This window comes from Sinohyriopsis cumingii, unplaced genomic scaffold (genome assembly GCF_028554795.1).
Source record: "Sinohyriopsis cumingii isolate HCF-2022 unplaced genomic scaffold, ASM2855479v2 utg001820l, whole genome shotgun sequence".
Classification (NCBI taxonomy): domain Eukaryota; kingdom Metazoa; phylum Mollusca; class Bivalvia; order Unionida; family Unionidae; genus Sinohyriopsis; species Sinohyriopsis cumingii.
In genome coordinates this window covers 189,146-261,234 of record NW_028316063.1, presented here as the reverse complement: position 1 = coordinate 261,234, position 72,089 = coordinate 189,146, and the positions used below count along the sequence as shown (strand labels likewise).

Below are 72,089 nucleotides of genomic sequence, written 5' to 3'. Positions count from 1 at the left end.
GTTACGAAGATATTCCTTACTGCACTTGTACGAAAGGAGATCAACGCTGTTGACGGGAATAACTGATCTGAACCCCGGGTGACATAAACGACATATTTGGATGTAGACAATGGATCAATATATTTCATACTCTCTTTCTCTCTCTCACTCTCTCTTCAGTTTTCTATTACGAATTCCTACATTTATACAATATAATAATAATAATAATAATAATAATAATAATGAGGACATTGTATAGCGCCTAATCTTTAGAAGCTCTAAGCGCTTTACAACATCAGACAACACCTATAAGATAAAAAATCATATATAATGATATGATTATAAACACCAACACCATGAAATTAGAAAACGTAAAAAAACATTCTGATAATATTTAAGGTAGGAAACATTATTAGGTCTTAAAGTTTGTTCTTGCAGTCGAAATAAGTGAGTTTTGAGAGCCCTCTTGAATTTGATCACTGTGTCTTTGTGTCTAAGTTCAGTGGGCAATTCATTCCACGTTGCTGGGTCCTGGTATGCAAAAGAACGCTGCCCATATGACTTTGTTTTCGTAGTGGGAATAATGAGCATACGATTGTCAGAAGAGGAGCGTAAGTATCTTGCTGGTGTATACACATGGGTGAGGTCGGATAGGTATGTTGGACTCAAGTCTTTCAGTGAAGTGTAGCACAGAGAACAAATGTTGTGTTTGATTCTGGATCAAATTGATAGCCAGTGTAGGGTACAGAGCAGCAGGGAGGTGTGCTCTGATCGTGGTACTCTAAGTATGATTCGAGCAGCTGTGTTTTGAACTTTTTGAAGTTTTTGGAGTAGACATTGAGATAAACCAGACATAATTGAGTTACAATAGTCCAGTCTTGAAAGCACTAATGAACACACAAGTGTTTTAGTGGCATCAACTGAAAGATGTTTCCGAATGGAGCTGATGCGTCTCAGCTCAAGATAAACAGCCTTGCATATGTTCATAACATGTTGGTGCAATGTGAGAGTACTGTCCAGAGTAACACCTAGGTTTCGTACTGATTGTGTGAATTTAATGTTGGTGTTACTGATATTTAATATTTGAGGTAAAGGATGTGAATGAGAAAGTCTTTGTGTTGTGATCAGAATGGCCTCAGGTTTATCATCATTCATCTGCAGCTTGTTACATGTCATCCATGATTTCACATCAGAAATACGCCTCTCTACACCTTGGATGGTAGCATTAACTTCAGTTATGTGGCTAGATTTGTATATTTGGGTGTCATCAGCGTACAATTGGTGAGACACTGGATAATGATATATGACACTTGAGAGCGGCTGAGTGTATAGAATGAATAGAACAGGTCCAAGAACAGACCCCTGTGTAACACCACAACATAGATTAACTGGGCTGGAGTGTATTCCATTTGCAGACACAATTTCTGTCCTGTTGCCCAAGTAGGACTTGAACCACAGTAAGGCTGTATCATGAAAGCCAAATACATGCTGGAGATGGTGAAGTAATATAGCATGGTCTATTGTGTCAAATTCTGCAAACAAACCAAGGAGGATGAGAACTGTAATCTTTCCGCAATCCAAAGCAGAGAGAACGTCATTAACTACTTTTAGAAAAGTAGTTTCAGTACTGTGGCAAAGGCGATATGCAGATTGTACATTGCTGAAAAGACTATTTAATTCAGATAAGACACAAGCTGGGATAGAACAACCTTTTCCAAGATTTTTTTTATATGAATGGGAGATTAGAAGCTGGGCGGTTTCTCTTTAAATCGTTATGGTCTAGTGTTGGTTTCTTCAGCACAGGCTTTACAATGGCAGTTTTGAAAAATGATAGGAATTCCCCTGATGAGAGAGAGGTATTAATAACATCAGCTAGTGAAGGCAATATTGGATATAAGAACTCAAGCAGCAGTGATGTTGGAATTGGATCAAGTTCACATGAGTTATTTAAAGTACAAGGCATGGATGCTTAAGTTGGCGTGTGTTATTTTTTTGTAAGCATTCAGAATAGTTGTTGGTCTTAAGGACAGTTTCATCACACTCTTGGCTAGAGAAATTTATTTTGGATACTAAAACATGAAAAATGTTTCAGTAAAGTTTGCTTGGCAAAGTATGAACAACATGCGGTTGACATAAGTATGAGCAAGTGAAACTTTTGAAAACCGTGAAGGATAATGTCACGCGCTCTAACGCACACACACACACACACACACACACACACAGAGTGACCAAACTTTAAGAATCATGTGACATCGACAATACATGTGTAAAGGTCACGTTATTTTCGGCGTGACGTGATTGCTTTGATGCAATTGTTTCCATGACGTCACGTCATAGCTACCATCAAGAACACGCATACGTCGGATGCATTTATATGATCGGAAATGGTCTTTATAAAGTTTTAACAAGATGGCCTTTCCTGGAAGGCTCAGAGATGCAGTGGCCTCTGTCTCCCAGTGCTGCTTTGAGGATGATGTTGATGATTATGATGATGAAAAAGATAATTATGATGATGATGTGGAATGGTATGGAACACCAGAACCAGCTATATTCCAGGTTCGTGCCAACTCAAGTATTGTTATATTGTTAAATGTACTTGACGGGGTGGTTTGGTTAGTTGATCGGAGCAGTCTGGCCTACATCGATGTTCCATGAAGGTCGTGAGTTCTTGCTTCCCTTCTTTGTCCTTGTACGAGCGAACACAAACAATTTTAATATATCCTCTATCCTCTCTTAGTTTGCAGTTTTAAACAATAAACTGTGGCTTAACGTGGTGTAGTCAAATCGGAAGATTTTCATATCGAAGAAAAGAAAAGTTTTAGCTTCCTCACTAACGTAAATGATTATGGCATATGTTAAAACATTAACGCTGCATGAAACTTTGTTTTATGTTGGATTTCACTTGTTGTTACATTCAACATTTTCTTCAACCTTAAATGCATTGTGACTGGTGTTCGTCACTTCAAAACAGCATTGCTTTGTAGTCTCTATATCTTTCAGTGACGTGTAGATGATCTTTAGGACCCCATCTGCGTTTCTGTTCAATATAGTAATTTGACGTGTGTGTGCCTCTTTCTTTTACCGTTAAGAGTCTAGGGCGTCAACATACAAATTATACATTTTAAAACCGATGGCTGTCCAACCATTTGATAAAGTCCACTTGGAGCTTATGGAGAGAAGTCAATGGCAAAAATAGATTTTGGTCTGATGCTCATGGAATTATGGTCCAGTACATATGTTTTTGCGTTCTAAAACTATACAAAGCCTATCTGTTTATATGACTTGCTGTTTGTACAATGCTTGTATTACCTGTGCTTGAGTTATTCTATGATTCCCCGTCAAATTAAGAGTTTCTTTCTTTATTCATATGGATGATCCTTGACAGTTGTGGATAGTAGCCATATTTATCATGATCTTTGACTCATGTTACAGTCCCGACTTTACATCCTGGCATTATATAAGCAGTGTCTCCTCTTGTACGAAATAGCTTGGAGATCCACCCTGCCTTTGCTTACTGTGCACCGTGTTGCCCTGGTAATGAAACCATTTTGCAAGTTCAACCAATAAACTTTATGTTGATTTGCTTCAAACAAATTAACATTTAATTCATATAAATTAAACTGCTTTAAAAGTTGTCTAGAAGTCATGCAGTTATAGTTGTTCTATGAAAATAAAGAAATACCAATGGCATTGTGTTAGGATACAATTACTGTTCCTTGAAAAGTGCTTTTATCCCGCATGAAGTGCACTTAGCGAGACATTACACACTTCCCGGTTAGTTTTTTTTTTTTTGTAAATAGACAACGTCGACAAGAAACGGCGGCACACACAATCTTTACATTGATGGATGACTTTATTTTACCATCTGAAGTAACTCGGATGTTGTTTCTATTTATTCTTCTCTTGCAGTTGTTTGAACCCGTTGCCACATTCTCGGTGAGAGTGTTTGATGAAAGAGAATTTGCAAGTACCCATATACGCATGAGAAAGAAGCGTACGTGCAAGATTCTAAAAAGGAAGAAGAATGATGCAACTGCAGGTACTAGATTTATTCAAAATCAGTGTCAATGCGCATTTGATTAATTTTCATTAAAAAAAAAACCACTAGGTGTATCAGTCATTAATCAGAATATGTCACATTTCTTAGAACAGGGAACATTGTATTTCTGTCTTGTCATAGCTAAAATTCATGTATGTGCCAAGGTAAGTTAAAACAGAAAGAAGCATTGTCTTTCAAGATTTGGTGGTCTAGCGTCATGGAGTGGGAATGAAATATCTGATCATAGATGACCAATAGACTCGTCCAAAGCAAAATGTTTGTGTGAATGAGGGATGCACAATTACGTAGTCAATTCATTGGTGATAATTTAGTCGTTAAAGATATGTATCCTAAAATATACAGGCTCATTGTATAACTATATATGTTGAAACCATTCTGTCTAGCAATATTTACCCATGTTCTGTTTTAGTTTCTGGATGTGCACATGCTAAAAAAGCCATCAATTACACTGCCATGAAGAAGGGCTTGCAGCAACAGGCGTTTGGACAATGCACAGTAAGTAGGTTCTACTGTGTTAATCAGTGGTTCTGAACCCACCAGTGGTAAAACTTATCAAACTGTAGAAATTGGATCGTGAGGCTAAAAAAAAAAAGTTTTTTTTTTAGAGTTGCAACCAAGAAAGTTTGGGAACCACTGGTGCAAGTGCTGTAGACCCAAAACTCGGTTTTGTAGTTAAACTTATTTTTTCCATTTAATTTATTCCTTGCCATTCGTATGGTTAATGTTTATTAGTCTTATTTTCAGCTGTACTTTTTCTGTTTCTTATAATTTTTATTTGACTTGTTTAATGTAGTTTAGTTACGCTTTTGTCCGTTATCACAAATGACATGGATGTTTCTTACCACTTTGAGCACATTCTTGATTATGTGGGGGTTGCATTTAAAACAAAGTTTTTGTAAAACTTGAATTTTGTTTTTAAAAAATTGTTTTTTCTGAGAGAATACAGCTTATCAAAACTGATTAAAATAAAATAGGTTTAAATTCAAGAACAGTTTGTTTATCTATTTTCCAGAAAATTAATGTCGCGCATTAGAAAGAAAATAACAAGAGAATCTCATCGCTAAACTTGTCTGCCAAGTTCTCGCTGTCTCGTGTGGGTATTGTGTAAATTCATAAATAAAAATTCTGCATGGAGAAAAATTGCTTGAGTTTACAGTTCAATTACAGCATGTTTAGAGTCCAACAAAATAATTCCAAAACATGGCCTCATTACATTGTTGTGATGTCTTGCTTAGGTCAATCAAATAAATGTTTTAACATAAGTTTTTGCAGAATGTAAAATTGCCCATGCTCGTTGAAATATTTCAGTCAAGAAATCTTCAGGTTTCAAGGTCGTAGTTTTTGCACATTGTTAAATTCTTTACTCTTTTTTTGAATAAATAAATCTTGCATGTAGCCGCTTTCCTATAATGGCTAAATTGAAGAAATCCTTTTTAAAGAACACCGGGACTTATGAAGTTAGGACTTGATTTTGTAAACTTGATCAAAAAACGATAAAAATACCTGACCGATCAATGCCTGGCGTTATTCAAAGAACATGGTAATTTATGCGAGAGACATATAAACCTCGGATGTAGATGCAGAAAAATCAAAAATACTGTGCATGAGAAACACCCCACCTTAACCACCCAAAAAACAAAAACAAACAACAACAAATAAATTGAAATCTATTCGGAGTACATCTGCTGTTTCTATTATTAAATAAATGGTAATGATTGACAGATAAGATACCAATGAAAAGTAAAAAGTTTGATGCATTCGCAACTTCTTCGTGAGCCTAAATTTCGTAAATATCCCATGTGGTATCAAAGCAATCTGAGCAAAATCAGATCTTCCCTGTCTTCACGTAGGACAGTGGAGATCTGGCTTAAATCAGACTGATATGAAAGCAGCTATAGGCGTATATTGGATGTATGAATAACAGGATTGTCTTCGATGTTCCAAACTGATAGATCATTAGATTAATTACTGATCAGTCATCACTCACACTGATCATAAAATTCAGTTCTTGTAACATATAATTTTACATTCTACAGTTTCCTTATTTTTTGTTTTAAATTAATAGATTTCATTTAATTTCGAAACTATACACATAAAAGTAATGATCTAAACGAATAGAAAAGTAATATGGCTCAGTTTAACTGTGATCTGAAGTGTTTGTAAAAGGTGAGTCGAATTTCCAACATTGCGAATCCCTTCCTCCACTCCTCCATTCAGAATATCCTCGTGTCTTTTCGATGCGATCCGAATATCTTGGAGTCTCTGACAGTGTGTGTGTGTGTGTGTGTGTGTGTGTGTGTGAGAGAGAGAGAGAGGGAGAAAAAAAAATTTGGATTTTAACGTAGCTTTAACAATTTTTCAGTCATATCGCTACGATGTCTGCAGTGTGACAGTAGTGTGACAGTTTATAGTGATGTCTAGCACTGAGGCATTATGCTGCAGACATGTAGAATGATGTCCCACCCAGTCACATTATCCTGACACAAGGCCGACCAGTCCTAACACTAACCTCTTAATGCTGAGCGCCAAGCGAGGCAGATGTTAGTACCATTTTTGTAAGTCTTTGGTATGGCTCGGCCGGAGATTGAACCCACGACCTACCGGATCCGAGGCGGATGCTCTACTATAACCACTAGAATCTCTGACAGAGACTCGGATGTAATTTGACTGATACTTCTGAAATTGTTAAACTTTTGGCTGTTATTTACTTCATATGCGGTTTTTAGCGTGCGATGGAAAAAGCCGACGATACTTATTTCTTATTGTCCAGAAGGGTAACTCCCTTCGCACAGATTACATAATATTTAAACGAGTTGTGAAGAGCATACCACAAAACCATGCCCGTAATCCACAAGGTTGGTTCACAACTTGCGATTATCATTTTTAACTGCCCATTGTTCATATTGTGTCACAATAACTTCATGATGTCATGTCATCACTAACATCGTAAGCAATAGTTTCATGTTATTAAAACCGAATGATTTCTTAAGTTTTGTATTTTCAAAGTTAAAGGAAAAACATTAAAAATAGAAGTTATGGAATTTCATTTGATCGTGCCCGTTGCTAAGTGTTATTTTCAACACTTAATGTTTTATAGATGTATTTTCTTCTCACATCTTGCCGGATGTTCATCTACCAAAAATATAACTGGGAAATGTTATGAGTGAAGAGAAGAAAGAAGCACAAGTACCATAGACCTGCAGTTTACAGATAATCGCCTGAGTTAATTCAGTTGTAAGTTTCTCAGTAATCGCTACAGAAACTGTTAAAATAGTATTACACATCAAGCTCTGCTGAGACTGGAGGCATGGAAAAGAGTTGTGATTGTAGAGACTTGTATTCGCGTCCTAGCTGTGATTATCAAAGTTTCCTAGCATATTAAATAAATCTGAGATAGAAAACAAGTAAAGGAAGTGTGAAAAGTACAATGCGATCGCGATTCTTTCCTGATATCGGTACTACAGTCTGTGTAATCCTTAAAGGGCTGCTGTTTGCTATCTGTGCTTTATTCTACTCTTGGTGTTCATCATCACTGACCAGTGCTTCAATTTGTGCAGCTCATTGTTTTAGCAATATATGAAAAAATGCCATTGACTTAGAAGTGAATAGATATGTGTATTGTAGAAAAGCTGTCCTTATTATTATTATTATTATTATTCAATTTTTTAAACGGTCCTTTTGAAGCCGGGTCTATTACGTCCTGGTCCTTTCTGACCCGTTACTGGCCTTTCTGGACCAGGTCTTTTTTAACCCAGTCCTTTTCCGTACCGGTCCTTTCTGACCCGTTACCATTTCGGATAATTGTTATGCACACTTTCAACTTTACCGAGATGGACTGCATTATTAATAAAGGCAAGTCAACTTGCTACAATGTCAACAAATAAAGAAAGTAAATTAAATTAAGTACAAAGATAACAAACAAATGGACACAATATGATATGAACACATTGACTACATAATAAGCAGACTGAATAGTAAAGGAATATCGATACAGGTAAAAATTAACAAGCATACTCCCTAATTTCGTCAACTGTCAAAATGTTCTATATATACCAATTCAGACGACAATAGAAAACCCCAAAACATGGAGGCAATATCGCAACATTTTCCCCATGTCGTACAGTATAAGACGTCTACCCTAAGTTTATTTGTCTCGGTCGACCCAAAAACAAATATTAGGTTCGACGTCTTACATTGTAGGACTAATGTACGTTTCCCCCGATCTTTCAACACGTTTGTGTCTTTAATTGTTTTACGTCATCATTTTCAGGATCATTTAGACGATCGGAACAAATTCTATAGAAAAACTATTTTGATGTGTTTTAATTTTTCCCACTTACAGTATATAATAGAAAAAAGCGCCCCCCCCCCCTTCATCTGGAGTAATGGGCGGTCGGTCTAAAGACCCTAAGACTACCCGAAGACAACACAGAAGTTTCCCAAACACTCTCACCTACATTATATATATATATATATATATATATATATATATATATATATATATATATATATACACACACACACACTCAATTAAATAAAGAAGTGATCAGCATAATTATGCATTATATATTTATCTAGCTAACATCAGTAGAGTTTTTTCCCTTGTTGGTCATCACCAAAGGAAAGCCCCCAAGTCACCCAAGCCTTTTAAAAATGCCCAGCCACCTAAATTTATTTTTTACAGCTGATATTCTTTTCTCACTTGACCCAAAAAGTTGTCTAATTTAATCATAAATACCCAAAATTTAAAATTAGCAATCCAAGAAGTGTTTTAAGTCGATTACCTAGTCAGTCACAGTGGCAAAGAGTTATCGTGTATCCGATTCTAAATACTGAATAAAAGCATTCAGTTACACATTACATATCGATGCATGAATAACAAATGCTCTGCAAAGTAATGACTACTCATTTTATTTTTATTTATCCATACGTATACAGGCTAAACCATGAGAAGGCACTCATTTCTGGGTCCATTTGTATTGATGTTAATTTTTATTCTTCTTTCTTCCATTTCTATTATAGACCCATATATATATATATATATATATATATATATATATATATATATATATATATATATATATATATATATATATATATATATATATATATATATTACTTTTGTCATTGTTTCTTTTCGTTTTTGATTTCATTTAAGACGAAGTTTACTGTTAGCTGAACCACTCCAGTCTGACTAATGTAAGAATTTTTTATTTTAAAGATGGGAAAAAGAAAATATGAATGGTACTCATGGCATGTGTGCATGCACTTGTATTGGTGCTTAGAATTTACCTGAAAATAATATGTATACCATATGTTATGCTGTATTAAGTGAAATTTTAAATATGTGTCAATTTATAAATGGGTCACAGGAAAAGAATGTTGCAAATTCAAAACTGCAAAACTAGAGGTTATTACATTATTGTCAATACCTAAAAGGAGAAAACTCCTTAAATACTGTTTTAAAGTCGTTCGGGAGAAGAAAACATACTGAGGGCTGTGTAAACCATGAGGATAAGTGGTCCAGCTCCCAAGGGAGGTTATAAACAGGTGGAGGGTGAGTCACAACCTCTTGAGAGGAAAGAGCAGTACTGTCCCTATTCCGTGAGGCCAGAGAGTAAGTCACACTCTCCCAAGAGGGAGGAGCAGCACCCTCTCTTTACCAGTAGGATAAAGTGCAAGGCATGCCCTCCCCTCCATGAGAAACATCACTCTTTCATGTCCAACAAGGGCAGAGAGCATGTCTGATGAAATTGCAAGGGGGGACCAGTACTCTATCATACTGACCCATAGCTCATTAGGGGCTGATTGTGAATTGGGCTGCATCTGTAAGGATTAAGAAGCTCATTTTCAACCTGTCAGTCCCAGAGGCCCATATTTTGATGATACAATCAAGCCCAGTGACAAAGGGATGGCTCAAATCTAAATCTGTCAGATTTGGGGATGGACCTTTCTACAGATCTGAGTCACCTGTCAAGGCCTTGTGCAGTGACTGGGTCCTGAGCACCAGTCACCTGGCAGTGGACACCAGGTACCCATCACTAGACATAAGGTACTGGGTGTTGGATAGTTTTCCTTGGAGCCCCTATAGTACGGGGAAAGGGATTGACTCATCCACTCTCCACACTACTCTTTCATCCTATGAGAAAATGGGAAACAGTTTATAGATGCCAGATTAGGGCAATGGATCCAATTGGAATATCCCTCTTTCTCTGTATCCTTCTAAATCCCAAAGGTATGTAGGGCCCTCTGTCTGAGGGTAATGATTGAAAATCTCCCTATATGCAGCCCTTGACCAGAGCTGCATATTGGTGAGATGATGCTTGCGGGCGATAAATCTATATTGTCTTTTGAGTTTGGGACTAAAAAGATGGAGGGGGATAGACCTTCTACCACAGAATGCTCCAGGTGGGTGATGAATCACCCTAAACCACCAGCAGATGCCATTGCTATAACTTCTGTGGGAGGAGTTACATATTCAAATTTCTCCTCTCCCCAAGTCTCACCCAGAACAGAGCAACACTGGGTCACATAGTCTATCGGCATAGTTGAGAGTGCAGGATAAAGATGTTCTTTCTGTCCAAAAATTATACACAGAAGAGGTCAATATGGTACCCCCTCCATTTGAGGTACCCTGCCTCTTCTAACTGTTTGGTTAAAGAGGCACTGGAGGTGGCTAACTCTTGACCAGGTCTTTTGCTCATTTGTTACTTGGTTACAATCAAGGAGCTCTCTCAAAGGTTTAGCAAGGGCAAGCTTTTACTCAACAACATAGGTGTGGTCTGTCATTCCTGTTAATGTTGTGACCCTTGATAGTTGATTATAGTGTTACAAGTCTATGCTCTTAAAATAAGTAACAGAAAAGAGTGAAAGATTTATAAAATTTAACAAATAATTTATTTCCGTTTAATTCAAAGTACAAATGATAGAAAAGAACTTATGTTATTGCAAATTAAATCCCAAAATAATCCATAATTACAGACACAAGTCCTAATAATTTAAAGTCCTGAGTAAAACTCAGCATTAGTCCAGAGTAAATCCAAAAACTGATGGCAATGATGTGTCTGTTATAACTCCTAGTGTGTTGATGTGCCAACAGTCTTTTGTTATATCACAGAAATATAATTCCATGTTTGAATACACTATAAATTCCAGTGAATGTCTCTATCCAAGAATTTAATCAGAGCACTTTTCTATTTCCATAGAAAATAATCACTTGAATTCAATAATTTGAAGAAATAAAATCCATCCCAACTGTACACAACATAATACAACTTGAAAGTGCCAGATGTTAAAACATGAACGATAAAATCCTCTCAGTTAAACCAATATATATAGTTTTATACTTGACCTCATGTCACAATTAGCATTTTCTATTAAAAAATTTACCTAATGGAAATAACTTTATAGAATGATCCTGATGTTTAGAAAACAATAATCTTGATAATGTATATTTCACTTAGGAAATTCCAAATCCTTGACCAAAATAAACATATTGACTTATATTATTAACAATAATGCTTATTAAAACCCCATATATATGGAAAATAATTAAGCTATGTATTAGTTGTTTACAATGATTAAAATAAAAAATTCAGATTGTGTCAAGTAGAAATGAACTCAATTTTGGACAAGGTTAAGTCCAACATACAATGTTACAATATAATAGTTTGTAATTCAATAAAATAAAATAAAGCTAACTAACAGACAAAGCAAAGTTAATATACCTAACAATGGCAACAAAGATTTTACCCTTCTTGGCTCATAAACCTCCCACCTGAAGTGTCTTAAGTGGGTATTTCTATGGGGACTTGAGTTTGCCTTGCAATGAAAACACTAGATCCTTGGAATGGCAACTTCATTCAACCTGTTGAAGTAGGAATCACTGTCGCCATTGGCTTTCCATTGTTTGCTGAAAGCAGTGGCAAAAACTTATAGGAATGCATTGTCCTTATCCATGGCCTTATTGGTGGGGTTTCTCCACCTTTGTAGGGATATTTCCCTGGGTACATTGAAGGTTTTACTATAGCACATTAAGACCTTTTTAAGGACTATCCATGGTCATCCTATCTGTAGTTGCCTAGGATTTGAGAGGCCCATCAAGACTAAGTTTGGCTTAAAACGGAGGTCTTGCAATTTTGAGCTCAGCCTTTGCGCTATGAGCTTTTACTAGTGTCATGGGAGTAGCATCAGCCAATTTTAGATCATTAAGTATCCCAATCCTCAAATATTTTGACAGATTGGTTGGTCCAATGTGGCCATCCAGAGTCCATCACACTGGACATGTCTCCCTTTTGTTCCATAGTGACCAGGCTGGGTCTTTTATCAAATTTAGAGAAATCAGAGCTCAATCCATCTTGAGATTTTGTCTGTGTGGGGATGAACTGTCTCACCAAGAGAGGGTTAGTAAGTGTCTTGCGAGATACTGAAAGTAAAAACTGCATTGTAAACTTGTCTTTTTCTTTGCCTGAGGAGGACTTTGAACTCTGCAGTGGACTTAGGCAGACTACACTTGTGTACTCCACAGTTGCTCCTATTGGCTGCTTTGAAACTGCACATGAACCTCTTAAATGTTCCATTTTTTTATCGATTTGGGATTTACACCCTCTTCTAAATTGGTGGACAAATTGGGACTGGTTTCTGGCTCAAGTCCCCATGCACTTGTCAAACCCCACTCTTACCTGTTCACAAGTGCATCAAATTCAGGGCAAGATGCTTATTCAGAGGCAGAGTGACTGATTCTTCATGGTCCATGGTCTCAGGAAGAATTTATCAACAATTTTGGAAATGAGGGCATTACTCTTAGACCTTTAGGGATGTGTCCACCAAATAAGAGGTTGCTAAGGATGGTCTCCTTCCATGTGTCAGTGGTAGTATACTACAGGAGAAGAGGAGGCATGCATGCACCTTCTCACTGCATGAAGGTTTGGAAATCACCTGGCAACTTCCGAAGGAATATTCTTCTGAGATTGCCATATTTTTGGCAAGAAGAACAGTTTGGCAGACAGTCTTTCAAGGAAAGGGAAGATAATTTTTACAGAATGATCACTCCACAAATCTGTAGCAGACTCCTTGTTGCTACTTTAATGAACTTCTTATGGTGGACTTGTTCACCAGGTAGCTGAACAACAAGTTCCGTTTTCACATTTCACCATTCCCAGACCAGAGGGTCCAGGCATTAGATGCTTTCTGCCTGAAGTGTGATTGTCTGTTCACTTACTCCTTCCAACCCTTCAGGATGATCCCACAGGTCCTACATGACCTACACAGGTCAGGCACTCCATGCCTTAGGTCATTCTGATAGCCCCTCTGTGGCATCAGCAATCATGGTTCAGTGATCTTCTTGATCTGTTGGTTGACCATCCAGGGACCTTACCTCAGAGGAATGATCTCTTCTCTTAACATGGTGTCTCTACTACACAACAGTCCACAGGTTCTCCACCTTTGTGCTTGGCTCATCTCAGACAATCTCTCTGCAAAGAAAAGTTGTCAATCAGAGTTGCCAAGTGCATGTACAGTAGAATGTCAACATCTAAGGTGTGTGATGCCATATGGAGAATTTTTTGTGATTGGGTTAGTAGAAAACAATGCTCAGTTTCTACTTTTATGGGCTATCGAGCATCCCTTTCAACACTCTATAGTTTTCAAAATTCTCTGCCAGCAGGACAGATTCTCCCCTAATAGTAAAGACCTTATCAGGTATTTTGAATGGCAAAGACCACTGTCTTGCCTAAATGGAATCTCTCTTATGTCTTGTGGTTTTTAAATACCACTTCTCCCATATGTACGTTTGGGTGAAGCTTCCTTTGAGAACCTTATCCTGATCATGCTTGGCACCTTAGTGTTTTCAAGACAAATGGGCAAGATTCATGCCCTATCCATAGAGAAGGGATGTGTCAAGTTCATTGGGTATTTTATGTCAGTTTCTTTTATTTGCCAACCAGGTCATTTAGGAAAACACCAGCTTCATTCAGTTGCACCACTCTTGATTGAGATCCACAGCCTCTGCCACATCTGCATGATGGATGACCAGGATAGACTCTTATATTCAGTTAGGACTGTATGGTTTTTTATTAGGCAGCCTCTAAAGGGAGAAGGAAGCATCTATTCCTCCTCTATTAAAGGTTCAGCTGATGTTTCAGCTTAAATCCTTTCTCTGTACTAGATTACATTAATTATCATTTGAACTTAAAAGTCCCTTACTAATTTGAATCTCCCTTTCATTTTTAAATTACTGATAAAACTCATGAGGATGCATTGTTGCCTCATGGGCCAGTGTAATTCATTCATCTTTGGAAGATATGATGAAAGGTGCATTTTGGCACTGTCACCTTATTTTTCCCTTCTTTTGCCTCTGCTTGTTAGCTCACTAAAGTTTAGGTATTTTCATCTGGGCTCAGATGCCATTACTCAAAAAGTGGCTCATGTGGATTCCATCATGAAGTAGTTTCCTGCTCTTCTGTGAGGGTGTGTATTCCTTTGTTTGTTTTTTATTCATCAGTTGTGGGATCATCATTCCCCTTCAAAGCTGACAAATTCAGCTATGCAATAACAACAGTTATGTTATTACCGATATTAAAATGTAGTTTTTGGTGGATAAAACTGACTTTAATGGTATAAAATTTGCCTGCTGCTATTGCCTGATTTCCTCTTTTCATCCTGCACTGATGTTTCCTACTCAGTTAGGCTGCTCCCTCAAAATAATAAAAAGACACCATAATACATGCTTAGTATGTGTAGGATTCTCAGGCAGGGGTGGTACAGTGTTCTGAAAGCTTCTGGTTCACTGTAATGGGAGGACAACATTTTCATCATTTGGGTAGGGTATTTGCCACCTGGAAAAGTACTGGTTGTGCAGTAGCAACAGTTAAGTATTACATAATTAAAATTAGTTGCACACCTCCAGAAACTACATTTCAAGTGTTGAAGCATTCCAGTCATTTCTTTCATTTCTTAGATCTTTCCTTTCAGTCACTGGAGAAATCATGTTACCTGAATTGTAGACTGCTATCTGTACAGCTGATCTTCTAAGGCAGAAATAGGACTGGCCAAATTCTGGTTAATAATGTGTAGTACTCACTCAGCATATATTTGTAACATTTGTTTTTTTTACGTTGTTTACCTGTTATTATGATACGATTCAGTTAGGATCATTGCTGCATGGAATATGTACACGATGAAAGAATAATGCAGCAGGACTGCACTATGTACTTTTTGTAAGCAATATCAGTCTGATATGTAATAGTTTCGAATGAGCAGTACAGGTAATTCTCATGATCTTCAGCCTTTTTTATAGCAGTGCCAAATTCAGCACCAAATACAATCATACGTTGAGAAAAGAATTAACATAAAATTTGTGTTAAACTGTGCTTAAGCAGAGACATAGATATATATCACTTAATTGGAATGGGTTGTTCCAGAGTAACTTAGCCATCTTCTGATTGGATGACACAGTTATTGATTTTGTAAACATTCACATTCACTAAATTAAACTAAGCTGTTTCCATGTATAAACATTAAAGTCTTACTCAGTATTTAAGATCACAGAGTACCAACTTTCTTTCTTGGTAACACATGTTTTTCCCTATGTTGAATGGTAAACTTAACTTACATGGCATTAACCCTGCTTATTTTGATTGGTGGCTGCATGTAGAAGGCAATAACAATGCTTATTTTGATTGGTGGCTCCATGTAGAAGGCATCAACTCTGCTCTGAAGGGTTTAATTATCAAGCCAGTATCTGAATTCATGTGTCTGAAGTCTTTCGAAAGGCAAATTGTACAGTATACATAAAGTTCCATGCATTGGGGAGTACAATACGCTAGCCTGGGCAGTTATAATTCATTTTTTGAGCAAGTGAAATTTCATTCTTTTAGCCAAAGTTTTTGGTAGCATTGTTTGACAGTTTACTTTACATCATCCACAGCACTAATTGATTGAAATTGGAATGGTTACCCCCAGTTGCATAGTTGTGTAAATGCTTTTGCAGTGTACAAATCAGATACACTTTCTTTTGCTATTATAGGGATGTGCCAATGAAGTATTAAGCTCCTTGAAGACTGGCCTGGTCTGTAATGACATCACAAATGAGGACACTGGGTCTGACAATTTGCTTTTTATGTCAGAGACCACCACCATATATGTCTGTCTGCAGTGTGGATTGCAGGTAATTACATGTACTGCAAAATGATGCTAAACTATTATAACCTAATGTAGTGGATATCAGGTAATCATGATAAATTGATACTAAGTTATTATAACCTAGTGGAGTGGATATCTGTAATTACTACAAAATGATGCTAAATTTGTATGACCTAATGGAATGGATATCAGGTAATTACTACAAAATGATACTAAATTATTATGACCTAGTCGAGTGGATATCAGGTAATTTCTATAAAAATGATACCAAATTAGTATAACCTAGTGAAGTAATTGCAGTATATATCATTTTCAGATACAATTTTTAGCTGACCAAACCTATCACATAGCCACATCTGGTACGGTCATGCGCATTTGACATAAGGCAACTCGAGTGACCTACACTTCTTACATGAATAGAACATTTGTCATCATAGATCGCCGCAGATAGCAGTAAACTATAATATGCCAGCACACAAGTATAAGAGTTGAAATGTACATTTTCATCAAGTATTTTTAACAATAAATGAGTATCTATTGCTTTATGTTACTGCATCGTGACTCTCATCTCCACCCCCACCCCACACCCCACCTCTTATGACTGCATGGTAATAAATAATCCGAAAATAAACAAGTTAACTAATGTGACCCTAAGTACAGATGTCAAACATTTAAAAATTTGTTTGAACCTTTCTTCACAAAAATACACTATGTCCATGACAATCACTTAAAAATTGCCCTACGTTGATTGTGCATGCATTAAATATTGGCGTGGAAAACCCCAGATTTGACTTCCTGAAAAAGGTATATATGAATCTGCTGTTTCTACTTGGCAGAATTCATTGAGACTTTGGATTGTCCATTTTCTCTCAAAGTCCTCTTTGGTTTATTTGAATTATAGTGGCAATAATTCTCCTAAATAAATGATAACAGTGGTATCTCAATTTCACTTAAAGACTTCTTATGATTGCTAGTTGGTCATAAACGAGATTGGTGTAAGCCTGACCTCCAGTATGGCCACCAGAATGATAATTTGGAAAATCTTATTATCACTACTTAATGTAGATGCCTGGTCATATTGACATTGTGCTTTTACTGAAAGACATCTTATGATGTATGGTTGATTCCAAATGGAAATGTTATACATCTGATGTCTTGAAAATCTTGTTGTTGTTGCTCCTCCAAAATGCAGTGTCATATCAATATGGGGTTTTCATTGGCAGACTTCTTGTCATATTTTGTTGATTCTAAATTAAAATGGTGATGTTCTGCCATCCAGTATGGCCACCATGGTTGCCATCTTGAAAATCATATTAGACATTTTGCCACAAGGTTTTCATCAGAAGAGTTCTTACTGTGTCTAGTTAGTGCTAAATTAAAATGATAAGATTGATACTCAGTATGGCCACTGTGGTGTCCATTTTGAAGATATTGTTTTCTCTGCCTCTCCCAAATGGATTTTTCAATCAACATAGGGTTGGTCTTAAATGAAAAAAGGTATCAGTTGTACATCCTGTATGGCTGCCCTGAAAATTTTGGTGTCATTACTCTCCTTGAATGGATGGTCATGTTGATTCAAAATTGTGGTCAACATCATGTATGTTCAAGAAAATATGCTTAGTTTTAGTTTTGTAATTAAGATTTCATTTAGTTTTTCTAGTGGTCTTAAAGATTACTGTAAAATAATAAAAATGCATCAAAAAACATCTTTTTCAATGAAGTTTAAAGAAATTAGACATGTTAATTGAAGTAGACATGGTAATAGCTTTCACATTCATAGATCTATTTTTATGTATACTTAAATTACATTGTTTTGTTTGTTGCTTTTACTATTTTTTAAAAATTTCATTGTATCTTATTGTAATGTAACATTGTATGTTGGACTTTGTCCAAAATCAAGTTTCTTTTCTACTTGACCAGAAGTATTTTTTTAATTTTTAAAATTTTTTTAATATTTTATTCTGTAAACAACTAATGCACAGCTAGCATATTGTCTGTGTTTGTGCCATTAATATCAGGATCATTAATAATAGAAGTAAATATGTGTATTTGGTTCTGGGTCTAGCTTATTGGGATTCTCCAACAATTTGCCTGGTGTACCTGAGATTGTCTAAACTATATATTATAATTTTATTAACAGACTTTCTAATAGTAACTAACATTTTATTTTGCAAAACATTAAAAACTTTCTAGAAGGTTATTTTCAATTAGGTAGTGTTTTTTGTTTTTAAAAAAATAAAAAATGCTAATTGTGACCTGAGGTCAAGTAGAAGACTATATAATCTTGTTACTGGAAAAAATATTCATTCATGCTTAAGGTTTTAGCAGAATCAATTTGTATTATTATTGTGCTCAGTGTTCATTTGGACTGGAATTTTTTTCTACAAATTATTTAAGTTAGTGATTTTTTTTCTCAGGATATATAAAAAAATATTATTCTTGGACATATTCATTCACTGGGATTTATAGTGAATTCAAACTGGAATTATATTACAGTGTTTCAACAATAGATTTGGCACATCAGCATTATACAGGGCATCATAGACACATCAACACTTCAGCATTGGACTCAGTTTGGATATCTGCTAAAGTTTATTTAGAACTTTTAATTATTAGGACTTGTGTTTGCAATAATTTCATTTTCACTTTGTATTCAAGGGAAATAAATTATTTGTTGAATTTGAATGCCATCAAATCCTAATAGCTCCCCTGAAGCAAGGAAAGTCATGGATCACTTGACTATTGAAGTTTACATTCAGAGATTGCCAGAAGATCCTGTTTTCTCCTCACCAGGTCAGGCAGTTGTGAATACAGTTTTTCTATCCAATCCAAGAGATGCTGAATCTGTCTGGTTCCCATCAAGCAAACTCTCAGAAAGAAATTCTTCTTAGAACTAGAGGTGAACAGATTTTGTCAAGCAAAAAGACCTAGCACACTGAAAACCTGTGAAGATAAATGGAGAGTTTGCTAATAGTGTTGGGATCAGAAACACATCTGTAGTTAAAAGCCTCAGTACCAGAGATAACTTCTTCTTGATAGGGCTCTAGTTAGCTCCCATTGCAGTTCAGAGGTACTGTTCTATGATTTCAGACATAGACATCATGTGAACTTTCACATGAGTTCTTATGTGGCTGCAAGACACCCTTCATTCCACTGCCTGTAGCTGCAGTGACCCCTCTCTGGTACCAAAATTGGTTCTAGCTATTTTAGCTGTCTGATACATTGAGGTAATACACCTCATTGCTTGTTCCAGACTATGGGCATTTCAAGCCAGAGTGGTTTGGTTTCACTTGTGATTAATCTTGCATTGATTTTCAAGAACAGGTTCCCATTAATTGGGAATCAGTCCTTCAACTTTCTTCTTTGGACTATCTTTAGGCATCAAGAGAACCCAATCTTGCCTTTGAAGTGCAGCTTACAGTAAACAGTGTCTTCAGTAGTAATTGACAGTTTATTGTGTTTGGGCACTAGTCCCTCTATCCAAACTCTTGTTTAAAGTTACCTTAGAAATAAGGTTATTTTTTTTATCACCTCTGGTGGTAAAATGAGCCAAAGACATGACTGACATTTTGTTTTAACTTGGGAGGGAGGGATTTGTGAGATTGTGGATAAACTCCTAACATAACTGTGAATGGGTAATTATTATTGAAGAATATATTTCACTCTAATGATCATTTTCTGTTATCTGTAACAGGGTTGTGGCAGTAGCTCCCCAGGAAGTCATGCATTGAGACATATTGCTTCTGCAGGCTCCACCTCTCATGCTCTGGTCATCAATACAACTACATGGATGGTTTTGTAAGAAATTTATTTGTGTTTCAAAAACATTTTATGCATGTCAGAAGTTGCAATAAATGCTTAAATTACTTTACCTAACCAGCATATTATTAGCTGACATTTAACAATAAAATAATTTTTGGACTCTTTACTTTGGCAATAAAATGGTTTTATCTATGAGTTTTTTAAAACTAATTTTACAGAAATATGTCAAGAATACAAGAAAGCTGGATTCACATATTTGGATTGTATTGTGGGGCCTGAGTATAAAATTTGATTCTATGTCAGTCAAACTTGGTATTGGAATTTTTAAAAAATTTAAACTTGGACTAATAAAATCTGTAGAGTAATGCTTATTTCTGAAGATCCTAAACTCAAAGGAAATAAATACCTATTAACCCACTTAAAAAAACAGTTTGGGTCAGCAAATGTTAGGATTTATTTTTATTATGAAAATGTATATTGACTTTACTTCTGTCAGAATTTAAAAATGGAAGCATAAACTTTCAGGTGTCTTGAATGCAAGAAAGAGATCCCAGATGTCCAGAGCAAGCGGCTGGAAAAATGCACGAAACATCTTCAGAAGTTAGCAAGAGGTAAAGATGATTCATTACTATAAAATACTTCTTCCCAACACATGGCTTCATGCAATCCCTTACAGAGATAATCTAGTGTAAAGTATAACGGGAACCAATTTGTAATGTTCACTTTATTGATCTGTAAATTATGAGCACTATTGGCCTACCAGTTTAGGGTAAAACAGCCTCAAAGATCTCAATTTCTCTTTTGAATACATTACCTGATTGCATTAACATCAGGAAGATGTTCTGTTAGCTATCCAATCCAGCAATCACAAGAAGAGAAGCAAAAACAAAATTGTCAAAGACAAAGGGAAGAAATTCTTACCAACCCATGCTTTTACCTCCCTTGACCTCTGCTAGGTGGCTATGATTGTTTACCAGTTTTTTTGCTTTTGCTGATAGAAATTACATCATCTCTAATACCTCTTAGGTGTTCTAAGTCAGTTTTATTGATTAGTACACCATCCATCAACATATGTGGTGAACTATTACATGTAAAGGTCTGTACTGTGTATTGATACTATTGTATGTAAAGGTCTGTACTGTGTATTGATATTACTGAGGAAAGATCTGTACTATGTATTGATACTATTGTATGTAAAGGTCTGTACTGTGTATTGATATTACTAAGGAAAGGTCTGTACTATGTATTGATACTATTGTATGTAAAGGTCTGTACTGTGTATTGATATTACTGAGGAAAGATCTGTACTATGTATTGATACTATTGTATGTAAAGGTCTGTACTGTGTATTGATACTATTGTATGTAAAGGTCTGTACTGTGTATTGATATTACTAAGGAAAGGTCTGTACTATGTATTGGTACTATTGTATGTAAAGGTCTGTACTGTGTATTGGTACTATTGTATGTAAAGGTCTGTACTGTGTATTGGTACTATTGTATGTAAAGGTCTGTACTGTGTATTGATATTACTGAGGAAAGATCTGTACTATGTATTGATACTATTGTATGTAAAGGTCTGTACTGTGTATTGATATTACTAAGGAAATGTCTGTACTATGTATTGATACTATTGTATGTAAAGGTCTGTACTGTGTATTGATATTACTGAGGAAAGGTCTGCACTATGCATTGTTACTTTTACACGTAAATGTTTGCACTATGTATTGATGAGTCCCAGCTGGAAAGTAGTATTAGTTTTCACACTAGCTTGTACTGTTGGGGAGTCCACATATAGTCACACCGTTGATAGGGTCATTAATGATTGGAGGCCACATGAATTACCTTTCCACATTTATTCATTTTTGTCTTGTGTTTTGGCTTAACATAAATTGTAATTTTTAAGACAATATTCATTTGTGAGCTCTTTGTTTCATCTGGGTTTATTCGCCTCATGTTTTCTGATAGAAATCAAGTCCAATAAACATATACATATTAAGGGCTGCTTACATATGAGCAGACTACCATATAACTGCTATAATTTATTGTCCAAATTTGTATAGGTCATAAAATATTACTTTTGAAAAGAATTGAGGGTGTCCCAAGACATATAGTGTCCTTGTGTGTATACATGTACCACAAGTGAATGTAATAGAGCAATGTGCATTTTCACTTGCAAATGACTGATGTGGTTTTATAAAATGCCAAACATAATGTAAAAAGTAAGTAATTGTAACTGTAAAATTGAGCTTGACTTCTAACATAAAACTCAATTGCTAATGGTCTTAAAAAACTTGAATATTAATTGAACACCAATGGCACTGTCTGCAAAGGGCATATGAGGAGATATGTTAACCATGTCAGATGACATGTTCTGTCCTTGATCAATTTGTTGATGGTGTTTGCTGATTGTTTTCCTTCTCACACTTGCTATTAAAAGAAAAAGAAAAATAACACTAATAGTATTTGTATACTATTCATGTATAGATGTCCTTTTTAAATTTTTTAGCAGTTGTTGAAGTTTAAAACATTTTGATTTAGAAAGACCCATTTTTTATAGATTATTTATCAATTGTTTATGAAGAATTTATAACAATTGATAAAAATGACAAATTTGTATCCATACAGTGTTGGTATCTTTCTTAATATCTTGTGCCATAAGTTTGTAAATGCAAAATTAAAGAAGCAGTTTTTGGAGTGTGACTTGAATAAAATTATTTTCATCCCAACCATTATCTCCAGCAAGATGTGTCAGTATTAGATCCCCAGAAGAGGAAGGGACTTCATTTGCTTCATCTTGGAGCACATAGAAGGAGAACCAACATGATATGGTCCAGTGAAGGTTAAATTTTAAGCTGATATCATCATGATGCAGTTTGCCACAACATTGGGTATTCATACTGTAGTGCATAATTTAATGAGGATTAATATAATGATAACAAATATGAAGGCAGGATTTTCAGCTGATTAATTTTATCCCACACATTCAGCCATTAAGCTTACTTTTTTACTCTCTTTCCTTTTGCAGTCCCCAGTGTTGATTCTTTAAAGGGTAGAAATGGCTCATTAACTCGGAAAGTTATGGCATGGATTGGTGATGTCTATACTGCATGCTCCTGCATGGCCTCGGTTGTAGTGGCAAATCAAGGTAATTATTGATGCATGAACTTTGTCCTGCAGGCTGTTGCTCAAAGGTTACTCAAATCCTATGAACTTCATCCAATAAAATATAGCTTCTAGGGGTGGTTGTAGCTTTTTCAAACATATTATTAGAAGAATGATTTTTTTTAAAAAAAATATTGCAACACAAAAAAACACCATTAATTTCAGGGTTTTTTCCAAATCCATTTAGTACGTACACTTTTATTTGAAAAAAATTTCCTTTTTATTTTGCTTTCTTTTGCCTTGAATGGTCTGTTGGAGTAGGTAGGTAGGTGAGTATGTAGGGGAGGTAAATATGTAAGTAGTTTTTGGTGCATCAGCGCAGTTCATGTTATATAGTGCTGATTAAAATTCAAATTTTAAATTTTTACATGATTCAAAGTTCAAATATAAGTACAACAGATTGCAAACAAATCTTTAGTTAGAAAAGGAGCAAGATTGTCTATATTATTTTCTGCATCATAATGTTTATAATGACTGTTTGATACTTGTAAAAGCAAAGATTGGCTACATAATCAGTGATTTCTTGTTTCATGATGCAATAAACTTTTTTGGAGTGGGAAGTATGAAAGTTTTAAATGAATATGAACGGACAATATTGTAGCAGAGGTAACTAATGACCTGCCATTGTATTTTCTATTTTGAAGTGATATAGAAATCCTTTCCACAAGAACTTCTTCCCAAAACATGCCTTCATGTATTCACTTTATTTGTTACATCTATAAAATTTGAGCACAACTGAAACCACAAGTTTAAGAGACTGATAGAGATGGTATATCTGTGATTCACATCCAACACTTCGAATTATGGCCATGTTAGCACTGTCAGGTGAAATATATATATATATATATATATATATATATATATATATATATATATATATATATATATATATATATATATATATATATATATATATATATACAGATAAAGAGAGAGAGAGAGATGTATACTAGTTGTACAGTTGATTGGTAACCAGCCTTTTATATTCCTTTTTCTGTTTTCCCAGTTACAGCCCATACAGCATCGGTTCCAAATACATCCTTCAATCTTTATTCCTCACATGAGAGCAAGGGCCCATCAAGCCACAAAGTAATGGTATGGAACCAAATTTGTTTCCTTAAAGAACCTCTTTGTTAACAAGAACATTGTTTATCAACATGTTTATTATGTCTTCTGCTGAATACCACTCCCATGGCCTAGTGGTTAGAGCATCTGCCTCGGATATGGAAGGTCATGGATTCGATCTCCAGCTGAGTCATACCAAAGACTTACAAAAATGGTACTAACAGCTGCCTCGCTTGGCACTCTGCATTAAGAGGTTAATGTTAGGGCTGGTTGGCCTGGTGTCAGGATAATATGACTGGGTGGGACATCATACTACATGTCTGTGGCATGATGCCCCAGTGCTAGACATCACTATAAAACTGTCACACTGCAGACATCATAGTGATATGACTGAAAAAATTGTTAATGCTACATTAAGAATCCAAAATCACACACACACACACACACACACATCTTCTGCTGATTGGCAGTTTTTTTTATAATAAAAAAGTTTGTCCAGATTCACTGAGTGTGAAGAGCAGATGTTAACATATTTGTTAAGTTGCGAAAGTAATTAAAAACATTTTATACACCCCTAAAACTAACAAGTGATGGGTAGTAATTATCGGATATGTTATTGATGAGCTCAATACTAAAATTGCTTTGTTAGGCGAAACTTTGAAATTGTCTGATGAAACACTACAAACTGTTCACTGAAATCTATTAACTTGAATACTTGCAGGGTTTGCGTAATGTGGGGAACACATGTTACTTCAATGCAGCCATGCAGGTGAGTAATATATATATAAGAACAAAAAAGAAATAACAATCTAATATATTGTCCTTTACTTTGCTATTGTCGATAAATGCATTTTCGATTAAAACAGGTTTTGTCTTGATCCATTAGATCATTATCTCTCCTTTTTTTCACTCACCCCCCACTTTTATAAATTCTGTCCATATTAATCTGTGTTGAAGTCTGTCTTTATTCAGAAGGAATTATTCTGTTTGACATAATCTTTGTAGATTTAGTTTGAGCGGTAACATAAAATCTTAGACTCAAAGTTTAAGCTTTAATATTGTCTTATTGATTATGTACCACCATCTTTTAGGTATGGTGTCTTTATCAGAATTCATTAATTAAATTTCCTCTGATACAATTTGTAAGTATCCAACAGCAAAGTAGGCTGCAGTGACATGCAGATGACTTATCTAAGGAGATGATTGTTACTTTTTGTTCATACTGGCTCATTTGCATATTTCTAATCTATTCTAAAGAGAGAATCATGAAATCCATTAAATTATTTGTTGATGAATAAATAAGGCTGACATTTTGTTTTCAGAATTTGATTCAGACAAACAGTCTGGAGAACCTCTTGATGGAAAGGAACATAGAAGGGGGACCACTCTTTCTGCCTGGCAAGAAATACATCAGTGACAGCTCCAGCAGTATAGATGAGGATGATTATATTATGGATTTGGTATGGATTTAAAGATTGTCTTTTTAATGCATGAATTATTCTACATATCCTCATTTTGTCTTCTGTGTAGGATTTCTACTAGGTTGACAAGTTTTTATTGTCTCACATGTGAAAGTATGATACGACATGGGTGTCATACTGTCATGGTCTCATCATCAACTTAATTTGTATAAGTCAGATATACATCTACAGAGGGATGAAGGTGAGACACTGGGTTGGAAAGAACTCTTTTTACTATTTGAATATATAGTCAGCTTGACCTCATTTAATATTTCTGACATGGGATGCTATTTGTCATGTTAGTTATTCCATCATCTGTACAAGTAGATATTATTATTATTATCTTAAAATACCTTATTCTTTCATATTCCATTATTTAAATATGTTTTGGTTCGAATCTGCTTAAACTCATGACTTTATGCATGTTTATTTTGTAGGAATTATGTATTGAAGGTTGTGTAATGTATGATTTACTCATTATGTCTTTTCTGTTGTTGCAGCCAAGCATTAGGATCAGCCTTGGTAAACCCAGACCCCTTACCATGATACTAGCAAACTTCCTTCAGGAGATCAACTCTATGACTCGAACCAGTGTTGTCAACCCTAGTGCCCTCTTTGGACAAGTCTGCAAAGAGTAATCCAAGTTTCACAAAGTCTAAGATATCTATAAAAGTTTCTTCAAAGTGCTTATGTGATGAGAGACTCTGTAATTATGAGAGCTTCAGTGTCTCTGTGTATAGCATTACTTTATATTTTTTTAGATGTTTAAAATGATGACATAGCTGAACAAATCATGTCAGTCACGTCAGTAAATACAAATGCTTCACATAAAAACACTGACCTCATCACAAGAAACTTCTGAGGAATGAGAAACGTTTTACCTGTACTATAAGTCCATTACCTTTACTATTAAGTCCATTACCTGTACTATAAGTCCATTGCCTTTACTATAAGTCCATTACCTGTACTATAAGTCCATTACCTTTACTATAAGCCCATTACATTTACTACAAGTCCATTACCTTTAGTACAAGTCCGTTAAAATTATGCATGATAGTCCAGTGTTGAAATACTCTGTATGTAATGTTCACAGTTCAAGAGCCTGACTTGAAGGCATGGAATATTGTCTGTTTTTTCTTACATCTTTCTGTAAGTAATGTGGCTTGTATTTCTTTTCTCTTGTCTGAAAGTGAAATGATGGATACATTATTTTCTTGAAGATTTGCTTGTGCAGTGAATTTACAGAAAAAATGGGTTATGGTTAGGTTCAGTTAATTTGACTTTCTTTGTCTTGCCCTAGAGCATGTAACGTTTGCTTTTTTTGCAGGAGGGAAGACTACTACTTGCAAATCTTGAGTTGGTCACTTTAATGTGCTTTCGTTTTTCCTCAGGGCCCCGATGTTCAGAGGCAAGCAGCAACATGATAGCCATGAGCTTCTAATTCACATGCTGGACATCATGCGATCTGAAGAAATCAAGGTAAATACACATTCCTTTGATAATTGGTTTCAGACCAGAATTAATTTTCTCCTGCATATGAAGCACATACAAGACAGGTACACTTTTCCAACAGCAATGTTGTTACTTGCATAGAAAAGTCAGGTATACTTTTCCAACATCAATGTTTTTGTTTTGAATAGGCAAGGCAGGTACACTTTTCCAACAGCAATGCTGTTGTTTGAATAGGCAAGGCAGGTACACTTTTCCAACAGCAATGCTGTTGTTTGAATAGGCAAGGCAGGTACACTTTTCCAACAGCAATGCTGTTGTTTGCATAGACAAGACAGGTATACTTTTCCTACAGGAATGTTGTTCTTTGCATACACAAGACATTGTGTTATTTTTCCAACAGCAATGTTGTTGTTTTAATAGGCAAGATAGGTATACTTTTCCAACAGCAGACCCTGTTGTGCTATACAGCTAGGATTAGGTTTAGCAAGTGCACTACTTTTTGTGCCATACAGCTGAATTTGTGCAGACTGAAATATCATAACAGTTTGCCCATTTTTCCTTGTGCTTACTGAAATATTGTCATAGCTTGCCTATGTTCCCTTGTTGTTGAAATGCTTGTGGTTTTATATGATTTGCTCTTAGGGTAGTAGAATAAACCCAATAGATTCTGGGGTTTAAAGATCAAAGGTCATGATAATGGTAAGTCTGATATGAAAATGATGGCTTCTGCTTATTAAGTTCAATTCAAGTCAGCATACCTTGACCAAAGGCTGAGATAATTATGACTCTTTGGTCAGTAATGTAGAGAGTCAACCATACCCTAAGAATGCCCTCACAGAGGAGTATTAAACATGAGGCAGGTATATAATGTTACAGTGCAGATCAACATTCATTGAAACAACCCTTTTTTCATCAATCACATTCATTGCACTCTTTATACCAAAATGTTCCCTTCATTTGTTTTTTTTTTTTGTTTTTTTAAACTTTAATGTCATGGACATAAAACACTTGCTTCATGCAGATTTGGGCTTGAAATGATTCCATTATAATAACAGCTACAAACTTTATGAATGTATTAAACTTACTGAGAAAGTATTGATCCACTGAACTGTCATGTCAATTATTTATCAAGGGAGACAACTCAAATGATGATATCCAGTGATAGTTATCTCCCTTATATATTGTTCCCCTGTCTTAATGGTAGAAATGGTACTAAAGGAAAATAACATTAATTTAGCAACAAATGTTGTTCATATTAATATAAATTCTCTAGTTACAAAGGAAAGAAAATTAAGAAAATGGAAAGATTTTTTTCATGCGTTAGGTTTTTGATTGTGAAAAAGATCATTAATAGCAATTTCTCTGGAGTTATGTTCTTCATTGTGGTCTTATGTAAAATAGTATCTCTTGATCAAAATTAGATGATTGATACTGCTCATTCCAGTCAAATTTGATTTTAAAATGCAAATTACGTCTTCCAGAGAGGTCAGGTTGCAGTGTTGAAATATTTCGAGCTGGTAGTAAACTCCAATCCCCAAACAGTGGATCATGATATCAGGATGAAAGTCAGGAGTAAGTATCTCCCTCTCTCTCTTTATACATATATATATATATATATATATATATATATATATATATATATATATATATATATATATATATATATATATATATATATATATATATATATATATATATATATGTAGTGTACTTATATGTGTGAATCATTTGATTATCTTGTTTTTCTAGGTTACATATATATTTCATGCAAGTCTGTTTCTTTATCATATTTGTTTGCTGATCATAATACATTAAGAAAGCTATCTTGCACATCGTGTCCTCCCAGGTTTATTTTAGCAACAGAAGCGATAACATCTTGCATATCCCTCCCTCCCAGGCTTGCTTTACCAACAAAAGTGATAATAAACCTGTACATCCAGCTCTTTTGGGCTTGTTTTAGCAACAGAAGCGATAACATCTTGTATATCCAGCCCACCCAGGCTTTTTTTTTTTCAACAGAATTGATCATGTGTACATTCAGCCCACCCAGGCTTGTTTTAGCAGTAGAAGTGATAACATATTGTACATCCAACCCTCTCAGGCTTCATTTAGCAGTCGAAGTGATAACATCTTGTACATCCAACCCTCTCAGGCTTGTTTTAGCAGTAGAAGTGATAACATCTTGTACATCCAACCCTCTCAGGCTTCATTTAGCAGTCGAGGTGATAACATCTTGTACATCCAACCCTCTCAGGCTTGATTTAGCAGTAGAAGTGATAACATCTTGTACATCCAACCCTCTCAGGCTTCATTTAGCAGTAGAAGTGATAACATCTTGTACATCCAACCCTCTCAGGCTTCATTTAGCAGTAGAAGTGATAACATCTTGTACATCCAACCCTCTCAGGCTTCATTTAGCAGTTGATGTGATAACATCTTGTACATCCAACCCTCTCAGGCTTGTTTTAGCAGTAGAAGTGATAACATCTTGTACATCCAACCCTCTCTGGCTTCATTTAGCAGTAGAAGTGATAACATCTTGTACATCCAACCCTCTCAGGCTTTATTTAGCAGTAGAAGTGATAACATCTTGTACATCCAACCCTCTCAGTCTTCATTTAGCAGTAGAAGTGATAACATCTTGTACATCCAACCCTCTCAGGCTTCATTTAGCAGTCGAAGTGATAACATCTTGTACATCCAACCCTCTCAGGCTTCATTTAGCAGTAGAAGTGATAACATCTTGTACATCCAACCCTCTCAGGCTTCATTTAGCAGTAGAAGTGATAACATCTTGAACATCCAACCCTCTCAGGCTTGATTTAGCAGTAGAAGTGATAACATCTTGTACATCCAACCCTCTCAGGCTTCATTTAGCAGTAGAAGTGATAACATCTTGAACATCCAACCCTCTCAGGCTTCATTTAGCAGTAGAAGTGATAACATCTTGTACATCCAACCCTCTCAGGCTTCATTTAGCAGTAGAAGTGATAACATTTTGTACATCCAACCCTCTCAGGCTTCATTTAGCAGTAGAAGTGATAACATCTTGTACATCCAACCCTCTCAGTCTTCATTTAGCAGTCGAAGTGATAACATCTTGTACATCCAACCCTCTCAGTCTTCATTTAGCAGTAGAAGTGATAACATCTTGTACATCCAACCCTCTCAGGCTTCATTTAGCAGTTGATGTGATAACATCTTGTACATCCAACCCTCTCAGGCTTCATTTAGCAGTAGAAGTGATAACATCTTGTACATCCAACCCTCTCAGGCTTCATTTAGCAGTAGAAGTGATAACATCTTGTACATCCAACCCTCTCAGGCTTGTTTTAGCAGTAGAAGTGATAACATCTTGTACATCCAACCCTCTCAGGCTTGATTTAGCAAAAGTGATAACATCTTGTACATCCAACCCTCTCAGGCTTGATTTAGCAGAAGTGATAACATCTTGTACATCCAACCCTCTCAGGCTTCATTTAGCAGAAGTGATAACTTCTTGTACATCCAACCCTCTCTGGCTTGTTTTAGCAGTCGAAGTGATAACATCTTGTTCATCCAACCCTCTCAGGCTTCATTTAGCAGTAGAAGTGATAACATCTTGTACATCCAACCCTCTCAGGCTTCATTTAGCAGTAGAAGTGATAACATCTTGTACATCCAACCCTCTCAGGCTTCATTTAGCAGTCGAAGTGATAACATCTTGTACATCCAACCCTCTCAGGCTTGTTTTAGCAGTAGAAGTGATAACATCTTGTACATCCAACCCTCTCAGGCTTCATTTAGCAGTCGAAGTGATAACATCTTGTACATCCAACCCTCTCAGGCTTCATTTAGCAGTAGAAGTGATAACATCTTGTACATCCAACCCTCTCAGGCTTCATTTAGCAGTAGAAGTGATAACATCTTGTACATCCAACCCTCTCAGGCTTCATTTAGCAGAAGTGATAACATCTTGTACATCCAACCCTCTCAGGCTTCATTTAGCAGTAGAAGTGATAACATCTTGTACATCCAACCCTCACAGGCTTGTTTTAGCAGTAGAAGTGATAACATCTTGTACATCCAACCCTCTCAGGCTTCATTTAGCAGTAGAAGTGATAACATCTTGTACATCCAACCCTCTCAGGCTTCATTTAGCAGTCGAAGTGATAACATCTTGTTCATCGAACCCTCTCAGGCTTCATTTAGCAGTAGAAGTGATAACATCTTGTACATCCAACCCTCTCAGGCTTGTTTTAGCAGTAGAAGTGATAACATCTTGTACATCCAACCCTCTCAGGCTTGATTTAGCAAAAGTGATAACATCTTGTACATCCAACCCTCTCAGGCTTGATTTAGCAGAAGTGATAACATCTTGTACATCCAACCCTCTCAGGCTTCATTTAGCAGAAGTGATAACTTCTTGTACATCCAACCCTCTCAGGCTTGTTTTAGCAGTAGAAGTGATAACATCTTGTACATCCAACCCTCTCAGGCTTGATTTAGCAAAAGTGATAACATCTTGTACATCCAACCCTCTCAGGCTTGATTTAGCAGAAGTGATAACATCTTGTACATCCAACCCTCTCAGGCTTCATTTAGCAGAAGTGATAACTTCTTGTACATCCAACCCTCTCTGGCTTGTTTTAGCAGTCGAAGTGATAACATCTTGTTCATCCAACCCTCTCAGGCTTCATTTAGCAGTAGAAGTGATAACATCTTGTACATCCAACCCTCTCAGGCTTCATTTAGCAGTAGAAGTGATAACATCTTGTACATCCAACCCTCTCAGGCTTCATTTAGCAGTAGAAGTGATAACATCTTGTACATCCAACCGTCTCAGGCTTCATTTAGCAGAAGTGATAACAACTTGGGTTGACCAAGTTCATGTCAGATTAGAATGATCATGAATACTTCCATTTGCATAGTAGCACACTCTCTTGAAGTTTCTCACAAATACATAATCTATTTTTTATTATTATTAATTCATCAATTCAATGGAGTTAATTTCATGCCAGAGAATTATATTCTAGCTATATTTATGTGTACTTTAGTATCATCAGTTTTCGTGGGGGACCCATTTTCATGGTTTTCATTGTTGCCCCGAACCACGAATTTAAATCCCCAATGAAAAATGAGCCACGTAGGATGATCCCGCCCCACAGTTTTCTTAAAGTGCTTCATTCCTAGAGATTAACACAGCTACTAGTATTTGATAAAGCAAGTTTAATGCTGTAACCTTGTTATTAAATATTAGCTTTTAGCTTTTACATGTGTTTGTTTTATTTTTTATTGTGACCTAATGAAACAAGAATTATAAATCATTTTATATTTTTTCAATGCACACGTTCAGTAAGGTATCTGATAGCTGTAACTTTACACTTACATCCTTAAATTGATATGTGAGGTAAGTGAGAATAGAGAGAAAATAGAGAAGAAGCATAGGTATTCAAGCAATAGTATTACTGAAAATGAAAGAAAAAGGAATACAAAATAATAGTTTATGAAGATTAAATTTAATACTTATTCCAACTGAGCCTTCATTCGAGTACAACTGTTGTTGAAATATTTAAGTCCTTCTGAAAGCACACTTTATTTTATCCCTGCATTTTTAATCCAAAAGAACAACAATCCTGTAAAATACTGTAACTATTTCTTGAACACTGTTATTAATTAAATACTATGTATACACACTAATTACAGCAAAGTATTAAAGATTACACTTCACAGATTTTTGGACAAAGCCACTGTATAAACATCATGTCAATCAAGTCTCATGGTACTCACAAATGCTTCTCAGGTAAATAATCCCCAGATTGCTGAATTATACAAGTACAGCTTTCTCAAGACCACTATCCATTCAGCATGAATTGGCTTGATTAATGAGGTTGCAAGGTTTGCTAATACTGTGCACACTGATTATCACCAGTAATATCTTTTTCCATAATGGCGTCCATGACCTATTTAGCATACTACTCATGGAAGTGTGACTTTAATTGTTCTGTAATAACCAATTGGCCTAGTCATATACTGTATAGGGGTCATTTTTAGTGGATATAAAATCATATACTGTATAGGGGGAATTTTTAGTGGTCATAAAATCATATACTGTATAGGGGGAATTTTTAGTGGTCATAAAATCATATACTGTATAGGGGGAATTTTTAGTGGTCATAAAATCATATACTGTATAGGGGGAATTTTTAGTGGTCATAAAATCATATACTGTATAGGGGGAATTTTTTGTGGTCATAAAATCATATACTGTATAGGGGGAATTTTTTGTGGTCATAAAATCATATACCGTATAGGGGGAATTTTTAGTGGTCATAAAATCATACTGTATGGGGGGAATTTTTAGTGGTCATAAAATCATATACTGTATAGGGGGAATTTTTTGTGGTCATAAAATCATATACTGTATAGGGGGAACTTTTAGTGGTCATAAAATCATATACCGTATGGGGGAATTCTTAGTGGTCATAAAATCATACTGTATAGGGGGAATGTTTAGTGGTCATAAAATCATATACTGTATAGGGGGAATTTTTAGTGGTCATAAAATCATATACCGTATATGGGGAATTTTTAGTGGTCATAAAATCATACTGTATAGGGGGAATGTTTAGTGATCGTAAAATCATATACTGTATAGGGGGAATTTTTTGTGGTCATAAAATCATATACTGTATAGGGGGAATTTTTAGTGGTCATAAAATCATATACCGTATAGGGGGAATTTTTAGTGGTCATAAAATCATATACTCTGTAAGGAGGGATTTTAGTGGTAGAGAGATGTTTGTGATGAATGAGGAAGTAAAAATAAATTCCATACATTTTTTGACCTTACATAATTTACTCTGGTTTTCTAACTGCTAAAATAATTTTTGCCAACATTTAAAAGTTGCATTAATGGTCTAAGTTGCATACCTGTATATTCCAGACAAAATTGATTCTATACAGTATATAAATATACCCAGTATATTTTCCATTTCAGAATATGGTCGTCAGGTTAATTACACATTTGTGGATGCTTTGTTTGGAGGCTGTCTTGTTAGCACTGTAATGTGTGAAGAATGCCAGTATGTAAGTATATATTTAGCTTTACTGATCATAGACTAGAAAAGCTTATGAGATGGTTATCCATGGTCATTTGTCTGACCTTCTGTTAGCACAAGTTTGTTATGGCAACTCCTGAACCACATGAAGGGTTGCCATGAAAACATGACACACACATTCATCCCAAAGTATAAATTGGTCCTAAATTATAATGGTACCACTCTGACACCACAGTAGTGATCATCTTGAATATGTTGTTATTGTTACTTGTCCTTGATACGGTTTTCATTGACCAAAATACTTTGTATGATGTCTAGTTCTTTCCAAATGAAGATGGGGCTCATCTGAGATCTAATATGGCTACCATAGCAACAGTCTATCAAAAACTCTTGTTATCACTACACCTATCAGTTTGAAGTTTTCACCCAAGGACTTAGGGGACACTCACCAGTTATTATGTAATTTTGCTCTTTTTTTATACAATTTACTTCTGAAGATCAGGAAGTGAAAATGACCAAGTGGAGCTAGCACTTTTTTGAAAGGTGCACATCTGGAGTAAGGCCAAGCTGTATACTCTATAACCAATCATATACCAAACTAAAGGGAACTAAAGGTTCTTTGAATTACACCTAAGATATACAAGGTCTTTTTTAAATAGCCAGTATAACCAGTGAGGTGAGCTGGGGAAATTGTTTTTCTTTAAAATCCTAACTGTATGCAAAATATGAAACTATAGTGCGCCGTTGATCTGATCTTCACCATGGCTGCATTTGTGGCCATCTTGAAAAATCATGTTCTTGCTACACCTGCATTAATGATTACATTAACTTTAGGTTTTCATTAAAATGTTGTTGTTTTTAGGTCTTGAGGTCCTAAATAAAAAATATCTTCTTATAAGGCCACATTAGTGGCCGTCATGAAAATTTTGTTATTGCAATTTCAGGTGTCTTGATGCAGGTCATATTAACAAGGGTTTTTCACTTCATATGAATTCTGGTTAGTCCTAAATGATCTGATTTTTAATATAGCCACACTTCAGTCATGCTGATACATATAGTGCTACACCTACTAAAAAGAAAGTTATGTAAACATGGTGTTTTCACTAGTTGATCATTAATGAAAATTATGCTGACATGACATTCAATATGACCATAGTGACCATGTTGAAAATCTTGTTATCGTTTCTTTCCCAGACTGGATGATCATATTGACATTTAACTCTTAAGATGTCTAGATTTTTCTCAATGAACATGGTTCCAATCTTACATCCAAAATGGCTGCCAAAATGAAAATCTTGGTATTGCTAGTCCTCATAAATGAATGGTCATACTGACATGGGGTTTACACCAAAAACTTCTTATGATGACCAATTGGTCCTGAATGAAAATGTGGCTAATTTTACATCTCTTGTGGCCACCACAGTGACCATCTTGTAAATCTTGTTTTCACTGAAGAATATCAGGGATCTTCTCAGCACTTTGCAGTTAAACAGAAGAAGCAATTTTATCTTGGATACATGGACATTCATTTCATATAGGAAAGCATTAGCCCCTTCATTCGACTCCTGTTTGGCTAATATAACAACTTTTAGGGGTAGAAACTACTACTGGTTGTGAGCATTTGAAAAAATGTCTTTTTTATTGGTTCATGGCATGCATTGTATCAGCTTTAAAGTAAACTAAATTGATTTATGGTATTTTCATATTTCTGGCTCTAGCTTACATGCCAACCATTATGCTTTTGGCAATAAAAAGTTGTTTTTGTCATTTTTATTATCATCCCTTTAACTCCACTTATAAATTTGAGAATATTCTTAAAAAGGTGACTGCTGCTTGAGAATAGCATAAAAGTAATTTCCTTATTTGCTATTTAAAGTAACTGTATATGACGTTCCAAGAAAACAGACGGGTTTCTTCAAATGTGAACTTTGTTTCACAGATTCATTTTATTGATAAGGTACGGATGTCGTGAACCAGTCTCTACTTTTAAAGAAAATGGTGCCAGATGTTAAGTGAAATGTTTACGATGTGAGTTGTGGATGTTATTTGAAAGGAAATGTTTGAGAAGATGGATCTTATCAAACTTCAAACTAGGTCTGATTAGAAAATAACAATAAATTGACACTACTTTACAAACCTTAGTTTGAGTTCAGTACAGAGGATGATAACGGAGAAATTGCTGAAAGTGCTGCTTAAATGTCATCAACACAGCGCCCTCTGCAGGAGAATGGCAAAACTGTCTGCTTTGTCTTGAAAATTGAGATATTAAAAGTTTTCTCCTAAACTGGTGGACTAACTGTACTCAGATTGTTTATATGTCATACAGCCTTACTGTGGTTCAAGTCCTACTTGGTCAACATGACACAAATTGTATCTGCAAATGGAATACACTCCAGCCCAGTCGATCTATGTTGTGGTGTTCCACAGGGGTCTGTTCTTGGACCTGTTCTCTTCATTCTGTACACTCAGCCGCTCTCAAGTGTCATAGATCATCATCCAGTGTCTCACCAATTGTACGCTGATGATACCCAAATATACAAATCTAGCCACCCAACTGAAGTTGATGCTACCATCTAAGGTGTAGAGAGGTGCATTTCTGATGTGAAATCATGGATGACATGGAACAAACTGCAGATGAATGATGATAAAACTGAGGCCATTCTGATCGCAACACAAAGACTTTCTCATTCACATCCTTTACCTCAAACAATAAATATCAGCAACACCAACATTAAATTCATACAATCAGTATGAAACCTAGGTGTTAGTCTGGACAGTACTCTCACATTGCACCAACATGTCGTGAACATATGCAAGGCTGCATATCTTGAGCTGAGACGCATCAGTTCAATTCGCAAATATCTTTCAGTTGATGCCACTTAAACACTTTTGTGTTCATTAGTACTTTCAAGACTGGACTATTATAACTCAATTCTGTCTGGTTCATCTCAATATCTACTCCAGAAACTTCAAAAAGTTCAAAACACAGTTGCTCAGGTCATATTTAGAGTACCACGATCAGAGCACACCTCCCCGCTGCTCTGTACCCTACACTGGCTATCCATTTGATAAAGAATCAAACACAAAATTTGTTCTCTGTGCTACTTTTCATTGTCGGACTCTAGTCCAACATACCTATCCGACCTCACCCATGTGTACCAAGATACTTACGCTCCTCTTCTGACAATCATATACTCATTATTCCCAATATGAAAACAAAGTCATATGGACAGCATTCATTTGCATACCAAGGCTCAGCAACGTGGAATGAATTGCCCACTGAACTTAGACAAAAAGACACAGTGATCACATTCAAGAGGGCTCTCAAAACTCACTTATTTCAACTGCAAGAACAAACTGAAAGACATAATAATGCTTCCTAACTTAAATATTCTCAGCATGTTTTTTATTTATTAATGTTTTTCTAATTTCATGGTGTTTGTTTTTGTAATAATATTATTATATGTTTTTTATCTTATATGTGTTGTCTAATGTTGTAAAGCACTTAGAGCTTCTAAAGATTAGGCGCTATACAAAGTCCTCATTATTATTATTATTATTATATGTTTTTATGTTATAGGTATTTTCAAATGTTGGAAAGCGCCAAGAGCTTCTAAAGATTAGGCGCTATACAAAGTCCTCATTATTATTATTAGTATTATTACTATAAAGTGAACTCTATCCAATGAATGTTTTTTATACATTCTTACCCTGTATTTTCTCTTTAATTAATTTTATCATGTTTATCAGTGGCACCCCAATTCTTTAGGCAGATGCATATAAATGTAGTTTTATTTCTTTTGAAGTTGAAATTTTTAAAATCTTTGTAACTTTGTTTTCTTTTCTAGATCTCCCAGACTTTAGAACCATTTCTGAATTTGTCTTTACCTGTTCAGGAAGAAAAGGTGAGATTTTTTACAGTGAAAACTGCAGTTAATTCACTGTATTTAATGGAGAACCATTTTTCTTGTAATTCACTACTTTTCATAAAGTACAGTTTTTCTTGTAATTCACTATTTTTCATGCAGTACCAATTTTCTTGTAATTTATAGTTGCTAGAAAATATGAATTTGAGGACTCAGCAAACAATGATCCGTCTTTCAAAACAATATGAATCTACACCAAATCCACAAATTTATGAAGTACTAATCATTGACATATTTGGGATAAATGTGAAGAAGATTGATACAAAATATTAAATGAATTCACGGTATTGAATTTGACTTCGATAATCAAATTTTGTAATTCCTTTTCAAGAAACTTCAAGTTATAAAAAAAATGTTTAAAATTAAACTCAAGAGTAATCTTATTATTGAGATCTTCATATTTGTCTCGCCTGTGCAAGCATAATGAGACACAAGTATCTCTTCTTTCATGGCCATAATGGGGATGGTGTCAACAATGTTAATATTTGGTGTTCAAGTATTTGTAAGTCCTGCACATGGTAAATAAGTCAACAATCAATGTGTGTGAGACACTAGAGTCTCATTAGCTTTGCTGATTGACATTTATTTGGTTAAAGGTCCAATGTATTCAATATGTTAGAAAGATCCTTTGCAGTTAAATGAATTATGTAGAATCTAGATGGTAGCTACTTGGTTTTGAAATCCAAAATCCCTCATTTTACTTTCTGTATCCATAGACCAAATTCGGCCAACAGCTGAGCTGTTGCAAGTGTAATTACACAGTTGCAAGTATAATCAAACAGCTAGCAAGAATTTGCTGTCCAGTCAGCTTCAATTAACTTGGATAGAATTTGAAAATCATTTGCCAGTGGATGTAATCGGACAGGAGAAAGAGGAGGCAAGCAAAAAGATGGTGAAGGTATCAGATACGGCTCTCTTGTGCAGTGCTTGCTAAGCTTGACCTATCTTTCATCCTTCTCTTACCTTGGTACCATCTATTTTACTTAAAATAGTCACTCTACACAGTTTGCACTTTTTCTTGCTCTCCTCCATCTTTAACATAATGATTTTGAATAATTTAACAACTGTATATGACTTACACAACATCTTTCTTTTTGTTTACAACTGTTATATTCATTTTGCTTGATGCAGCAACTTTACAAATATGTTGTATCATTCAAGTATAACTGTTACACATTTAAATGTGAAAGCTACACTCACTGCATTGTAAGCAGTTTTTGACTGTGCTGTTTTGCCTTAATACAGTAAACTCCGTTTATAATTCAGCCAGATTTCATGAAATATTGAACATATTACAAAGCGCATTATTTTGGTCTGTCAGTGTTGAATATAACATTCTGCCTTGATTATAACAAATCAATGTTTACTGCATACCAGTAGTGATATTTCTCCATTGAATTCATTTCTAATCACATCATTGTTAGGAAATAAGCTCTGCCATCTCTCAAATCTAACAGTGCAAGAAAAACAAAACTTTTGTCTTCCCCATCCATATGTCATGTATAGAAAGCAAAAGAACTCTTACCTAATCCCTCAACTTACAACCATGAGGTGATTACTCATCAACATTTTCTTTGCCATTTAAACTTATCCATAAAATTGTCCTACATTGCCAATAAAGTTCCTAAAAGATCTTCATTTTATTGTATTCATCAATAAGTGTGGTATAAAATTGTTTTAAAGTTTCTGTAAAAGGAATGGTAATCTTTGTTTTTATTCAGTGAATAGTTTTTCATATTTTTCAAAGTTTGTGAGTTACGTTTTTTCTTAAGTGTTGTACTGTACTCTGTGGGTATGGAATTATTAACCCTTCTAAATGTCATTTGTATCCCTCAAATATGAATTGCATGGATTATAGAGCTTTTAATGCTGATCTCAAACAGGAAGTGGGTTTCTGTGCAATATTTTCTGTAGTACCTTGGTTTACTAAATGCAGTGGCAGATGTGATTCCTCTAAGCTACGTTTTTTGTGCCCTCTCCCAATAGCAATGCTGGCCCAGTTGTGCCCCTTTTCTGGACATTTAGATAAGCATATTCTGATCTTGACCAAACGTTTTTCTGTTGTTGTTTTGGATTTAATGCCATTTCTCTGCACAAAAAAGACCATACACGGTGGCCAGTATAACTGGTGGTGGAGAAACCTGATGTAGTGGCCAAATTTACCCCTTGTAGCAGGGAAAGGATTGGCTGTTACACCTGGAAAACCTTGGTAACATCCCACATTAGCCAAGCCTGAGACTCTAATCCACATTTATATAGGTGAGATATCAGCAATTGATAAAGGCTAGCACTTTAGATGACTCGACCATCCAGGACCTGACCAAAAATAAAATAATTCCGGTGACAGTGACAAGACATGTAATGTCGCATCATTGGAATTCCTCTGGAGAAGCCTAAACCTGGTGATATGGTTTGTATGAACATCAGTTCATTCAGCTGGCAGAAGTGGATGGGGGGGACACCTGTTGCTTCACTTGACAATGGTAAGTCACAACTGGAGCCCAGAGTAGAAAGTACTTCATATAGACCTTTTAAAATTGAAGGCTGTAATGAAAGCCATTCATTGCTGCAGTGATCACATGTGTGGGAATGTGATCCTGGTAATGTTAAATAATTCTGTAGTAGTTGCTGACCACCTCAGTTGTGGGAGGGGATGACCAAATCGCCTAGTATAAGTCTCTTGGTCAAGGAGGTTTTTATGCTGGTGTTTCTAGCACAGCATCCAGTCTAGATAAGACATTCCAGGCGAACTGAATGTTTTGGTCAATTCTTTGTAAGGACGGGGTCAGATGTTGCCAGTCAAGGGGTCACTTTAGCTGTAGATTCTTCGGTTTATTTATGCACTTTGGGGACAAGCTGCTAACCTTTTTCTCTCCAGTCCCATATCCAGAGGCTTGAGCCATGGATTCTCTAGCAGTCAGCTGCAGTGGCATTAGGGAATACACTTTCCCTTCACCTGTTCTGATTCAGAGTCATTCAGAAACTTGACTCACAAAGTTATTATGGTAACCTCTCTCAGATGAACAAGTCATGGACAACTTATGGGTAAATGAAATTTTCAATCTCATGATAGACCTCCTCAGAGAAATCCCATTACAATTCAGAGATTTAATAGAAACTATTAGCTGTTATGCATGGTCAACCTTTAGATCTATCATGCAGAGATCACGTTAGTGTGAGCAGGTAAGCATTCTTGGAGAAACATACTTAACTAAAATAAAAATGATCTTTCTGTTGGAACACAATACATGTATGTTGGTTCTGGAAGATATGTAATATGACTACACTAGTATTGATTCTATTCATTTGAATGTTCTCTTGATAAATTCTGTGTAAAGCAGCGAACATACTGAGGTTATGATCTGCAGTTTTCTTAGTCCCACTGACAGTACATTAGTAGCAAACTTTGCTTTTTTCTCATTTCAGAGACCTAGTATAGCATCTCTTTATAATATTGTCCTTGTGGAAGGGAAGAAGGAAGGTGAAGAGAAGGACAGAGACAGGGAGGCAGATATGAAAGAGGATATTGTCCCTGTGGAAGGGGAGATGGAAGGTGAGGAGGAGAAAGGACACAAGGAGGCAGATGTGAAGGAGAATATCATCCCTGTAGAAGGGGAGGAGGAAGGAGACAGAGAGGCAGGTGTAAAAGATGATATTGTTGCTGTGGAAGGGGAGATGGATGGCAAGGAAGGGAAAGTAGACAGGGAGGCAGATGTGAAGGAGAATATTGTCCCTATGGAATGGGAGATGGATGGCAAGGAAGAGAAAGGAGACAGAGAGGCAGATGTGAAGGAGGATATTCACCTATTGGAAGTGGAGAAGGAAGGTGAGGAGGAGGAAGGAGACAGGGAGGAGGATGTGAAGGAGGATATGGTCCCTGTGGAAGGGGAGAAGGGAGGCAAGGATGCAGATGTGAAGGAAGATATGACCCCTTCGTATGTGGAGAAGGAAGGCAAGGAGGAGAAATACATGAAGGAGGATATGATCCTTATAGAATGGGAGAAGGAAGTCAAAGAGAAAGCAGAAAATGAATCAGATGTGGAGGAGGATATGGTCCCTGTGGCAGTGGAGAAAGAAAGCAAGGAGGATGAAGGAAATAGAGAGGAGGATGTGAAGGAGAATTTGACCCCTGTTGAAGGAGAGAAAGAAATGAAGGAGGAGGAAGGATACAAGGATGAGAATGTGAAGCAGGATATAGTCTCTGTGGAAGGGATCAATGATGGCAAGGAGGAGGAAGGAGACAGGGAGGCAGATGTGATGGAGGAGATAGTCTCTGTGGAATGGGAGAAGGAAGATGAGGAGGAAGGAGACAAAGGAAATGATCTGAATGAGGATATGGTTCCTGAGAAAGTAGAGAAGATAGCCATGGAGGAGGAAGGAAACACTGTGGATGATCTGAATGAGGATATAGTCCTTGAGGAAGGAGATTATGAAGGCAAGGAGGAGGAAGGAAACATGAAGGCAGATGTGATAGAGGATATGGTCCCTGTGGATTGGGAAAAGGAAGATGAGGAGGAAGGAGACAAAGTGGAGGATTTAAATGAGGATGTGGCCCCAGTGGAAGGGGAGAAGGAAGGCATAGAGGAAGGAGACAGGGAAGAGGATGTGAAGGAATATGTGGTCCTTGTGGAATGGGAAATGGAAGGCAAGGAAGAGGAAGGAGACAGGGAGGAATATGCGAAGGAAGATATTCTCCCTTTGGAATGGGAGAAGGAAGATGAGAATGAGGAAGGAGACAATGTGTAGAATCAAAATAAGAATATGGCCCCCAAAGATGAGGAGACAGAAGGCACAGAGGAAGGAGACAGGGAAGAGAATGTGAAAAATGACATTGTCCCTGTGGAAGAGGAGAAGAATTGCAAGGAGGAGGAAAAAGACAGGCAGGATATTATCTCTGTGGAAGGGGAGTATGTAGGTGATAAGGAAAGAGGAGACAAGGTGGATTGTCTGAAGGAAGAAAGATCATCATCTGGTGAGTAGAGAATGCCATAAAGTGCCAGATAACTTGGCAGTTCTTTTATCTATGTGTAGAGAATGTCATAGAGTGCAGATAACTTGGAAATGCTTTTATATGTGGGTAGAAAATGTCATAGAATGCCAAGTAACTTGGAAATGCTTTTATTTTTAATTAACTTTAGTACATTCTCCCTTTCTTTTCAGCAATGCTGTCATGTTTTGTCATAACAAAAACATTGTAATTTTCATGTTAAATACTTGTTTTACTGTTGTATGACACAATATTTCATGGCTTGCAGGCAATATTTGAATCATGTTTTCATTATTCTGTATCTGAACAGATGCTGATATAGAAGAGAACTTAAAGATGGACATAATCAGGTATAGCCATTCTCTTGAGGCTTCCATGACCAGTGATTCTGGATCAGTTGGCAGTGCATTAAATGGTGTGGAACCATCCCAAAGTCCTGTCCACATTTCTCCTCACATCAGCTTATCTGCATTAGCTGAAAATACACTAACAAAAGATGCAAGTGTAATCTACAACTTGATTCCAAATGGTGTTGCAGTATGGGAGACAGAAGATACTGATGGGTCCAGCAAGGAGAGTCATATTACTAATGGAGAGATGCATAAATCAAAAGTCACTGAACATGCAGAATATATGAATGGACCAGTTGCCAGTGGTTATCTTGGAAGTGGCAATACAAGCTTCAAGGAGCCAATGGAACTGGAGGCAGCTACCAGCAGCATTCTATTGTCTTCTTCTAGTTACAAACATTTAAGTACTGGGGAACAGGTCATTTCAGATGTTACATCTGGAACCAACACATCAAGTGTCAGTGAGACCTATTCTTCAGGTTTTTCACAAGATTTATCTCAAAATATGCTGTACCAATCCAGTGAAGAGTCTGAGAAAGTTAAAGATTTAGATGCACCAGTCAACTCTAGTCAGTCCAATGTTTCAGATGATACAGGAATATCTACACAGGGAACTGGAAGTATGGACTCAGTCACTGTTGGAAACAATGAAATTCCACTTAAAGCTGGAAATGATGAAGATATATCTTCTTCATTCAATGTGCAGTACATGAAACCATCAGAGTTTGAAGATCCACAGCCAGTGAGGTCACGTAAAGAGATCTGGAGAGAGGGGCAGAGAAAATCCGTCTTGACTTTAGCGCCAAGATATCACTCAACTTCCAGTGAATGCTCACTTGAGTCTTGTCTCAATCTGTTCACTTGTCCAGAACGTTTGACTGGAAACAATAAGTTTGGCTGCAAGAATTGCACAAAGCTTAAGAAGAAATTAAATCCTAATACAGGTAAGTGTTTTTCTCCCATCTACCGCCAGGTTTTTTATTTTTTTTTATTTCCCATAAACTGTTTTTATATATGACTGTACTTCTTTTATCCTTATGCTATCCCCTGTTTATATAAGTACTTCTTTTATCCTTACCCCATCCCCAGTTATTATATATGTACTTCTTGTATCCTTACCCCATCATCAGTGTTTCATATTCATAACTGTTTTACAAATACTTGTTATCTGTATCATATATCCATATGAGTGTGCATTACTCAGTTCTCCATATAACTGAACTCTTCCACACCAACTGAGGAAGAATTGGTAGAATGCTTTGGAAGGCTGAGTGAGGTGGGGACAGTCATGGTATGAGATCCTGGATGCAACCTTCTAAGAGAGGTGGGGATGGTGTCAAAGGTTACATTTTCAGAGGCAGTATTGACTTTGCCTTGTAACCTAAACACCATGTACACCAATTCAGTGAGAGGGATCTATTTTGGTATGAAGTTTCAGGGGGACCATTCAGTGACACTGAAGGATTAAAATCTTGAATGTTGCCCAGGGAGATGGGTTGAGAGTGGGTGGTAGTTGTGTAAAGGTTGTGTAAAAAGGTTTAGAAATCTGGACATTTTTTATAGCTTTCATCTTTATTGTAATTTTTCAAAAACAACATGGGACTTTGTGGTCTTGACCAAGTTTGCATGTATGCATTGGGGTCCATATACATACATAAAGTCACTTCATTTGATCTTAACTCAGTAACTTAGATAATTGATGCTTGTCAGATATAGGGATCTGATACTTAAGGAATATGGAGCCTTGATAAATATGGGATATAGAGACTCGATATCAATGGTTTATAGAGACTTGTTACCCGTGGGCTATAATGACCTGACACCAATGGGTTATAATGACCTGATACCCATGAGATAGAGACCTGATGCTCATGGGTTATTTAGACCTGATACCGATGGGATTTATAAATCTGATAAACATTGGGTATAGATAACTAATACCTATGAGATACAGAGACTTGATACCCATGGTCTTGAGAGACTTGATACCATGATATTTAGAGACTTGGTACCCATGGGCTCTAGAGACCTGATGCCCATGGGTATAGGGAATTGATGCCCATGGGATAAAGAGACTTGATACCCATGGGATATAGAGATCTGATGCCCATGGGATATAGAGACTTGATACCCATGGGATATAGAGACTTGATACCCATGGGATATACAGACTGGTGCCCATGGGATATAGAGACCTGATGCCCATGGGATATAGAGACTTGATACCAATGGGATATAGAGACTTGATACCCATGGGATATAGAGACCTAATGCCCATAGGATATAGAGACCTGATGCCCATGGAATATAGAGACTAGATACCCATGGGATATAGAGACTTAATACCCATGGGATATAGACTTGATACCCATGGGATATAGAGACCTGATGCCCATGGGATATAGAGACTTGATACCCATGGGATATAGAGACTGGTGCCCATGGGATATAGAGACCTGATGCCCATGGGATATAGAGACTTCATACCAGTGGGATATAGAGACTTGATACCCATGGGATATAGAGACCTGATGCCCATAGGATATAGAGACCTGATGCCCATGGAATATAGAGACTAGATACCCATGGAATATAGAGACTAGATACCCATGGGATATAGAGACTTAATACCCATGGGATATAGACTTGATACCCATGTGATATAGAGACCTGATGCCCATGGGATATAGAGACTTGATACCCATCTTATATAGAGACTTGATACCCATGCAGTGTATGAAACTTGCCAAAAGATCCTGCAATCATACAGAATCAGTAACCTGAAAATACTAATGGTCCATTCTGTAAGTAACTGGTCCTCCATTTCATCAGACAGTGTAGTCAGTGACTGAATGGTAAATTCAGGTAGACATGAATATTGGCCTTTAGTAAGGACCTTTATATAATGAAACGTGGAGTATAATGAAAAACACAGAATATTGATATCATATGTAAACTTTATTACATTTTATTAAATTCAGCACAGCATGGCCACTATTTACTGTCCAGGACAATGATACTCACTGTCCAGCTGATGTAGGTCAATTCACAAGTTATTTAGAGTCATCATAATATGGCCATTGATGGCCAGTCTGAATATAGTCCGAATTAAAAAGCAGGATCCTCTTCCATTGACTTGAGGACAGTTATGAGAACTAGACCCAGCCTTTTAATGCACAGCTGCTCATGAAACTGAGTCTGTGGAAAGCAGTGTATTGCAGAAAGAGGAACCGTATTAAAGGCATTCACATCTGTAGATTGCAGCTTATAGTTTTTTCAACTCAGCATCTTGAATGATATCTGTGTTTGTAGTTAACATCATTGCCTTGAAATGGAGATAAATTAACATATTTCAAACATCATCTGCATCATCTAATTTTATTGAAACTAATTTACATTGTTATTTCATTTATGTTTGTAATGTAATTGTCTAATGAGTAGACCAGGATTGTTTACTTTGGTTTGCGATGGCTCCCATAACATTTCAGTCCTGCATAAAAAATGAACATTTCTGTAATTCCAGCAGCAACATGGCTGATTACATATACTCATACCACTCTGTTTCAGGATATATTAAACAAAATAGTGTTTCTCTGTATGTTGATACAAATGGTGGTGAAATTCTCTTTGTGCAAAAGAAAATCGGTAATGTCAGCTTCATTTAGAGAAGCTCACATGATAATTCATTGAGCTACAGTGACTGTCTCAGATATCATTCATGATCTTGAGGTGAACAAACTATAATATTATTGTCGTCAAGTCATGCATTCTGTTTACATATTTTAAGTGAATTATGCAACTCAGCTATCAATTTTGTTTCACATTATTCTATTACTTTTGTATAGTTTTTTTTCCTTTGTTTATATTTGGTCTTTTAGCCTCTGTTGGCATCAAGGCATATCTCAACATGTTCATCTAGGGAACTGGAAGTAGTAGGTGTCATGAAACATCACATAGATGCAGAAGAGACTTTATTTGGAGTTATAAGCATCTAGCAAACATAGAGTAAACACGAGTTATTTAGCTTCTCATGTCACCAAGACTTATGAGTGATCCTCAGAAAGGATTGTTATTTATTTTTTCACTTTTTTGAACATATTTCTTGTAATATAATGAAAAGATAAATATATGCCTCAAAATTTCAACAGACAGACTGGCTGCTCATTTTTTGCACCAATATGCAGTGAAATTGGCTGGCATTGGACCAGTGGTCAGGCAACAATTTTGTGTGTTGTAACCATGGGATTTATTTGGAAATGTTTGTAGATGTGCACCATATTCCAGTAATTTTCAACTCTCCACCATGATGAAAGGGCAGAGGGATATTGGGCTGAAATGTATACAAACTCCATGCTTGTGTTGTCAGGAAAGTGTTGTAAATAATGTGAATATCATGAGGATTACCAATGCATGCAGACATGCTAACTTTTTAAGAGAAAAAAATCCAAAACTGTATGTCATTTTTGAAAAGAATTTAATTAGGTTATACAAAATTGGATCATATGTATTCTTAATTTTTTTCATACAGAGATAAAAACAGTCTACTCCGATGCCAGCAAGAAGTACCTAATAATCCAGCCACCAGCTGTACTGACCCTGCATTTGCAACGCTTTGAACAGGTAGGTTGCTGACTCTAAAAGGCAGTGGAGATATTTTAAAATCCTTTGTCTGTCCATTCATCATTGTATCATCTTATCTCCACTTAAACTCCTAAATGGAAATTCCCCAGACTTGGTATCCATTTCTTAGGTTTCTTGGAAAGGCTCAAAAGTCTAGGATTGTACACATGCTTTTGGCAGGCCCTGAATGTCCATGCATCTGTCCGTTAACTTTTTTTCTCTCACATGATAGCTTAAGTTATGCAACACCTACCTGTGTAAGTTTACAGGAAAGTTTTTCTTGATGAAGAAATAAAAAAAATATTTTTGGGGTCAAAAGGTCAACAATCCAGGTCACAGACTGAAAGAATAGAAATCATTTCTTCATAAATAACAGTTCTATATCACAGACTTGGTGCAAACTTTGTGGATGACTTGCAATTGGGGTATGGTAAAAGCCTATACATCTTGACATCAAAAGGCTACAAAAGAAGAAAAATTATTTATGCATAATACATGAGTTTTCTGAACTGCATATGAGGTGATTAAAGCTGGTAAACCTTACTCTGATTTTGAGGTTGCTTGTAACATTCCTGTTGGGGCCTGTTATATGTAAAGCCATTATATATGAATCATGTTGTGTGAATTTCACTTGAGACTCAGACAATAGTGTATCACATTTAAGACTCAGACAATAGTGTATCACATGTGAGATTCAGACAATAGTGTACCACATGTCAGACTCAGACAATAGTGTTTCACATGTGAGACTTGGACAATAGTGTATCACATGTGAGACTCAGACAATAGTGTATCACATGTGAGATTCAGACAATAGTGTATCACATTTGAGATTCAAACTATCGATACAGCTTAGTATTAAGAGAAGGGGTGTTTTTTTGCTGACTCAGCAATATCTAAGTAGGTTGAATATGTCTTCTATTTCTTCTTCAGTTAGTTTATTGCCAGTGAGAAAATGACAAAAAATGACAAAAATTATCAGTTTAAAGCTGTGCAGTTTACTAAAATGCCACAAATTTATTGGTGCTAAAATATTGTTTAACAAAATATATACATTAGTGCTTGGCTGGTGGATCTGGCAGCATCACCACAAAGTTACAAATTAAACAAAATTAAAGGCAAGACATTGTCCTCAGCAGAAGTCTTGTTTATTTGGCAGATTCTAAGCAATACCTGTATCATTTTGTGATTGTAGCTTGAAATCAAGAACATCAACAAACTGGACTGCCATGTGGATTTTCCTTTTGTCCTGGATCTGGCTCCATATTGTAGTGCTCTTTGCCAGGTAAGTAGCGGGGTTGTGGCCTTTTATGTCCTCACTGCAAGTACAGCAGAGGCATTTTGAAATGTTCATTTATATACATTCCCACGCATTCCTTTTGTGCTAGTAACCTGTTAGCATGTTGAAAGAAAAACCAATTTATGTATATTTAGATGAGATGCTTAAGTATTTGAGCCACTTAAATAATTGTTGCCTTTTTATAATCAATCATTTGTATTTGGTACATAGACATTTTGGTCAAAACCTTTGCCTGAGTTTACCAATATGACTTGACCTAGGCAAATGCTGTACATTTTTGTCTTACATGACATATAAGTATGGCAAGACTATTGGAATCTCTGTTAGAGTTGGCACTGAGACAAGAAAATCCCAATTTAGGGTTTGTATTATTTGTATTTTTCTGAAAGATGTCACTCATACAAAATGCATATAAACATAGAAAACAATCTTTTCACTTTCCTTGACTTGTTCAGTTTTAGTTTCATAAATTCTTCCAATCTCCAATTTTAAAAGTAGGATTTTAAGCTCTTTCTATTTCTTATTGCAGAATGTAAAACCAGGCCAGAAGAAAATCTTGTATTCTCTTTACGGAGTGGTTGAGCACAAAGGAGGTTTGAAGGGTGGCCACTACACAGCATATGTTAAAGTCCGGCCCAGTATCAACTCTCTGACCAACTTCCTCAGTACTAATCAGGTTTCTGTTAAGGAATACCTTGACCAGTACACAGAGAATGTCCTCCAAATGGGTGATAAGATGGTAGAAGAGATGGAAGAAGATAATGTTAGTGAGATCATGGTACCACCAGGGCAGTGGTTCCACATCAGTGATGACCATGTTAGCAAAGTAACAGAAGCCGCTCTCAAACATGCACAGGCATATATGTTATTTTATGAAAGAATATATTAGAGATTCAATTAAATTTTGTTGATTGTTGATGATATAATTTTTAGTTTAGTTTAATGATGAAGTATTATAATTCTGCTTATTTTATTCATGTGATTTCATGGTATAAAGAAAATTATAGTTGTTAAGAAAGAATTTTCTGTGCATATGCTGTATTGTGTATAACCATCTCATTTTATCCCAGGAACAAAGAAATTACAGTAAAATTAGGATAACAGGTACATATATGCCTTCCTATTTCTGTAGTCAATATAAGCACCTATATAATATATGAAGAGTAAAGTACATCTCTTGTGTTTGAAATTCTTCTTGTCTAATAGAGAGAAAAAATGTCAATTTCATATCTATTTATAGCTGGATAGTGTGTTTATTGAAATATTTAAAAAAAAGGAACCCAAAGTTCACTTTTTATGTTTAAAGTGTATGTTCTTCATATCTTCTTATTTTGGAGATTTGTCCTGCTAGTGTAATTGGCCTTCATTAATGTAAAATCCAAGTATTTACCTTTATTGATTTGATTGTACAGTATTTCATTTATTTACTACAAAGGATGAAATATTCTTTATTGCACATATTTATATTGGGTCTTGCTTATATATATTTGATCTATAAACTTAATTACTCACCCAACCAGTCCATTCAGTATTTGGTCTACAAAGTGAGTCTTCAGTTACTCAACCAATACAGTATACCCATTCTCAGAGTTTAAAATCCAGCTTAAGTTGAAATTGTCAAGTTGATGCATTTTGCATTAGAAAATAGACTTATGCTTCTATAAGATGGCTTCATTTATATTGCAGTAATGTGTTAAAAATGCAAGTAAAACTAACAAAAAGAAGTAATATCAATATGTTAAAATTAATTGCTAAGTGTAAATATCAAAACTTTAGAAAGTATTTTGTGCCCACAAAATTCCCTAACAATAAATGCCTAATGGAAATAAACATATAACTTTTACAGATCTTTGAAATAAACATACAACCTTCACAAATTATAAAAATAAGTACCTATAACTTTCCATGATTCTCTCTATTTAGAAGTCTATGCTTTCAGTAATTCTATTTTTAAAGTCAATGCTTTCAAAATTTCTGTGATTTAAAAGTCTGTGGTTTCAATAATTCTGTGTATTTAAAAGTCTATACTTTCAATAATTCTGTGCATTTAAAAGTCTATACTTCATTTGTAAACATGTGGTAAGCATGAGTAGGATTTATTGTAAAAATATTGTTTTTTTGCAGTTTCATTTAGGTAAGAATGACATGTCAGTAAAATTTGTACATATTTTATCAATTTAAAACCAAATGTGGACATTCCTGAGAAAAAATAAGTATTGGAAATACATCAACATGAAACAATTACTGCAGACAATTTCATCTTCACTTCACTACCTTCATAGTTACCCATAAATCAAGTCATATATCAAGCAACATACATCCTGATATTCCATTGCATAATGTGCCATCAAGTCAGGGTCTGTTTTGTTTGTTTTGCTGATTGCTCCTAATAAACAACCTGGACTTGGATATGCTGGCTCATTATGCATTGGCAGATCTGGGTCTGTGCAGTTAGCAGTTGCACTTAACTTATAAAAAAGTATATAGGGTATATTTTGCAATTTCAGAAGGCAATGAGAATAAAGGTGCATTCTCCCAGTTCATTTGCAGGCCAATAAAGAGAGAGAAATAAAGGTCAAATAAGCATAGCAACTTTTTTAAAAAGAATACGTGATTAGAGTTCGTATTGGCATACATAACTCAAGTTCAGTGCATCGATGAATATTGTCATTAAAGTTCTTATATATATATATATATGACTTCATTCTGGTCAACCAATGAATACTGTCATTAAAATTCTTATTGGTATATATAACTCCATTTCAGTCCATCAGTGGATGCTGTCATGCAAAACTCCATTTTAGTCCACCGATGAATGTCATAAAAGTTCTTATTGATATACATAACTCCATTTAAGATTACCAAAACTTTAAAACCTTGTATTAAAAGTTTGCTTCATATCACCTGTATTTTCACTGATCTCCTATGACACCAGTTCCATTGTGTGAGCATTGATTTTTCAAGCGTGTTTGACCTACACTGTCATATATGGGTAATCTATGGTTTACACAGGTATGTTTGAAATTAGGTCAGTTACATTCTAATTGGATCATTCAGGCAAATGTATAATTTGTAAATCTTTATTGGGTCAAAAAAGCTGAAATTTGGTACAAGGCTTTGCATTATGAAGTTCAAGGTCATATTTGATTTTATCCATTTTCTTCCAAAATTAAATGGAAATATGGCCTTGTTTGATTCCAAACTACACCCCTATATTGCATTATATTGGTTGGGACATCATTGTCATATGAACACATTGATAGTTGTTTCCTCCTTTGTTCTTTTCTCTTTCCCTTCTCTTCCATGCATTGTTATTTCCATCTTCTGCCTATTTCTCTTTGCCTCCTTGAATTTCTCTCTCTCTTACCCATTTCTTATTCATTTCTCCTCATCCTATCCTGTGTTACTTTTTCTCTTTCTTCTTTCCCATCTCTTACCTTCAGTTATTCATTCCTCATCTATCCCATTTTTCACATCTCTTCATTTCTCCCTCATCAGTTGCTCATGGCTGAATTATGGAGAATTCTTTCTTTCACATCTTCATTTCACTAACATTATCTCCTTTTTTATTGCTCTCTCTCTCTCTCAATTTATCTTGCTGTCTGGCCCATTTGTTGTGCATTTCTCCAAACTCTATGATGTCTTATTTCAGTTTTATATGTCTGCCAGCTTGTTCTAAAAGATCTGTTGTCGAAAACATAATTTCTTTTGTCCAAACAAGAAAACTAATGGTTAAAGAGAAAAGTTGAAAGAACATTAAGTTATTTGTTCTTTTTCTGTATGCATAAACTCCATTGTAGTTATGGTCATCTGGAGACAATTTGTTTCCACCAAGGTTTACAAGAACCACATGTGTACTAGGGCATACAGGCAATGTTTACAAGAACTGTAGATTTGATAGGCTGTGTAGGTTAAATGCAACTTTGGAACAATTAGGTTCACTCAGTGGAAACAGGCATCAAAGAAAGCCAATACAAATATAGGAGATTGAGAAAAAATCTTTTTCTGTTAAAGTCTTACAAATTCATAAATTATGGAGTTATGTATGCAAAATGGACATTAAATGGATATCAGTGCATCTTTGGATTACATGAATGGACTTTTTTAAAAGATGAAAATATCAGGTCTCTTCTGGATCAGTTGGACTATACATCAGGTTCACTGTAATTGATGAAATTGTCTTCATCTGTAAAAAATACTATTCATGTGTTCATGAAATCATTATGGATTTTGAATTGTAATATTGAAAGAGAATGCTTTGAAGTAGATGGCTAATTCAACAAAATGTTCTTTTGTTAAAAATAATATAAAACAACTCAAATTTATTAAATTTATGGGGCATTTTTATACAGTATCTAAAGTAAGAAAATTTGGTGATTTTACTAGTATTATTTTTTTAATGCATTAAAAAGTGAACAAAATGGTTCCTTTACTTTATAAAACAGTGTAAATATGCACTAATTTTAGTGCTAGTTAAATTACTTGTGTGATGTGACAATGTCAGTTAATTCAGTTCTCTTGTCTGCAGTAATTGTTTTCTCCATGAACCATTATTATCACTTCACCATTTAAACTTTACTATACTTTTGTAATTATATATATATATATATATATATATATATATATATATATATATATATATATATATATATATATATATATATATATATATTGTGAAGTTATATTTCATTTTACAAGTAAACAGTTATGATATTGTGCAGTTATTTTCTAATGATGATTTGATAGAAATATATGGACAGTCCTCTTGAAAATAGTGTCATACAATTGAATTGTGATTTGTTTATGTTTTATATATAAGTTTTTCACTGTGATACACAAAACTGTACTTTGGAGAGGTACCCTTCATGTTAATTTTCAAATGCAGTTATATGGTAATAAAATAAATGCTTTTGCTCTCTATGGACTATGTGAATGCTTTTATTCCTATTTTGAATTTAGTGCAGATGTTTTCAATTTCTTTGCACAAACATGCACACAATGTACAGCATATGTATGTTAAGTTTTTTGTTGATTTCATGGATAGTGCATACATTTTCATCATAAATATGAACCATTTGTATTCCCCAATTCCAAGTCAGCTTTGTCATCAAGTCAGTTTACTATTTGTATTGCCAATTCCAAGTCAGCTTTGTCATCAATTCAGTGTACAATCTTTGTTGCCCAATTCCAAGTCTGCTCTGTCATCAAGTCAGTGTACCACTTTTAGTGCTAATTCCACATCATCTTTATCATTAAGTCAGTGTACAATTTCTGTTGCCAATTCCAAGTCATCTTAATCATTAATTCAGTGTACCATTTGTGTTGCCAATTCCAAGTCAGCTTTATCATCAAGTCAGTGTACAATTTGTATTACCAATTCCAAGACAGCTTTGTCGTCAAGTCAGTGTACAATTTGTATTGCCAATTCCAAGACAGCTTTGTCATCAATTCAGTGTACAATTTGTGTTGCCCAATTCCAAGTCATCTTTATAATTAAGTCAGTGTACAACTTTTATTGCCAATTTTAGATAGCTTTATCACCAAGTCAGTGTATAGTTTGTATTGCCAATCCCAAGACAGCTTTGTCATCAAGTCAGTGTATAATTAGTGTTGCCCATTCCAAAACAGCCTTGTCATTGAGTTAGTGTACCATTTATATTGCCAATTCCAAGACAATTTTATTATACAAGTTAAGTTTTCTCATTGGCAGAGATCATATTGTGTTGTATTTGTTACAATGGAGGAAAGTGGTGAATTCAGAAGGAAAATACTGATGAGCAACTACTCAATGTTGTATATGCCTTGTCCACCTGGGATTGAACTGGGACTTAAAGATGCTAATCACATGTGTTACTAGTGTGCCATTCATCCCCACCCCATTTTTCAAGCCAGTGTTTTACTAATATAGCAGTCACTATTTTGACAGCAGTGGCAGCACCAGCAGCAATTAGTGATATGAACAATTAGTGTAATGAAATATCAGAATGTAGAGGGCCAATAGCCATCCATGCAACAGGTGTTTACAAAGTGTTAAGCCAGTATCAGCTTGTTTATAACAGGTGATGTCATGTGTATAGATGTAAATTACCTGATATTTTGCACAATGCTTTCCTTATCCCTCTAATAGGTTTGTACTACTTGAGATATCTAATTACAGGGCACTGACAACTCATTTAGCAAAATTGCTTCACCTCTTTTACCTTGGAATGTAGGTCACAGAAGAAGATTGTGTTGATACATAGGATGTTCCATAATGGGGTAGAGACAGTTCAGTCTGTGATGCACTGGCTGATATTTTTTATCTTTGGAGCTGAAATTGCAGACCAAAATGATAGAGGTTGAAATAAAGTGGATTTGTAATGCATCACGTGTTGACTTCCAGACCATGGTCTTCTCTAAACACATTAATATATTTTACGTATCCAGAATAGAAAGATAGTAATCCCAATGTGGGAGCATAAAACACCTTACTTTATGAAAACACCTTCCTATATGAAGATAGTAATCCCAGTGTGGAACATAAAACACCGTCCTATATGAAGATAGTAATCCCAGTGTGGTACATAAAACACCTTCCTATATGAAGAGAGCAATCCCAGTGTGGTATATAAAACACCTTCCTATATGAAGATAGTAATCCCAGTGTGGTACATAAAACACCTTCCTGTATGAAGATAGTATTCCCATTACAGTACATAAAACACCTTTCTATATGAAGATAGTTATCCCAGTGTGGTACATAAAACACCTTCCTATATGAAGATAGTAATCCCAGTGTGGTACATAAAACACCTTTCTATATGAAGATAGTAATCCAAGTGTGGTACATAAAACACATTCCTATATGAAGATAGTAATCCAAGTGTGGTACATAAAACAACATCCTTTTATGAAGATAGTAATCCCAGTGTGGTACATAAAACACTTCCTATATGAAGATAGCAATCCCAGTGTGGTACATAAAACACATTCCTATATGAAGAGAGCAATCCCAGTGTGGTACATAAAACACCTTACTTTATGAAAATAGTTATCCCAGTGTGGTACATAAAACACATTCATATATGATGACAGTAATCCCAGTGTGGAACATAAACCACCTTCCTATATGAAGATAGTTAACCCAGTGTGGTACATAAAAGACATTCCTATATGAATATGGTAATCCTATTGTGGTACATAAAACACCTTCCTATATGAAGATAATAATCCCAGTGTGGTACATAAAACACATTCATTAATAAAGATAGTTATCCCAGTGTGGTACATAAAACACATTCCAATATGAATATAGTAATCCCATTGTGGTACATAAAACACCTTCCTATATAAAGATAGTAATCCCAGTGTGGTACATAAAACACCTTCCTATATGATGATAGTAATACAATTGTGGTACATAAAACACCTTCCTATATAAAGATAGTAATCCCAGTGTGGTACATAAAACACCTTCCTATATGATAATAGTAATACAATTGTGGTATATAAAACACCTTCCTATATGAAGATAGTAATCCCAGTGTGGTACATAAAACACCTTCCTGTATGAAGATAGTGTTCCCATTACAGTACATAAAACACCTTTCTATATATGAAGATAGTTATCTCAGTGTGGCACATAAAACACCTTCCTATATGAAGATAGTAATCCCAGTGTGGTACATAAAACACATTTCTATATGAAGATAGTAATCCAAGTGTGGTACATAAAACACATTCCTATATGAAGATAGTAATCCCAGTGTGGTACATAAAGCACCATCCTTTTATGAAGATAGTAATCCCAGTGTGGTACATAAAACACTTCCTATATGAAGATAGTAATCCCAGTGTGGTACATAAAACACCTTCCTATATTAAGAGAGCAATCCCAGTGTGGTACATAAAACACATTCATATATGAAGATAGTAATCCCAGTGTGGAACATATAACACCTTCCTATATGAAGATAGTTAACCCAGTGTGGTACATAAAAGACATTCCTATATGAATATAGTAATCCTATTGTGGTACATAAAACACCTTCCTATATGAAGATAGTAATCCCAGTGTGGTACATAAAACACCTTCCTGTATGAAGATAGTATTCCCATTACAGTACATAAAACACCTTTCTATATGAAGATAGTTATCCCAGTGTGGTACATAAAACACCTTCCTATATGAATATAGTAATCCCAGTGTGGTACATAAAACACCTTTCTATATGAAGATAGTAATCTCAGTGTGGTACATAAAACACCTTCCTATATGAATATAGTAATCCCAGTCTGGCACATAAAACACCTTCCTATATGAAGATAGTAATCATATTGTGGTACATAAAACACACTCCTATATGAAGATAGTGATCCCATTGTGGTACATAAAATACCTTCCTGTATGAAAATAGTATTCCCATTACAGTACATAAAACACCTTCCTATATGAAGATAGTAATCCCAGTGTGGTACATAAAATATCTTCCTATATGAAGATAGTAATCCCAATGCTGTAAATACCTTTTAGTGACCTCTATCTGCGGCGGTTCGAGTCTAAGATTCAGCCAATGTGGGTATGTGAGAAAGCTTGCCAGTAGCTTCTCGTGTGTCGGTGGTTCTTTCCGGGTTTTCCTGGGTTCTTCCTCCACCATTAATACTGGCCGCCATGTATCGTGTGCTGAAAAATGGCGTTAAACCCCACAACAACAACAACCTTTTAGTGATGATATACATGTATAAGAATAACCAGTTTCATGCCTTAATCACAAATTACTCTAAGGTTTGTGATGGATAAAGGGACTGATGAAATTATGTCCCCTGCTTTCCTTTAAAAGACAGGGACAATACATTATATTATAAAAGTAGTGTACAATGACTCCCTTTCATCTGATCATCAACACTTTTGCAGAATTTTTACAGGTGTAATCCTGGTTCAAAAATTGACTTCAGTGCAGTGAATAATGGAAAAGCTGTCTACTTACAGCATACAGTTGTACTGCTATCAGTTACAGCTATAATCCTAGCAAATACTGAACAGTGACTATTAGAGAAGATGGCCACCATAACTGACAATGGTACTACTATTGGGTTATAGCTCTGATTCCTTCTAATACATCAGTCATAATAGTATAGTGCTCACATTGGTCACTGTCTTCTATGAGAAGTGAACCAATAAGGCCCTCGGCAGCGGTTCAGCCGGTACCTTGTTCAGCCAGTCTGTCTAGATCCCGCTATTTTGGTGTGTGTAATCGAAATTAGAAGATTGGATAGGTCTTTGCTTTGTCCGACAAACTGTCTTCCATGATGATGAAGTGTGTCTGTGATCGTGGAGCCGTGGCTTTGTGATTTCCTCTTCTTCCTCCTCACTTTCTTCCCTTATTCTTTTCTTCTCCTGTTTCTTTTTCTTCACCTGTCTGCTTTCTTCCTCTGAAAAATCCCTATTTTCTTCCGAAGAATCCCTCTCTTCTTCTGAAGAATTCCTCTTTTCTTCTGACTCCTCTTGTTTCATTTTTGGGCAATCTGGAGACCAATGTCCTTTTTCTTGACAATAATAACAGGTATCTTGACTTTTGTCTTTTTTAGCCCCTGTTTTTTTTTTTCTTTTTTGACGGTCTGGACACTCTGAAGACCAATGCCCTTTCTTCTGACAGATATAGCAAGTATCTTGACTTTATCTCGAAAGGAAGGAGAGTAGTCCGTGGGCTGGTCTGAAGCGAATTTTCTAATGACCCCTCGCAAAGCTCTGACGAAACGTTCGATTTGGCTAGTTTCTTCCATCGTTGTGCTCGGCTTGAGAGTGAAATGAATAGTGAAAGGACAAGACACACACCCTTTTATATGCGCTGGTCTGCCATGACTATAAATTAGTCTATGGTGTTTACACTTGAGTCATTTGACGTTTTTCACTCAAGATGAAACGATCCTATTCATTCGAGAAGAAAGAAGAAGAAGAAAGTAAGAGGCAGAAACGTGATCTATCGCCTCGTACCAGAGCTGAAGTCTTGGCACAAATTCATGCCAGTGATTTTGAAGAGGACATGAGTTAACCAGAATCCGAACCCTCTAAACCAAGTTCGTCACCCTTAGCCAACCCTGAAAAATACTATTCCATTCGAGAGACAGAAAAGCGCTCCTCTAGAAAATTTAGAACCACGGCTTACAAATACACGGTGAAGTTTAAAGATTTCAAGGCTGAAGTACCGTTAGAGAAAGCAGAAGTGTTCATCACTGGGGTGTGGGATTCTTTGCTCACTACACTCAAGCGACAATGTCAACCCAAAGAAGACGATCGCTTGAGACTTTCCATACAACACGACAGTTTGAAATCCCCTGTTTGGATCGAGTTTAGCACCCCTGCAGAATTGACCGCTTCCAAAGTCATGGACAAGATTCAATACGTGCAACAATCTAATGACCAGTTTGACATCACCGATGGAAAAGCCACATTGGACATGACCCACGTCTCTCCTCCTCAAGGAACCGGACGCAAAAAGATGTTATTGGTGAACGAGCTTCGCAGCATTAAGCGTAACCTTGTCCAAATTCACAATCCTCAAGACCAGATGTGTTTAGCTCGAGCCATCGTGGTGGGACGAACCTATGCCAACAAGAACGACACGGCAGAATGGAAAAGAGCCTGGAAAACTATTCAACGATCCGATCGAGCTAAACAGCGAAACGAAGCAGAACTCCTGTTGCAACAAGCCGGACTGTCCAAAGACACACCCTGTGGCATTCCTGTCAACTCCTGAGATTGTGCCCTACGTGTGGACAAGGCATATGTACCAATGATGCCAAGGCACACGTATGTCGAGGAAAGAAAAAATGTCACATTTGTCACCACATCGTGGACTTGGAACACCAATGCTACGTGCAAAAATACCAACCCCCACCAGAGAAAGAGGACGGTCACAAGAAGAAAGGCAATTTCATCTTTTTCGATTTCGAATGCATGCAAGAGACCGGCATTCACATTCCTAATTTCTGCGTGGCTCATCGAGCGTGCGAGAAGTGCATTCAAGAACCTATCTTCAGTCATTGCCCTCACTGCAGCAAGATTCCTGGAGGGCGTGAAAAAATCTTTCGGGGACCGAACACATTAGCCGATTTTGCCCAATGGGTTTTAGACCCCATCGACAAGACATGGAGCCAAGAGGACATCGAACGTTACGGAGATTGTCATCGTCATGCCACGGTGATGGCTCACAATTTCTCCGGATACGATGGACAGTTTCTTTTGAGATACTATACGGAACAAGGCACCGAGCGTCCTAAAGTGACTTTGAACGGAGCCAAAATCATTTTCATGCAAGTGGAACAAGTACAGTTTAAAGATTCGATGAGCTATTTGGCCATGCCTTTGAGCCGAATGCCTAAAACGTTTGGAATGACAGAAATGGCTAAAGGGTACTTTCCACACTTTTTCAATACGGAAACCAATCAACACGCCGTTCTACCCCATTTACCTGAGGCTCACTATTACGACCCCGACAACATGCGTGCCGAACAACGAGAAGCTTTCTAAGCTTGGTACCAGGCTCACGCCTCGGACCCTTTCGACTTTCAGGAAGAAATGCTAAAATATTGTCGTTCCGACGTGGACATTTTACGGCGTTGCTGTGGAAAATTTCGAGAACTGTTCATGGAACATGGAGGGGTCGATCCTTTGAAAGAAGCTTGCACCATTGCCAAAGCGTGTTCCTTAGTGTATCGACAACGATTCATGCCTGAAAACACCGTGGCTGTCATCAGCCCTCAAACGACCCACTTTGTCAAACGTCAATACTCGGTCAAAGCCCTACGTTGGTTACATTACTTGTGCGACAAGGAAGACAAGTGGATTCAGCATGCTCGCAACGGATGGGGCGAAAAGACCATCGGAACGTATTCGGTAGATGGCTGGGACTTAGAAAACCCCAAGATCGTGTACGAGTTTAACGGTTGCTTATTTCACGGATGTCCCGTCTGTTACCCTGACCGCGGCACTAAAAATCAGTTTTTACAACGGACCATGGAAGACTTGTACCAGTTCACTTGTCAGCGACGCCTAAAGTTAGAAGAGCAAGGATACCAAGTGGTGGAAATGTGGGAACACGAGTACGATCACCGTATGAAAACCGATCCCGAGTTTAAACGCCTCGTGGAAAGTTACCAGTTCATGGACCCGCTGAACCCGAGGGATAGTTTGTACGCAGGAAGGACCAATGCCACCTGTTTGCTGTACCAAGCCGACGAAGAGAAAGGAGAAGAAATCAAATACTTGGACGTGTGTTCGCTGTATCCCTACGTGTGCAAATATTGTCGCTTTCCTGTACTTTGACACGGACAGTTGCATCTACATCGATCGACCGGGTCAGCAACACCCTAACAGCGAAGGAGACCGTTTAGGAGCCTGGACAGACGAGCATCCCGACGACAAGATTCTAAGTTTCGCGAGTGGCGGTCCTAAAAATTACGGCTACGAATACCGGGACAAACAAGGAGAAGTGCATACGGAGTGCAAAGTGAAAGGACTGAGTCTGAATTATCGTACCAGTCGAGTGGTCAACTTTGGGGTATTGAAAGAAGCTTTGCAATCGGGAGAGGATGGAAACTTTAAAGTGACCACTCACCAACCGAACAAGAGTGTACGTTTACCCACTCACCACATCGTCAGTCGACCCCTGGAAAAAGTCTATCAAATCGTGTACCAGAAGCGAGTGCGACTTCCCAATCATTTCACCTTACCGTATGGACACGTCGGTATTGGTCTCTATATAAAAAGGAACCCTAGGCAAGATCGATAGTTCATTGGGACTACCAAGATCGAGGAAACAAGATGAATACTTTCAGAGAAACACAAAACAAGTTGTTTAGAAAGGCACAATTCAAGTGTGAGGCTTCTGAAGTGGAATGCGATTGTGAGCCTTGCGATGTGTACGATGCTGTACGTTGTGACCTTAGCGATTCCGTAAAGCATCATGGGAACTTTAGTGTCACTACCCCTATTATGGAAAGGGATGCTGTGCGTGTCAAACCTGAGGGATGCGAAACTGATGCCGCTCGTCCTCTTGGACATTTTACTGGGTTTCGTTTTAAAGCGGAATGTTCACCTTCACGTCTACCCCCTTACGGATGTCATCCAGCCCTGAGCAAACTCCTGTCCATGTCACCAAACCCTCATCGAAACGAACCTGTGAAAGACGAATATTCGTTTCCTGTGCGTTTGTCGGAATACTGCGACTTTGAAAATCGTCTTCAATCGTTCAAAGGAAAATGGCCTAAGTATCTGGGAGGCCCGACCCCCGAAGAATTAGCCAGAGCCGGATTTTTCTACTTGGGCGAAGGAGATAAAGTCAAGTGCTTCAGTTGCGGTGTGTCACTTCATTACTGGGAACCGCAAGATTCGGCCTACGTAGAACATGCTCGATGGTCACCGAATTGTCATTACTTACCCTTAGTGGGACCGAGAGATTGAAGTAACTTACCATAATCTGTTCATGGATACTTTACACGAGAACATTCGTGTTTTGCCTGTGGAATTGAGAGAACGCATTTACCGAGAGCTGCTCAAAATACAAGTCAAACGTAAAGAACAATTGTATCCGTTACGTCACCAGATCTTTAAGCACTGGTACCTGAATGGTATAGGAGAACTGATTCGTCAGAAATTGTTTCAGTGGTCAGACATTGTTCAATACTTCCAGGCCCCCGATGATCCACGTGTTGATCATTTTGGTTACTTCGAGATTCACCTAGTACAACACATTGAGGAAGACAAAGTAAAGGATTACCGACATATTTTACGTGGAATCTACTTAGCGGAAGAGGAAACTTCTAAACGAAATCTGACGTTTCGGTTACAGTATGCAACATTTAAATTCCACACTGGAGAACGAAGATGTCTGGCTAGAAAGTACGTGAATTGTTTCCGAAACAAAGAGACTATAAAAACAGGCTGCCATGCCACGACTTTTATCGCATGTAATCCAACAGATTCCGTGGAAGGAACTCAATGACCATATTCAAACCGTGGATCATTACCATCGATTATTACAAGAACTGTATCCATTCAATTTGGGTCGACAAGTGGTGTGTGTCTTAGTGACTTGTTTTCTGGGATTTCGTTTACCAGCCGATTCTTTGTGGACTCTTTACGATCAGTACTTACCACCTCAATGGCCTTAAATGGTCACGAAAAACTCCTTTTGCTCAAAGCCTTCCGGTTTCATCTGGATACTTCTCGACCTCAACAGGAAAAAAAGATTGGTCAACGTTTAGCTACCCAAGACGTGTATGACGATGTGTGTGTAGCTTGTGACTTACATCCCCATTGGACAGATGTCCGTGCCTGGAAAGAATGGGATTTTGAGGCTTGGACCCAAGAAGTGGCCCAGTATGCACGAGAGTTGTTCAAGGAAAAAAGTTACTTTTCAACCCGTGTTATTGACGGTGCCAGAAGAACCCGTCACCCAGGAAGATCCTTTCGGGAGGACACTTGTGTGACCTTACCACCTACTATAGAACTGGTTAGGACATTACACAAAACATGTTGTTGTACAGACTTGTTTTTATTCCACGTTAATGGTTATCATGTGCCTTTTATTCTTGTACTTAAGCCTTTGGCTTTTATGTATTTTTGTCTTTCGTATTCATGTTTGAAAACATTCAATAAACGTGTTCTGAAAAAAGTATATAAACTCTCGTCTTGTTTGTTTTCGTGTCACAAGTGACATTTCTCACACTATGGCTACCTCTGCTGTCTCTGCTCCCTCTTCCTCTACTGTCAAAGTCATCGACGAACACTTAGATCGTGCCAGTTGGGAGGCTTTGTATCTTCGCCATCCCTTTAACATGCTCATTGCTGGACCTAGCGGTTCAGGCAAAACCGAATTCGTCAAACGTTTGATCGAACATAAACATCATTTGATCGATCGGCCACCTCAACGGATCGTCTGGTGTTACAAAGAGTGGCAATCGGCGTACAGCCTGTTGCGAGAACGTCAAGGCGATTCCATCGTGTTTGTGGAAGGCATTCCTAAAGAAGACGACGGCATCGTCTCGGACTCCCGTCAAACCCATTTGGTCATTTTTGACGACATGTTAGGAGAAGACGAAGAAGAAATTAAACTGTGGTTCACGCGCAAAGGGCATCACCGTAATGCCAGTGTCGTTTACATCACCCAAAATTTGTTTCAACAAAGTAAAGCCCATCGCACCATCAGTCTCAATGCGCATTACGTGGTCTTGTTTAAAAGCCCTCGAGATAAATCGCAAGTGCAAGTCTTAGCCAAACAGTTAGGAACGCCTTGGCTGACTCAGGCGTACGACGATGCCACTCAAAAGCCACACGTCTATTTACTCGTCGATTTGAAACCTACAACCCCCGAGGATTTGTGATTTCGTACCCACTTGTTTCACCGCTGGTGCCAAGACGGAGGGCCTGTCCTGTACACGTCTCCGTCCTCGACTTAATTTCACTCCACATAAAAAATCTATAAAAACCTCAGACCCTTTTCGTCTCTCTCACACACAGTGTGAACATGACGTCCCTTCAGTCGCATCTTCCCGTCAAATCGATTCGTGCCTTGTATGGCATCAGTCGAGAAAAAATCCACAAATACGAGCTCGTGTCTTAGAAGCTAGTCTCAAAGAAGTCTTACGATGGTACACGGTGACGGCACGTCAAATACTCCAAGGAATCATTCAGATTCCTCATCAAACCAAACGCTTTTTCGATCGAAACAAAGTCGCTTTGGTCCAACTGGCCGATCCCCGCATCGACACTCAAACCAAAAAACAAATCATTTTGAAACCTGGAGGGAGTGGGACTCTAGGAGGGGTCATCATTCGCTCACTCTTAAGATGGGATCCTAATGCCCCCAAAGTTATCCCCAAGAAAAAAGTCCAACGAAGCCCCAAGAAGAAAAAGAAAAAGACCAGGTCCCCAAGGAGAAGAAGAACTTCTCCAGTGGCTGGACGCTCCTCTGACCAGACACCATCACCCCGGAAAAAGAAAAGAAGCCCCAGAAAAAGAAACAGAGAAAAAGTCCCCAGAAAAAGAAAAGTCCACAGAAGAAAACTAGTCGCAAGAGAGGCACTTCTTCGGCCAGGACGCAACTTTACACTCGCAAACCACGACCTGCCACGGCAGTGACTGTGTCTCTGGCAGCCTCACGTTCATCCACTTCTCCATTAATGACACCAAGAACTGAAGAGTACTTGGAGACGTTGATCACACCAAGAACTTCTCCGTTGATGACCCCAAAAAGAACTTCCCCAGTGACAGGACCCTCCAATTTAGTGGCAGTGGCTGCTGCTCACAAAGTACCTTCTCCCAAAATTAAAGTCCATGAAAGATCGGGCATGTTACAAAGTTTACTGGATTTGTCCAAGCAAGAACTGGCTCGATTTAGTCCGTTGCGTACCCCTCCACGACGTGTCATGCCTGTCCTCAAATTGATACGACGTAAAGACAATCAGTGGCGACGCGTTCCAGTATAAAAAAGACCTGTGACCAAGTCGGGGGTATCAGTGCTTTTTTTTTTGGTGCTCCTGAAGACTCAAAGATGTTACCCTCCAGAAAACTCCAAGGAAAGAAAAGAAAAGGACTACCACCACGTTTAGTCAAACATGGGGACATGTTATCTGTCCTGTCCAAAGCTTCTCCATCTCTACGAAAAAAACTCATTCAATCGGCCTCCAAAGAGGTCATCGATACCGTGTGCAAATGCTGTTTGAACGTTTTGAAAGGCACAATCCCTTTGTCCAAACACCAGAAACAATGCTTAAGCAAACATCGTCACGTTCTTCGCCAAATGGTTCAAAAGAAAATTCCCATTCGTCAAAAGAAGAAGATGTTGGTCCAACGTGGAGGTATTTTGCCTCTCTTGTTAGGCCCCATACTGAAAGGAGTCTTGGGAACCATGTTGGGAAGACTGGTGGGATCAAGATAAAAAGGCCCTCGGAAGTCCCAAGATCTCAGAATCGACCCCTGACAACCCATGGAAGGACGAAAACTAGCTTTCGTACCTTACAAACGATGGATGGAATACCATCGGTGGCAAGAACAACGCACCACGCATTTACCTCCCAATCCCCATTTGAGCGAGATGTCCCCGTTACAGCACGAATTGCAGTCCTTGATGGATCGCCAAGATTTGTCCGCAACAGAAAAATCGCAAAAGTACGGTCAACTCTTGCAACGACTGCAACTCTTTCACCAGAAAGCTTTAGACGAAACAGCTCTAAGATTTTAAGACCTTGATGAAAAGTCCAGCACCATCACCAGTACCAGTACCAGTACCAGTACCACCAGTACCAGTGACCAAGACAGAAAAAGGAAAAGAAGAAGAAAAAGAAGAAGGGTTTCAAACTCCACCAGAAAAAGTACGCAAGTTAACAACACCACCTACCTCCAGAATTGGATGGATTAAAAAGATGATGGCCACCCCTTCTTCATCACAAGAGAAAAAGAAAGTGAAGACAGAAGTGAAACAAGAACCGATATCCCCCGCTCAGACATCCTCCTCTTCAACACCTATTGCCGGTCGCACACGCAAAGCATTGCAATCCAAGAAAATACCCCAAGAGAAAAAGAGTAGCATCTTCCAAGAGTGGGTGCCTTATTAACACACCAACCAACACAAAAAATAAAAAATGGAAAAAGTCTTAGCCAACATTTACTACGATCCCTCGCATCCTGCAGGTTACGCAGGAGTTCAAAAATTGTATCCTGCTGCCAAAACGCGACTGAAAAGTCTCCGTTTACCTCAAGTGCAACGATGGTTACAAGAACAAGCTACCTACACTTTACACAAACCCATTCGACGCAAGTTTGCCAGAAGTCGCACCCGAGTGGAAGGCATCGATCATCAATGGCAAGCCGATTTAGCCGATGTCTCTCATTTGGCCAGCTACAATCGTGGCTACAAATATTTGTTTTGTGTCATCGACGTCTTTTCCAAATTTGCTTGGGTCGTGCCCTTGACTTCCAAATCCAGCAGCGAGTTAGTGCGAGCCCTGCAACGGGTGTTGAAACAAAGCGGTCGTCACCCTCTTCGATGGCAAACTGACAAAGGCACCGAATTTCTGAACCAAGCTTTCCAAAAAGAATTAAAGAAACGTGACATTCATTTTTTTACCACCGAGAATCACGAAACCAAAGCCAGCATCGTGGAACGTTTTCAACGCACTTTGAAAGAACGCATGTGGAAATATTTTACGCATCACCACACTATGAAGTACATCGACATCTTACTGCACCTGGTGCAAGCGTACAACCAATCTTACCATCGAAGCATCGGACGTACCCCGCAAGAAGTGACTCCCGACAACGAAGTGTTGGTGTTTGAGCGCCTGTTTGGTACGTCCCCGACGAGGGCTGTCCCCAAGAAAAGTGGAGACTTGGTCGTAGGAGATTGGGTGCGCATTGGTAAAACCAAACGCACTTTCGACAAAGGTTACTTACCTAACTGGACGACCGAATTGTTTCGCGTCACTGGACGAGTGCATGGCCGTCATCCTGCCGTCTATAAATTGGAAAACATGAACGGAGAAGTGCTCAAAGGAACGTTTTATTTGCCCGAGTTACAACGTGTCACCAAAAAAGAAGACGACGTGTACGACATCGAAAGCATTCTCGAACGCAGAACCCGTAAAGTGGGCAAACGACGTGTCAAAGAAGTCAAAGTACGTTGGAAAGGATATCCACCCAGTTTTGATTCTTGGATCGACGCTTCGCAAGTCATCGACTATAAAAAGAAGTGACCATCATGCCCTTTCACACAGACGCAGCTACGTCGACCACTCCTCCTTCACCCAGTGCAAGATTTACAAAAACAACCCTTGTGGGTGTGGTGTGGAGAACGTGTGCCTAAAACGCAAATCGACTTTTTCTGCCAAATCTTCGTGGTGTATTGTGTCATCGGGGCAGCCATTGCCAATTTGAGTTTGCAACAAGGAGACAAACAATTGTGGACCATTTTATTGAGCAGTTGCATCGGTTACCTGCTTCCCAATCCCTCCCTGAAATTCTCCTCGAACGGGAACCACGGGAACCTTGTGTCCAGTGCCAGTGTCAGTGCCAGTCACCAGTCCAACCACAACCAGAACCCCATTTTGAGCGGAGAGACGCCTCTGACGTCCAGTAATAACCCATCGGACAGCCACAGAACAGAATTATGAGTCACCAAAACCAATTTTACTTAACCTTACCCAGTGACAGTTCCATGGAGGTGTTTCCCCACAACACGTTGTGCTGTTACACGGCCAAATTACCTCAGGCCATCCCCTTAGATCACGAAGCCCATTGGGAAGTGGCTTTGGTAGAAATGATTCACCCTACACAAATCAAAAACATCAGTGAAACTCAAAACACTTTTGAGGTCGAAATTTTGGACCGAACATTGCAGCAAGCCATGACGGGCAGTCCTCAACATATCTCACATCTTGTAAAGAACCCATTACTCCGCAGCAGCAGTGACCCTTCTCCTCCTCTTTTCGTTTATCACTTTAAAATTAGTCCAGGTCATTATTTTAGTGGTCCACATCTGGTGGAAGCCATCGCTAACAAATTCTATGCAACCTTTGACAAAGTTCTGACCAAAATAGATAAACGTGTCACCATTCAGTACCACAAACAGTCTCACCGTCTACTCATCAGATTTGAAAGTGAGGATAGAATTATACGTATTAAATTTTGCCCTGGATTGTATGACATTTTGGGTGGAGACCTCAATTTGGTCACGGATAAGCAGACCAAAAAGATTGAGAAAGCAGAGATTGACAACAACATGCATATTGCGAGGTATTTTCGTTTCCCGGTAGAACTGAACCAAGGACTGAATTTGATGTTCGTGTACTCCGATGTGGTGGAGTACAACGTGGTGGGACAAACCTCCGTGCCGTTACTGCGTGTCATTCCTTTCAAAGTAAATTCTGCCACGGCCACTGACGAGGAAGGTGGAAACACTTACCACGTCCACCGCGAATTTGTCCATCCTCACTATTTGCCTGTCAGCAAGTCTTATTTGGACACGGTCAACATTGCTATAAAAGGAGATTTGGGAGAAAATATTCCATTCACCAAAGGAAAAGTCACGGTGAAACTCCATTTTCGAAAACGGTTTTCTCACGACTCGTAAGTCATGTATCCAGTGTACCGAGGGGTTGCACGACAGCGAGGACACGGTTTAGGAGACATGTTAGAATCCGCCTTTCGTTCGGTGGCTCCGGTGTTGAAACCGATGATGACACGCGGATTGCACGCCTTGAAAGATGCGGCACTGACGCAAGGCAAAGAATTTCTCCAAAATGTCATCATCGACAAACAAAACCCTAAAGAAGCCTTCATGAGGGCAGGCAAAAATGTCTTGCTGCAAACGGGTAAAGACCTTTTGGGCCGCCGAGACACACCTATAAATGCCCTGCACGCTACCGAATCAGGCATTCAGCAAGGACAAGGCAGAAAGAGACGACGAAGAAAACACCCTTTCACCAGACTTCAAGCGAGAAAGATCAAGAAAAGAAGAACCGTTCGAGACTTAGACGTTTTCGATTATTGAGAAAGAACAGAACAAAATGATGCACCGAGAATCTTGCACTTGTTCCAAAACGGAACTGGATCTGTTTGCCATGCCCCCCACCATGATGACGATGCAAGAATCCCAGTGGGTGGAATTTCACCCCGTCTCCTCATTGACAGCCTCAGCTCCCATCGAGTTTGAAATCAAAGGACAGCCCGAACAGTACATCGATCTGAATAGCAGTTACTTGTACTTGAAAGTCAAAGTTGTCGATGAGGACAATTCGCCCCTAGATGGCGATGAGGTAATAGCTCCCGTCAACAATTTCATGCATTCCTTGTTCAGCTCAGTGGACTTGTACTTGAATAACAAACTAGTCAGCAGCAGCATGGATACTTACCCTTACCGTGCCTACCTGGAAAATCTTTTGACGTACGGTATAGATGCCAAGAATACTCATCTCAATGCTTGTGTGCTGTGGGAACCTGACGAAGCGGACAAGTTTGAAGTAACTGACAATGACGGCTATGTGGAAAGACGAAACAAAATCAAAGATGAACAGAGTTTAGAACTGATGGATCGTTTGCATTTGGACATGTGGTTGCAAGAGAAATATTTGCTGAACGGAGTCAATGTCCGCTTGAGACTGAATCGTAGCAGTGCCGCTTTCCATTTGATAGGTACTACTGCTTGCAAAACTGTCATCGAGGAAGCCAGGTTCTACGTACGACGCGTAGAAGTGTTACCTAAAGTGGGAAATGACATCAGTCAGACGTTGAGCAGAACGACCGCTAAGTATCCGATCCGACGCGTGGAAGTGAAAACGTTCACTATTCCTAGGGGACAGAAATCCATGATCGAAGATCATCTGTTTCAAGGACAGCTACCCAAACGTTTGATCCTTGGTATGGTCTCGAAATGAAGCCTTCAACGGAGCCTTCAATAAAAATCCTTTCAACTTTAAACACTTCAACGTGAAGAAAATCGAAGTCAGTCGCGATGGCAAGACCTTGTGTACCCGACCCTTTGAGCCTGACTTTGAGAAGAAGAATTACTTGAGGTCGTACTTGTCCCTGTACGAAGCCACCGGTCAGATAGGAACCAACACCAGTCACGGCATTACGTACGAGGATTATGACGGAGGCTATGCTTTGTGGGGTTTTGATTTCACTCCAGACCAAGGCAGCGACGAGGGACATTTCCACCCTATAAAATCCGGCCAGATTCGTGTGGAAATTCAGTTTGGAAACAGAATCGGTGATGATGATGTAACGTTGAACGTCATCCTGTATGCTGAATTTGATAATACGATAGAAATCAACAGTTTGAGAGAAGTCATTCTAGATTATTATAAGTCATGGAAGACTGTTATCCCTCTTTACCTAGTGGAGAAACTTTGGAGATGGAATGTGAGGAGACCGTGGAAAAAGAAGAATCCCAAGACAAAGACGAAGAAGATATCATGATGAAGTCAAGATGGCCAGAACAAGAAGCCCATTTAGTCTGCTGTTTTGCCAAACACTTGGCCGAAAAAATGACGGAATTGATCAAGAAAGAGTGTTACAGATATCAAAACGATCATCCCAGTCAAATTCAACACGATAAATGCCTGATGTTGAGTCAAGAAGAAAAATTGGACGAGTATCTAGACGAAGCTTAGAGTCTCATCTCGGACGAAGACGTGTTACATCAGTGGTATAAAGACTTGCGTGAACATTCTTGTCCACCATTAACCACTCAAGAGATCGATCGTATCGAAGCTCTCCTGAATCAGAGCGAGGAGACGAAACGAAGAAACGGTTATTTGTCAGACATTTTCAAGCAAAAAGTCAGGATCGAATTGATGACATATTATTACCTGTGAAGAAGAAGAAGAAAGAAAAAAAAACACACACAAATCAATGGATACCTGGGAACTTTATTACCTTTTGAACCACAGTTCGTATACGGCTTCTTGGAATCCTGTCGTCTGTGCTAAAGATGAACTCCCTCATCGCAAACCTCAAGACCATCAAGCTTACGTGATCAACACGGACGACAGTCATCTCCCAGGAACCCACTGGGTAGCCGTTTACTTTCCTCAAGAAGGATGTGTGGAATATTTCGATTCCTATGGATTGCCCCCTTTGGAAGACGATATCATTGACTTTATGAGAAGAAATGCTCAGACCACCCGATTCAATAATGTGAAATTACAAGGCACAGATTCCTTGGTGTGTGGACAATATTGTGTGTATTTTCTGCATCATCGCAGCCTGGGCTATTCCTTCGAACATTTAGTGACTCATTTTGAT

General features: G+C 37.4%; 1 pseudogene; it reads left to right on the top strand.

Annotated features, from left to right (window-relative positions):
- The first annotated feature begins 25,827 nt into the window (after window positions 1–25,827).
- LOC149771490 (uncharacterized) lies at window positions 25,828–51,891 on the top strand (annotated as a pseudogene).
- Window positions 51,892–72,089: the final 20,198 nt, after the last annotated feature.